Source organism: Staurois parvus, unplaced genomic scaffold, assembly GCF_062004578.1.
Source record: "Staurois parvus isolate SC_StPar_1 unplaced genomic scaffold, SC_StPar_1.0 ptg000476l, whole genome shotgun sequence".
NCBI lineage: Eukaryota > Metazoa > Chordata > Amphibia > Anura > Ranidae > Staurois > Staurois parvus.
In genome coordinates this window covers 3,187,090-3,248,037 of record NW_028318272.1, presented here as the reverse complement: position 1 = coordinate 3,248,037, position 60,948 = coordinate 3,187,090, and the positions used below count along the sequence as shown (strand labels likewise).

The 60,948-nt window shown below is 44.3% G+C and overlaps 2 protein-coding genes across 3 annotated transcripts; one reads left to right on the top strand and one right to left on the bottom strand.

Annotated features, from left to right (window-relative positions):
* Positions 1 to 1,064: 1,064 nt before the first annotated feature.
* Positions 1,065 to 39,995, bottom strand: CNEP1R1 (CTD nuclear envelope phosphatase 1 regulatory subunit 1). Of its 2 annotated transcripts, none has more exons than XM_089689477.1 (6): positions 39,837 to 39,975; positions 35,526 to 35,597; positions 22,856 to 22,929; positions 7,079 to 7,188; positions 4,356 to 4,410; positions 1,065 to 3,874 (listed from the first exon to the last, which is right to left on the bottom strand). In XM_089689477.1, exons 1-6 carry the CDS (start codon positions 39,859 to 39,861, stop codon positions 3,833 to 3,835), a joined length of 378 nt encoding a protein of 125 aa, XP_089545603.1. In that variant the 5' UTR covers positions 39,862 to 39,975; the 3' UTR covers positions 1,065 to 3,832. The 2 variants fall into 2 exon arrangements, 1 of the variants encoding a protein (XP_089545603.1); XR_016314884.1 differs by lacking the exon at positions 1,065 to 3,874 and adding an exon at positions 19,639 to 19,738 and having other exon boundaries at positions 4,390 to 4,410; positions 39,837 to 39,995.
* Positions 39,996 to 40,093: 98 nt separating this feature from the next.
* TIPRL (TOR signaling pathway regulator) lies at positions 40,094 to 49,768 on the top strand. Its single transcript, XM_089689476.1, has 2 exons — positions 40,094 to 40,166; positions 48,298 to 49,768. Exon 2 carries the CDS (start codon positions 48,317 to 48,319, stop codon positions 49,142 to 49,144), a length of 828 nt encoding a protein of 275 aa, XP_089545602.1. The 5' UTR covers positions 40,094 to 40,166; positions 48,298 to 48,316; the 3' UTR covers positions 49,145 to 49,768.
* Positions 49,769 to 60,948: the final 11,180 nt, after the last annotated feature.

Below are 60,948 nucleotides of genomic sequence, written 5' to 3'. Positions count from 1 at the left end.
CTCCATCTTCACAGAAAATTTTTCTTGATAAAAGCTTATGAGGTCACGCTTACCCCTACCGCAGGTGGTCAGGCACTATAGCTGGCTTTTGTGCTCCTCACCCATAACAGCCCCCTTCCCATAAGGCAAGCAGGCCTACTGGTACTCAGGTGCCCCAGGTCATATACACAATGCTATAGTGCCTGGTCACCACGCTGGGGCAGGCACGAACTGTGCACAGGAAACAGGTACTTGCAGTTGGTAGACAGGCTTAATAGTTCAATGACAGTTGAAATACAAGGCAGCCAAGGTTCAGAGTAGTCAGGGTCAAATCCGTAGCCAATGGCAGGCGGAGTTCAGAGTATAGTCGATATCTGATCTGAGGTCTTAAACAGGGGAATCCAAAACAGCAGAGCAGGACAGACAGGGAGTTTGAGCATGTATTACACACGCTATCACAAGCATGAGACTGCAGACTTGGCTGGCTTAAATCAGGTTTGGTCTCCACCCAGAGACTGGCCACATCAATCATCTTACAGGTGGACAGACAGGGAGAATATATCATGGCCAAAACCAGGATGCTGGAATGAGACCAGCGGCTGTGTTGGAGCAGGAGCACAAGACACTCCTGACAAGGACAGTTCAGTGGTTCCACTGAGAAAGAATACAAAATGTTCAGATTTATGTTTTCAAGATACTATTACATTATCATCTAATAAGTACAAAAATCAAGTTTTTTCAAATTTCATTTTTGGCTTTGAAAACCATTTATCACACATTTTACTCAAGTATTATGTAATTTTAAAGAGCAAAAAACCCCACACTAATTATGTCCCCTGAAATTTTGTGAATATAATTATAAACTCGTGTATCACATTGTATTGTTATTGTACTGTCGCATGTTCTGTCTCCCTTTGTAATGTACAGTGCTGAGCAAACTGTTGGTGCTTTATAAGTACTGTATAATAATAATAATAATAATAAACTGTTTATTTAGAGTCAAGAATCTGACAACTCTATTAAAATTGTCAGCATTAAATCTAGGCAAGGACAAATACATAACCAATCCATAAAAATATGAAATGTACTGAGCAGAAATGTACTTTTATTTGTATTTAAAAGGTCTATTAAAAGTAAAATTTATGTAACAATAAAATGATCAAACAGAACAAGAACTATATTACAACAAAGTGAACTACAAACATTTCTGACTGTGTAGACACACTGTAAGCAGGTGATTTGTACTGTATGAAGCCTAGACAAAATTGACAGTATCCCTGTAACAGGAAGAATGAAAACAGTCACATTGCAACAGACTGAAGAATAATGTAAACACACACACAGTTATGTACAGATATGAATAAGTTATGTCAAAGGTTAATAGTCTAACCTTGTAAATTACTACAAGCACCCTACACAAGATGATTAGTAATAAATATCAGTCTGGTGGATGGGTACTCCAAATCTCTAAAGCTACAGCTGCTGCTGATAGCCAACGCTTCTCTCTGCTGTACAATGGGATTCTAAACTCGGGATTCTAAACTCACTACAGGACACAGCAGTAACGTAGAACCTGTTAAGTAGATTTGTCAAGCACCATACCTCTGCAAGAAAGCAAAAATTTGAGCAACCACCCACCAGGCTGGTAAGTATTACTGATCTTCAGGGTGCTTATAGTTGTTTTTGTCTACATACAGTTTAATTAAAAAAACTGGAGTAAAACGGACTAATAGCATGGTAAGAAAAATGCAAAATGTTCTCTTTAAAGAACAGATTTCGGTTAACTAACTATACAACAAAGTTGTTGTTTTCAAGAACTGCTATGTTTTACTGCCAAAAGTATATAATTATTTAGCTGACACCCGTTTTCCTTGTGAAGTTGCCACAAATCCTCTCCAATTTACTGCTATACCACTGACACATAGCTTGGTATGCCAACTGCAAAATCTTAAAGCTCAATGGCACATTTAGTTTAAATCTGCTAAATAAATTCCAGGTACATCAAAATAAATTTTGTTCAGTGTCTTAGGCTACCTATAGATGGGTCGTGTTTATTTTCAGCCAACGTACTGATCAGATGGAGAGGTAGATGCAGGAAACCTCTCTGCTGTGCTTTTGTATTGTGGCAGAGGGGATTCCTCCGCTTTCAGAATACACTGGTCAGTGCTGCAGCCGCTGATCGAAAATTTCCAAAAATTCCCATTGGATGATTCCTATTGATCGATTTCTATCACGTGAGACCTGCCATGGATTCATTGAAATTTGTCTGGTCCCTGCTAAACCAGCCAAATTTTGATCCATCTATGGCTAACTTTACTTTACAGTTGGCTTTATTGCTAAACCAGCTGCAACCAAATAGAACAGCTTGTCTCCTGCCAGCAGATGCATATCATGATGTTTTCTCTCTGTGTAAAAGCACTGTTCTCTCTGAATATTCCCAACATGCCCCCCTACTGAGTCAAACTTATTGCTACGCAGTCAGCAAAGGTCCTACTCTCTACCAAATGAAAAGTTCCTGTTCTGACTTAAAGTGATTCTACAGGTTCATTTTTTTTGTAAAATAACAAACATGTCTATACCTTCCTGCTGTGTGCAGTGGTTTTGCACAGAGAAGCCTGGATCCTCCTCTTCTCGGGTCCCCCGCAGGCTTTCCTGGCTCCTCCTTTCTGTTGAGGACTCCACAGCAAGCAGCTTGCTATGGGGGCACCCACTGCTCTGTGTGTCCATTCACACATGGAGCAGTGGCTTGAGGAGGCAGGGACCAGTGACAGCACAGGCTGTTGTGCATATCGCTCGATCTCGGGTAAGTATTGATGGGGCTGGGGGCACTGCTGCACACAGAAGGTTTTCTTTAACTTCAAGCATAGAATGCATGAAGGTAAAAGACATCGAGCCCTTACAACCGCTTTAATAGCATTCATGTCAGACCTCTACAATAAGATTGTTGCTTCCACACAGAAAACAGGGGTCCTTCTCTGCTGCTGGCAGGTGAAAGGCCTTTCTAGTCAGGCTGGGGCTGCTTTAGAAAGAAAACAAATTCTAAGACTTTGAACACCTTTTGTTTTTTAGCACCTGCAATGCATTTAGCTTATTTAGCATGAAGGTTCCTTTGAAATATTAACAAATGCACAATGGACATAATTGCCAAGGGTAAACGTAAACCTTTCTGAAGCAGATTAGCTAACAGTGACCTGGTAAGAGAACAGCCACAGAAAGCCTACTATATGCTATATCATTGAAAACCTATTCCTTTCACACTGAAGAATATATTTGAGCAGTGCCGTTGTACACCATGGCAATGCTTCTGGCATGAAGTATATTTAAATTATAACTGCAGATCTGATTCAGGCTAAAACGCAGGCATCAACAAACAGAAAAGGGAAAGGCAAACTGCAGACACTTAAATGCACTATAGTTCCTAGTCATTCATCCAGTAGCATGCTATCATTTTTCCCTGCTGCAAAATAGCCAGAGAAAATAAAATAGCATAGGCTTCATTTAACTTATTTATTTTCAGTACTTTGTGCCGTATGCTGTGTTTGGTTAAAGTTTACTTTAAAAAGTTTTCTGAAAAAGCTACTTTGTACAAATACTGTATATGAAATAATCCTTTTTTTCTGGTAAAAAAAAAACAAAAAAAAAAGTGAAATGATTACGTGAAATGATGAACTGTAAATACAGTCTTTAAGTAAAAAAACATTCAACATCTTTGTAGTAAATACTCCAAGAGTTTGTTTCCATGTCTTAACGGTCTTTCTTGGTAGTAACTTGTCTTACACAAGACCCGATTAACGAAAAACTGAAAATATTGTCCATAAATCCACTACTAACTTTAGATATTGCAAGAAAAATGTCACTGGACATGTGGTCTTGGTTTAAGAATCAATTTCCCCGTCTGCAAAGATAAAACAAAAATAAAATATGAATTCAAGTATCAAATGAGTTAAAGAAGTAAAACACTAGATTAACAGTGTACCTTAGTAAATTTTAACGTAATTAAAAAGGAATATTTCCACTTTGGTTTCCATAAATTTCTGTAGTGCTTTCACCTCTTCCACATTATTATAGTAACAAAGATTGGTTCCCCTATAACCCACTTGTAAGCAACATATAGCGGAGAACAGCTGAAGGATCTGAGCCCTTCTAGCCTTCATTTTCAAAGCATAACTGAACAAGTGAAAGATAGAAGCTGATTGGCTTCCATGCACAGTACATCAGATTCAGGCTGCTCCAGTTTTGATAAATTTCCCCCTTTGTATTCTAATGACTGTTAAACATGCCTTTTAGATGTTTGTGTTTTATACGCACAACAATTTCTTCTAGAGACAAAAAAAATACCACTAACTAAAATCATATGCAGAGTATGTAATACTCACATCGTCACATGACATGTTATACTCTGCTAGCACAGTTCGACATCTTGCTGCTATTCTGAGCCAATGGGTTAAGAATAAAATTGAAATAAAAACAAAACAAAACATCAATATGGCATCCTGGGAACTCTCACAGATTACACTGTGTCTTACATAAATCTTAAAATGGAGAAATTTAGAAGGCTGTTGAGATTTATTTTGTCTATATATCATTAAATAATGGCCATATACAATGGTCAGTGGACACAACCCCAGCTTTTCTCATGGAAAAGAAAAAAAATCCATTTACATGGCTTTCCACAGCAGCAAATTTCTGGGTAAAAGAACAACATAATGAAATCAGAACATTTCATGTGGCCCTTGATTCTGAGACAATGAGGCGATTAGGAGTATAGAGAGGAGGTTTAATACTGCGACTTTAAATGTACAAACTTGCTGTCTTTAACCACTTGCCCTCCAGAGGATTCACCCCCTCCCACCCCTTCCTGACCAGGCAATTTATTGTGATACAGCGCTGCGTTACTTTAACTGACAATTGTGCAGTCATGCAACACTGCACCTAAATTCATCTTGCATCCTTTTTTCCCCACAAATAGAGCTTTCTTTCAGTGGTATTTGATTGCTTGTGTGTTTATTTTTTGCGCTATAAACAAAAAAAGACCATGTGTACGGGGCTTAATAAGCATCTAGCATAGGTCGGTAATAGATTGCTTGAAAGAAAAACGTGGCAGTGTCTCAACCCTACACAGATCAATATTTTAATGACCTATTAGGAGAGGAGAGGCCATCCTTACATATAATGAGAAGGATGCAACCTGGTTGCCATGCTAAACCAAAATGGGAGCCATTCTGCAACAGGCAAACAAATAGCAGCATACCAATTTATCAGAAACTTTACAACTGAAGTATGAACCACAAAATAATTTGATGAATGTGTGAATTTCTATAAGCTGGATACTGAATACACAATATGGCTGCTACTGTATTTGCTGCTTCATCCTGCAGCTGATTGTCTTGGGGGTTCAAGGTGTGGCCACCTGTACTCGACACGGCTGCTTATTTTATTCCATGTAGTAGAAATTATCCTAAAATGCTTTGCACAACACTGGGAGCACTTTGAACATTGACGCACATTCTTACTTATGGTTTTTAAAAAGAAAAATATAAATCAAGTCAAATCATTAGTTACCCATATTTTGCTGCGGTTTCACAAAATGATTACTATACACATGCCTTTGTTACTGTAATTTAAAGTATCTAACCTTACTCCCCCCCAAAAAAAAAAAAATATATATTGCAACTTGCCAGTTCTTAAATGAGCTGGCATATTTTTCAGGCATCTTTCCCTTATTTTAACTTATAAACACACCTCCTGTCCTTGGGTAGCTACAGTGGAGATACACACCCCTGTTAAAATGTCACGTTTCTGTGATGTAAAGAAATGAGACAAAGATAAATAATTTCGGAACTTTTTCCACCTTTAATGTGACCTATAAACTGTACAACTCAGTTGAACAACAAATTGAAATCTTTTAGGTGGAGGGAAGTAAAAATAAAAAACTAAAATAATAATATGGTTGCATAAGTGTGCACACTCTTAAACTAATACTTTGTTGAAGCACCTTTTGATTTTATTACAGCACTCAGTCTTTTTGGGTATGAGTCTATCAGCATGTTGATTGGCAAAATTTGCCCGCTCTATCTTGAAAAAACACTCCAAATCTGTCAGATTGTGAGGGCATCTCCTTTCTTCAGATCACTCCACAGATTTCACCACCATGCTTCACTGTGGGTATGGTGTTCTTTTGGTGATGTGCAGTGTTGTTTTTGCGCCAAACATATCTTTAGAAATTATGGCCAAAACGTTCAACCTTGGTTTCATCAGACCATAATACATTTTCCCGCATGCTTTTGGGAGACTTCAGATGTGTTCTTGCAAAATTTATCCGAGCTTGGATGTGTTTCTTTGTAAGAAAAGGCTTCTGTCTTACCACTCTACCCCATAGCTCAGACATATGAACAATACGGGAGATTGTTGTCTCATGTACCACACAGCCAGTACATGGCAAATATTCCTGCAGCTTCTTTAATGTTGCTGTAGGCCTCTGGACAGCCTCCCAAACCAGTTTTCTTCTCATCTTTTCATCAATTTTGGAGGGACTTCCAGTTCTGTTGTGCCATATTTTCTCCACTTGATGTAGACTGTCTTCACTGTGTTTCATGGTATATCTAATGCCTTGGAAATTCTTTTGTACTTTGTACCTTTTAACAATGAGATCCCTCTAATGCTTTGGAAGCTCTCTTTGGACCATGGATTTTGCTGTAGGATGCAACTAAGAAAATGTCAGGAAAGACCTACTAGAACAGCTGAACTTTACTTGGGGTTAATCAGAGGCACTTTAAATGATGGCAGGTGTGTACTGACTCCTATTTAACATGATTTTGAATGTGATTGCTTAATTCTGAACACATGCATCCCCAGTTATAAGAGGGTGTGCACACTTATGCAACCGCATTATTTTAGTTTTTAATGTTTACTTCCCTCCTAAAAGGTTACAGTTTGTTTTTCAATTGAGTTGTACAGTTCAGTATATACATTTTTGTTCTTAAGTTTACTTATCCTTTAATAATGCTAGTGAATGTCCTTTACTTTTCATAATTTGCAATAGCAGTTTGCAAAGCAAAGTATTTTTGTGGCAGCAACAAACAGAATACTAAAAGGATACATCGACGGTGCCACAACTCTCTTGTGGATCCCAGCAAAAAAGAGTCCTATTAAGGTTATGCAGCTAATTGTAAAGAAGGGGTGGTTCCACAGTGATGTGAAGAATGATACCTGTTAAACAAAGGAAACAGCAGTGTGAATATATCATAACGTAATGGATAATGCTTTTGACAATATATCAGTACTCTAAAATTTGACCACATTCCAGCCAATAACATTTCTCAATCTATTCTAATTATTAAGGGTGGGTGTATACTGGTTTGCCCAGGTGTGCATTTCTACACACTGCAAATAAGATAAACCAATACACCACTGTCAGCAATTTGTGCCAGGTAGGTATAGAATAAATATTCATTCTAGTGTTTCAAAATAAGCCAGACATTCTGAGCTTCCACACAAAGTTTACCAAACTTAATATTAAAATAAATATTGATTGTGGCATGGCCGCATGTGAAGAGAGCCGGACGTGTGGTGGCTGAGCTCCGCTCCTCATTCATCCTGCTATTGATCCTGTGACAGCGGCTTCCCTGATATTTTGCTCCCGGACCTCCTCTTGGTAGTTGTGAGTCGGCTGGGCACCCCATTCTCCTCCTCCACGTCCCCCAGCAAGCATAGGTTGGGCCGGCCCTCGGTGGTTCCCCCAACCACCTTGGACACGAGGCTGGCCCTCACAGCAGTGTCGGCTGGCACTCAGCCACCCCGGGAGGGCATGGGGGATCCCGGTCCGTCTCCAGCGGACTCCTGGCTGCGATCACCTCCTGCAAGGAAGCCCTAACTTGGCTGTCTGAGGTGGAATCCCATATACCTCAAATGGAGGACATGGTCCAAACTGATTCTAGAGAACTTCTGGCCCTCTTGAGGAAGGTAAAAGCTCTACAGGCCCTGCACCGGTTGGCTTCTGTTTTTGTTGTTTTTTCTTTTTATGGTGCACGGGCAGGGTTTTATTTTTGTTTGTTTGTGGTTTGGGGGAATATTTGTATTGAATGTATTTAACTGCTTTTCTGTTTATCTGGACCTTTCTATGCAATGGCCTGATCAGATTTTGCTGCTCGTGGGAACCCTTATGCTCCATTTCGATTTTTCGGCAGCTGTGGCCAAGGTGTTTCTGTCATCATTGCACCTGTCCCTAAAGATTGTTTTTCCATTCTCTCCTGGAATGTTAGGGGGCTAAATTCCAAGTACAAATGCTCACTCATATTTCAAGATCTTAAATTACATAATCCTCACATAGTCCTGCTACAAGAGACTCATCTTATGGGCAGCAAAATCCTAGCTCTGAAGAGGCCGTGGGTACAGAGGGAGTTCCACGCCACCTACTCCTACTACTCTCGTGGGGTCACTATCCTAAGCAAATCAATCCTGTGTGTGGTTGAAGATGTTAATATAGATCCTAATGGACGGTATGTTGGTTGTGTCATTCTGGAACCAAAATTAATACGTATCTACCATCACCCAGTCAAATGGCCCCTCTTTACCTTTTGCAGGAGAAGCTGGCCCCGCACTGCCCTGCAAAAATGTTATTTATGGGGGGTTTCAGTGCAAATCTCTCACAGTCCTTTGATAGACCAGTTCCCCCAGCGTCCTTTAACTCCGATCTGGCCATCTGGGCACAGGTCGCCAACATGTCGATTTAGCGTTTGCTAATCCTTCCCTTCTTGGTGATGTACAAGAGGCTAGCTACCTCCCAGAAGGTTTATCGGACCATAGCCCCTTTAGATTATTATTCCGGTCTAGGTAATCGTGTAATGGTTCTCTTTGGAGACTGCATCCCAAGTGGATCCATCATGCTGTCTCTGCGGAATGCATCCCTCCGGGACTAGGTGATTACTGGGAGCATAATGCTGGGTCAGCTTCTCCTGCCATGGTTTGGGATGCCTTTAAGGCACATAGTAGGGAATTATATATTTCTGTTGTTCCTGCTATCAAGTCGGAAAACTCTGTCCTTATGTCTCAGTTACACGATAAGGTGACAGAAGCCTCCACCAATTACTCATCTACCCCCACTGCAGATAATTACGATTCCCTTGTCCAAAATTACTAGGTTGGATGTCCAGCCCCGCAGAAAGGAATTTTTGATTTTGGGGATAAAAATAGTAGGTTATTGGCGATGATATCGTAGCATGATAGGCCTCTCACTGTAATTCCAAAACTTTGTACTGCGGGTGGGGGGGTGGTGTCTTCCCAGGAGGATACATTGCACAAATTTGAATTTTCTTATACCTCACTCTATTCCTCCTCGACCAAGTCAGATCCTAACCTTTTGGGCTTGGCCGCCGTGTTGGACCCGTTGACCCTTGGTTGTTTCTCCGACTCTGAGTTTGCTTTGTTGGTCTCGAATATTACTGTGGAGGAGGTTTCCGAGGAAGTAGGCTCCTTCCCTAATGGTAAAGCTTGGGGACCCGATGGTATCCCGATGGTTTTTTACAAGACCTACATGGAGTTTTTAGCCCCTATTCTGATGTCCTCATATAAGAATTGCCTACACGTTGGCTCCTTGCCCCTCACTATGTCTGATGCTTATATTGTGTTGATTCACATATCAGGTAAGGACCCCAAACTTTGCGCTTCCTATAGGCCCATTGCGCTTCTTAATAGTGACTTTAAAAAGGCAAATTTGTCTTTATTAAATTTTGTGTCAAAATAAACAGTATATAGCAAGTAAATAACGAGAACAGAGATAAGGAAATGGGTATACAAAAAAAAAGAAAAAAGCAATACAGATATGACTATGATCTATGAGGATGAGGGAAAAGGAGTCCAAATAACATCAGGATGTGGGGATCAATAACATACATAAATGAATCACGGAGATAGGCAAAAACATAGAAGCGGGGGAGGAATCCCCAGACAAGATGTATGCAGCAAATGAAATAACGCTGTACAACCAAGAATATATACCCAAACAGAAGAGAAAAAAAAAAAGAAAAAAAAGGAAGGAGAAGGGAGAGAGAGAAGAGAAAAAAAGGGGGGGGACATCAATAGTAGAGCTGGTGAAGGAAAAGAAGAAAGAGGGTCGGGAGACGTATACGACAATAAGCAAGGAAAAGGTGGACCCCACCGACCGTACCTCAATACAGTCCGTAGCGCCACACCAGTGAACATACTAGGATGGAGAAGAAATCGGGGGGACAGGGCTCGACTCCGTTAAGGCATGACAGGGGAACATAAATCTCTGAGAAATGAGGAGGCGAAATGGAGCCAAACTGACAACAGCTTATGTTTGTCATAGGTATCATTGGTGAATGCCAGCATTTCCTCCATACACATGGTATCATTAAACACAGAGACCCACAGCGGAATAGAAGGAGTGGTCGTTTTCCAAAAGAGAGGTATCAATTGGCGGGCCGCAGATAGAAAGAAGCGCAGCAAATTTTTCCTCTGCGCAGCCAGCGAACCGGGTAATATAGAAAGGAGGGCAATTTCCGGCGAAGGGGCCAAGGACTCACCATAGATCTTACCATATACAGCAAAGACCTGTCGCCAGAAAGGTTGTATTAGGTCACAATCCCACCAAATATGGAGCTGTGTACCAACAGCTTTAGTACAACGCCAGCAGAGATTAGGTGTGGAAGGAAGTATTTTGTGTAAGGTGAGGGGGTCCCTGTACCATCGAGAAAGGAGCTTAAAGTTATTTTCCTGTGAATAACAAGAAAGACGGTTTATGAGTGAAGTGGAATGACGTGGACTAGTCTTCTGCTGATATATCTCTACCTAGGTCTCAAGCCCACGCCTTGGTGTAGGGAGGGAGTTCAGAATGAAGAGCATTGTGTAACACATTATATAGGGAAGCTAGGAAATGTCTTGGCAATTCAGAGAGGGAGCACAGCCGCTCAAACTCAGTGAGTGGATGATGCGTGTAGGAGGAAGCGTATAGGTGTTTGCAAAATGAGGATAGATGTAAAGTGGTCAACCAATCCCTAGGCCCACCCTGAAGGAAGACCCGCTTGAGGGCAAATAAAGTCTCGAGCCGTGGGCCATAAGGCACGCATAAAAGGGACCAATGGTAGAAGAGCCCAACCCTTGAGGAAGAGCAGGGTTATCAAATAGGGGTGATAAGAGAGAAGGATCAGAAGATAAGAGAGCAACGATGCCCCGTTGATACCACAATCGTAGTACAGCCATGGTCAATGGGGATAGGCCGTGAAAACGCCGGTGGTCCCGGCTATAACCCCAAGGCAAAGCCCGGAGGTCAACCGGAGACAAATCATGTTCAATCATACAAGAGGCTTTACGGAAGGGTCTGGGAAACCATTCAGGCATCCAGGCTAGCAATGTAGCTCTATAATATAGCTCAAAGTCTGGTAAACCCACTCCTCCTCCAGTTTTCGGGGAAGTATGTACCCTGTATTTTAGCCTTGAGAACCCTTGAAGCCAAATAAATCTAATCGAAAGAGAGCGTAGGGAAAGGAAGAAACTCTTAGGGACAATGATCGGCACATTCTGGAAAACGTATAGTAACTTAGGTAAGGTATCCATTTTGAGGGTGTTGATATGGCCGAACCACGGTAGAGCCGGAGCGCCCCATGAAGCTAGATCCTTTTGGATACGAGAAAGCAAGGGTAAGTAATTAAGGGAATACAGAGCAGAAAGGTCGGCAGGAATCATAATCCCTAAATATATAATAGCCTTTGGTCGCCAAGTTCGCCAATACATGAGCAGGCAGAGATATATTCAAGGCCTCCGTTTTAGAGATATTAAGTTTGAAGTTACTGAAGAGACCAAATCTGCAGGATTCATGAAAAAGACTGGGGAGTGAAATAAGTGGTTGTTGGACGTAAACTAAAAGATCATCTGCGTATAGAGACAGTTTGTGATGTGCAGAGGGAATGTGGATGCCTAGAATTGAGTCATTCGCTCATATGGCTCTTGCGAGATGTTCCATAACTAAAACAAAAAGAAGAGGCGAAAGGGGACAAACTTGTCTAGTCCCATTTGAAATGGGAAAGGGTGAAGAGACCGTACCATTCACCAGGACAGACGCCGAAGGACGGGAATAAAGGGACATAATGTGAGCAAGGCACCGTGAACCCAAACCAATCTGTTCTAAGGTAAGACGTAGAGAAAAGCCAGTCAACGTGATCGAACGCCTTCCCAGCATCAAATGAAAGGAGGCAAGCCTTTACGCTATGTTGTTTGATATAGGAGATAAGATGGATCGTTTTAGAAGTATTATCCCTAGCTTCACAACCTGGGACAAAGCCGACCTGGTCATGGTGAATCAGAGTTGGTAGAAAAGGGGAGAGGCGGAGGGCCAGAAGTTTAGCGAAAAGCTTAACGTCTAAATTAAGAAGAGAGATTGGGCAGTAGCCTCCGCAAAGAGAAGGGTCTTTACCTGGCTTAGGGAGAACCGAAATGTTGGCGGACAAAAAGGCTGATGAAGGCATGATCAGATCATCGATGGAATTAAAAGCTTGGGCCAAAAGCGGGGCCAGTGGGACAGCAAAGGTTTGTAAAAACGCAGAGTAAACCCATCTGGACCCAGGCACTTACCAGTTTTCAGGGCCTTGATCGCCCCAAGAACTTCCATAGTCGAAAAGGGCTCCGCTAGGTCTAATGCATCTTGGCATCTAGAAATAGTGACTTTAAAATCCTTACTAAGCTTCTTTCCATTAGGCTGAACAAGGTGATCACGTCGATACTTGATTCGGACCAGACAGGTTTTATGTCGGGTAGATCTACAGATATTAACATTCGCAGTCTGTTCTCTAATATTCATATGACTCACCATTGCCCTTTCTGGTGGATGCTGGAGCCTTGGCTTCCACCTTCCCTGATTCTCCCTTGCAGTGGGTTGATACATTTACTTATTTGGGGGTGGTGGTCTCTAGGTCGGCTATGGAGTATGCAGAACTGAATCTCCACCCCGTTCTGTCTGAGGTCCGGTTAAAACTGAAGGCAATTTAGCCCTCTCTTTGATTTGTCAAATTAATCTGTTAAAGATGAAAATTCCCCCCAAATTTACTTATTTGTTTCGCAATTCCCCTCAGTGGCTTCCTAAGTCTTTCTGTACAAAGCTGAATCGCTTATTCTCTTCCTTTCTTTTGGGTCCCAAGCCTCCCAGATTTAAATTTTCTACTCTTACTAGACCTATGGATAGGGGACGTTTGGCTATGCCAGACTGTTTTCGGTATTTTCTTGCTGCTCAACTGGTTACTGTATATTGGTGGATGCAGCCAGATCACTTCAACACTTCTATTTTCTTGGAGGCAGCTATTCTACAATCCTTGGAAGCTCTGCAATTTTCTAGTGTTTAGGGGCCCCAGATCACCACATAGTCTTACCCAATCTATGCGCACCACCCTCCGGGCCTGGGAGGCAGGATTTAGATTGGAATCTCTCCCCCTAGTACTTGCTTCCCGCATACCCCACTGTGGTTAAATCCTCTTCCTCATTTCGCCTCCCTTCCGGACTCCCAGTTATGCGCAAAGTATCATATTAAAACCTTGGAGCACATCACGGATCATGGCGAGCTCCTTTCTTTTCCCACTCTTCAAGCTAAATTCAATTTGCCCCCGCATTCCTACTTCAGATACCTTCAGGTCTCCCATGCCTTTAGAGGTCAGTTTCCTGTTCGACCGCTCTCCCTTTCCTATTCTGAGTTGGAGTCTGTCCTTCGTGTACCACACATGAAAAAAACCCTATCGGTATTATACAGATATCTTCTTGTGGTGGCCTGCCCCGAATTGGTATCTTTACATCTAAAGTGGAGGACGAATATTCCTAATTTGGATTATGATGATTGACCCAAGATTTGGGATTATCACTTCTCTCCCATAGTTTCTGCCAGAGATAAACTGATTCAATTTAAAACTTTACATCGGGCTTACTTTACCCCGTATCGGTTACATAGAATGAACCCCTCTTTTTATCCAGTCTGCTGGCATTGTTCTCATGAAGACGGGGAGTTTTTTCATACCTTTTGGACCTGTCCTGCTATTATGTCTTTTTGGCAGGCAGTATTACATACAATTGAAGTAGTACATAGTGTTCCCCTCGACCCGAAATTCTGTTTACTGGCCTGGTGGAATCGCTGGCTTCTGCTGTAGCCAAGTGCACCTTAATAGTCCTGTTGTTTTATGCTTGTAAAGCAACCACTCTAAACTGGAAAAAAAGTCTCCCCCTGCCGTGACCTTTTGGAAACGCCTGGTGAATTCTAATTTACCCCTTTATCAGACTACCTATTCTAACAGAGGATGCCCCCACAAATTTGATAAAATTTGGTCAGGTTGGCTTGATGATATTTCTAACGCCACTGCGGAAGCTGATGTGGGGAATTGATTGACGGATAGTCACCCAGGTGCTTTGATTTTTTTCTGTTGTGAGCTGGGTTCCCTTTTATATGTTATGGTCCTGTTATATTGTCTATAAATGATTAGGCCTTGAATATTATGTATGGTCCCCCCCCCTCTCCCTTCTTTTGTTTTTCCCCCTTGGGTTGTTTTGAACCATTGTTGTTTTATGTACACTCTGTTGGGCTTTGACCCTGCCCTTGCATGGGCGTCTGTTGTCTGTATGTTTTTATATGTTTAAAAAAAAAAAATATTCAAAAATAAAAAAAATAAATAAATATCACATATAGTAATATATGGGGCATTTAAATCATATTTGGTACCAACAACTGGTATGAAGCTATCAACAAATGCAGGATGTAAACTGATATCAAGCTACCCACATGCTTCTTAGCGTGATATTAAGATATATTTTGGATCATTCTAAGAAAACGCTTTCTGCTCTGTCAGAACTGCAGAGTAGGATCCTGGTACTCAATATTGTGTTTAACCACTTGCCTACTGGGCACTTTTACCCCCTTCCTGCCCAGGCCAATTTTCAGTGCTGTTGCCCTTTGAATGACAATTGCGTGGTCATGCAACAGTTTCCATATGAAATTTCTATCATTTTGTTTCCACACAAATAGTTTTTTTTTTTGGTGGTATTTAATCACCACTGGGGTTTTTATTTTTTGCTCTGTAAAATGAAAAAAAGAGCATAAAAAATAGGGGAAAAAAAGTGTTACGTTTATAAAATTTTGCAAACAGGTAATTGTTCTCCTTCACTGATGTGCATTGATGAGGCTGCACTGATAGGCAGCACTGATGGGGTGGCATGGGTAGATGGCACTGATGCTGCGGCACTGGTGGACATTGATGAGGAGGCACTGATGATGCTGCACTGGTGGGTGACACTGCTGGGCACTAGTGGGCAGCAATGCTGATCAGGGCACTGATCATCAGTGTGGATGTCCTCTGACATTTGCTGGTGATCGGCAGTACTTTGCTCATGCTGTGACAGCGTGAGGAAAGTGCTGCCAATAACCGTCAACTGTATTTACTTTGTGATCTGCTGTGTCATTGGACACAGCTGGTCACATGGTAAAAGGCCACTGTGATTGGCCTTTTTCCTAGTCATGTGATCAGCTGTGTCCATAGGACGCAGTGATCACTGACAGCATCGGGTGCGTGGGGCGCGTTCTGGGAGGACATCATATGAGTGACAATTCTGCGGTCATGCAACACCATATGCAATTTATATAAATTTTTTGCACACAAAAAGAGCTTTATTTTAACCACTTGCACTTCAGAGGATTTACCCCCCTTATTGACCAGGCCTCTTTTTGCTACTCGGAGCTGCACTAATTCAACTGATAATTGCGCGGTCATGCAATGCTGTACCCAAATGAAATTTAGGTCCTTTTTTTCACACAAATAGAGCTCTCTTTCAGTGGTAATTGATAACCTGTGTGCTTTTTATTTTTAACGCTATAAACAAAAAAAGACTGAAAATTTTGAAGAAAAACTATATTTTTTACTTTCGGCTATAAAAAAATATATAGTAAGCTCAAAGTTAGTTATAAGTTTAGGTCAAAATGTATTCTGCTACATGTTTTTAGTAAAAAAATCCCAATAAGTATATATTGATTGCTTTGTGTGAAAGTTATAGCATCTACAAACGATGGTATAGATACTGCAATTTACGCCATTTTTTTGCTATACAGCACTGCACTAGTTTAACGGACAATTGCGCAGTCATGCAATATGGTACATAAATTTAATTTATGTCCTTTTTTCACACAAATAGAGCTTTCTTTTGGTGGTATTTAATCACATAGTTACATGGTTAGTCTGGCTGAAAAAAGACAAAAGTCCATCCAGTTCAACCATAGGAAAAAAAAAAAAAAAAAAAAAAGTTATAATCCTATACCCACAGTTGATACGGAGGAAGGCAAAAAAACTCCAGCAAAGCACAATCCAATTTGCTCCTGCTGGGAAAAAAAATCCTTCCTGATCTTCCGGGAGGCAATCGGATATTCTCTGCATCATCTGTGTACTTTTTATTTTTGGCGCTATAAACAAAAAAAGTTTTGAAGAAAAAAAATGTTTTTGAAAAAAACTATAATTTTCTCATTTCAGTCACAAAAAATATCCAAAAAAATAAAATTTCATCATAATTTTAGGCCAAAATGTATTCGGCTACATATTTTTGGTTAAAAAAAATCCCAAGAAGTGTATATTTATTGCTTTGTGTGAAAGTTATAGTGTCTACAAACTATGGTATAGATAATGGAATTAACATAGCTTTTACTTTCTGACTGCTTATCACATTTATTGAGGTGCTAAAATACCAGGATAGTACAAACACCCCCAAATGACCGCTTTTCGGAAAGTAGACACCCTTAGCTATCTGCTGAGAGGCATATTGAGTCCATGGAAGATTTATTTTTTTTCCACAAGTTTCTGGAAAATGACAAAAACATTTTTTTTCTTTTACATAAAGCCGTCATTTAAATTATATATTTCTCGCACAAGCCATGGGTATATGTGGAATTACACCCCAAAATACATTCTACTACTTCTAATGAGTATGGGGATACCACATGTGAGACTTTTTGGGAAACAAATCAGTATTTTTTGCTAGGAAATTAATTTAAACCCACAAACATTTTATATTTTTTTAAAGCAGACACCCTAGTGAATAAAATGGTGGGTGCTACAATTTTTTATGTCACATAGTACTCATGCAGCGATTTTTCAAATTCAAATAAAAAAAAAATACACTTTTTTTACTTTTAATGCATAAAAACACAATATATTGGCCAATTATTTGCTAAAGTATAAAAGATGATGGTATGCCAAGTAAATAGATACCAAACATGACATGATTTAAAACTGCGCATGCCCCGTGCAATGGCGACAAACTGCATATATTTTTAATATCTATAGGCAATGTTTTAAAAACTTTTACAAGCAACCATTTTAGATTTACAGAGGAGGTCTAGTGTTAGAATTACTGCCCTTGATCGGACGTTCACAGCAATACCTCACATGCATGGTGCAACAGCTGTTTACAGACTGGCACAGGGTTAACACTTGCGCACACAGGGTTTTTTTAATTATTTTACACTGTCCCTTTCATTTTTTTTTATTGCTTTTAATGCTATCACAGGGAATGCAAATATCCCCTATAACTTCAATGGACATTGTCAAATATTCTTTTTTGAGAAATCTGGGGTCTATCAGACTCTAGATATCTCCTCTGCCCTTACATTATCTAATCAAACCAAGATCGGTGAGATCAGATGCTTTCCCAATTTACAAATGACGCTGTTTACATCCTGCGAAACTGAAGTGATGAAATGCTTGTAGCTTCCAATTTCTTAGACTAGAGATGATTGGCACCATTCTGGTCTCCAATCAGCTCTATGGTCAGCTGGCAGAAACACCGGCTGCATTCTCAGGTTCTCCCGATGGCACGGGACTGCCCGAGACTGCAGCTAAATAGACACTAGGATTGCTTTTACATGAAAGCCGATTGCCGGCTGAAAAAAAATGATACCAGGATGATACCTACAGCTGTAGGCATAATCCTGGTATAACCATTCAAAGTCCAGGGATGTACCAGTATGTCGCTGACCCTTGTTGGGTATATATCCTATGTTCTTTTTTTTTTTTTTTTTTTTTTGTATGCAGCTTGTGGACTGAATGAAAAAAAAAAAAAAAGAGAAGAAAAATCTGCCATAAAAAGTGTGTGGTATGACCACTATTAGAATATACCGCCCTGCATCCACCCACTTCTTATGGTGACCACACATTAGGCCACATGCACCAGTTCCAAGACTGTACAAATATCTAAATAGTGGCATGCTTGAATAAAAATTGTCCACGTATAAGTGGTCCCCTATATGGAAAAAGAATGACACCAAGTCCCAAACTATCTAGCCACTGCTCCCCATGTAGTCTGAGCATCCGGGGGGCTCTACGTGACTATCTTTTCCGTCATAAATCCGAAACTTATATGTATAGCATGTTGCCCTCTCACAGGTCTTCTGCATCTTGACCCCATATCTGGCACGCTTGCTGGGGACATATTGTTTGAATGCAAGGCGGTCAGAAAAATTAATGAGGGACTCATCAACACAGATTTTTTGCTGGGGAGTATAGACATCTGCAAATTTTTGGTTAAGGTGATTTACGAGGGGCTGAATTTTGTGGAGCCGGTCAAATTCAGGGTCACCCCGAAGACGACAGAGTGTATCGTCGTTGAAATGCACAAAACACATTATACTCTCATATCTATGCCTGGCCATGGCAGCAAAGAACACGGGTATATGATGAATCGGGTCTGTGGACCAATAGAACAGCAATTAATGTTTTTTAAGTAATGCCCATGTTGAGGGTTAGGCCCAAACAAAATTTAACCGTAATGGGTTTCCATGCGAATGGTCTGGCAAGGTTTGAATTTGGGTTGGCGGCGATAATTGTGCATATAAAATGATCCACAATCATTCCATACAGATATTCTGTGAAAAACAGCTCCACAAAATAAAGAGTAGTTAAATTTACTGTTTCCACCTGAATTTCAGGTTGGGCAGTGGATGGGGGAAGTAAGGGCACTGTAGAATTTGTGGGCTGCCAATCAGGATTTGCAAGCACATCTGGAAGGATACTAGGGGCTCTACAGGCCTGTGTGCGAATTCTTGGTGGTTGCGGGACAATACTTGTGCTCTCCACCGCGCCAGCTTGTACTACACTTATGGGACTCGCCACGTCACCAAGTGATACTGCAGTGCTGGTATGTGAAAGACCAGGATGTACTAGGCCACTAGTGCTCGACAGTTCACCAAAAGGTAGCGCGGCACTAGTACTGGCACTCTGCTACATATGAGAGTCATCAAAATTTACTGGCAAGTGCTAACAGAGATCGGGCCTGATTCTGCCAACACTGCGGTTTTGTGTGCAATGTATAGAGTGACAGTGACCTACTGACACTGCACTTGTTGGGGGGGGGGTAAGTGTAGGGGCTAAAAGCAGGGTCTGGCAGGTGCCGGGGTTGATCCCTCTAAAGCTGCGTTTTTGGGGACGCTATACTAATGTGATCGCTGGTATAGATATTGATCCGTTCAGACACTATACTAGCAACGGAGGTTTGTTGTGTATGATCGTCTTCCTAGCAATCAAGGGGTTAAATGTGATTACTGGTGTACTGATGGGCAACCTGATGCTATCTGGGAGGGGCATGAAAACCACGGGAACACGAATCACGTATATTATATGTGATTTTGCGCACCTGTGTCGCCCTGTGCACCAAAATGAAATTTACGTCCTTTTTCCCCCACGAATTGAGCTTTCTTTTGGTGGTACTTGATCGCCTGTGCGTTTTTTTTGTGCTATAAAAAAAAAAAAAAAAAAAAAAGACCGACAATTTTGAGAAATAAAAAATATTTTGGACTTTTTGCTATAAAGCATGTCAAGTAAAAAAAATTTAAAAATCAAATTTCATCAATTTTAGGCAAAGATGTATTCTGTGACATGTCTTTGCTAAAAAAAAAAATCCAGATACGTGTAAATTAATTGGTTTACGTTAAAGTATCTACAAATGGCGGTATATATACTGGAATTTTAATTTTTTAATTTTTTATTTTATACTAATAATGGCAGGATCAGCGACTAATGGCGGCGATCAACAACTTATAGCGGGACTGCGGCGGACATTCTGACACTGGGGGGGAACTGACTTGGGGTCATTGACATCCCCAGTGACACTAATACAGTGATCAGTGTAAAAAAAAAAAAAACAAACAAAACACTGACACTGTACTAATGGCACTGGGGAGGAAGGGGTTAACATTTGGAGGCAAGCAAAGGGTTAACTGTGTGAGGGGAGTATTTCACTAGGGGGGGGTGTACTTCACAGTAAAAACACTGATCCGGAAAGCTGAGCTCAGCTATCCGGTTCAGTGTGCTCAAACTGACAGGGAGGAGAGCTGCAGCCGTCCTCCCTGTCAGTGTTTGCAGGTAATCGCCGTGCTTCTGCGGGTAATAACAGGCCGGGACCCGGTGATTGACACCCGCGGCAGCGATCGGCGGCGCAGGTAGGGCGGCCGCGCACGTCCCCTACCCGAAATGCAAAATCATGTATATATACACGTGATTTTGCACAGCGGTGCCACCCTGCCACAGTATATGTACTGTGGCTGGTTGGCAACCAGTTAATCAACACCAGTTTTATTTTCTGCTAAACAAATGAAAAAAAGACAAAAAGTTTTGAAAAAAAAAAAAAGTTTTTCTTTGTTTCTATTACAAAATTTTGCAAACGGGTAATTTTTTTCATTCACTGATGTGGCTGCACTGATAGGCAGCACTAATGGGCACTGACTGGCACAGATTAGCAAAACTGCTGGGCACTGATGGGCAGCACTGATCAGTGTAAAGGTCTCCTTTCACAGTTGCCAGTTATCAGCAGTACTTTCCTTACTCTGTGGTACTTTGAGGAAAGTATCTAGATAACTGGCAAGTGTATTTACATGGTGATCAGCTGTGACTGGACACAGCTGATCACGTGGTAAAGAGCCATTGTGATTCACCCTTTACCATGTCATGTGATCAGCTGCGTCCAAAGGACAGAGCGATCACAGAGAGAGTTGGGTGCACGCTGCTGCAGGCGCGTTCTGGGAGGACATCATACGATGCTCTCCCATAACTGGACAACCATGCTGTAGCCGTCATTCGGTGATAGCACAGTCAAGAAGTGGTTAATTAACCAGCAACTACAGGACACAGCTACAGATTGCAAAGCAGGCAAGCAATTACGGATGTCAGTTCAGACATCTCACAAAAACAAAACATACAAACAAAAACACATGACTGCTGATCGCTCAGTTCCTGGTCTTCACTGAGCAGAGAGCGTTGACGGTCAGGCATCGGCTCTCTGCTCTGTTACTCCAGTGGGAGTTTGGACTGACTCAGTACCCCACTGTCACCAGAATCTGGGTCACACGAGTGCAGATATAAGTGCAATCCCGCGACCCACATGAGAAGTATGGCAAAAAAATATTAAGTCAAACTTCTTTAAATCTAGCAAAATTTCCATTAACAAAAGGATTCCCAAAGATTTCACTTTTTTGATTCTTTTTAACAGGTATCCTCTTCAACTTCCTCAGTCCTGGACTAGGTGAGGATGACATCAGTTTGGCCCTCCATCCCCCAAGCCTGCAGCCTTCTGGTACACGTCACACATCTCACACAAGTGCAGTGGGAAGCAGGCTATGAGACATTAGTAAATCACAGCTGGCGCTCACATTCATAATAGCCGCACTGGGGATCTAAATCCTGGTGAAAAATCAGTTCCGGTGAAGACAGCGTCAGGACTCCATGGGCTGGTAAGTACCGGTTTCAAAAAAGTCAGTAGCTACAGTATTTGTAGCTGCTTTTTAATTTTTAAGAACACGAGGGAAGTTCCTCTTTAACCACTTGCCTACCGGGCACGTATGCCCCCTTCTTTACCAGGCCAATTTTCAGCGCTGTCGCACTTTGATTGACAATTGCGTGGTCATGCAAGATTGTACCCATATGAAATTTTTAGCATTTTTTTCTCACAAATAGAGCTTTCCTTTGGTGGTATTTAATCACTGCTGGGCACTTTATTTTTTGTGCTATAAACAAAAAATTGCAAAAAATTTGAAACAAAACAAAAAAATTATAAAATTTTTCAAAAAGGTATTTTTTCTCCTTCACTGATGTGTGTTGATGAGGCAGCACTGATGGGCACTAATAGGCGGCACTGATGGGCAGCACTAATGAGGTGGCACGGATAGGCGGCACTAATAGGCGGCACTGATAGCACTGATAGGTGGCACTGACTGGCATCACTGCTGGGCACTGACTGGCAGCACTGCTAGGCTTTGACTGGCGCAACTGCTGGGCACTGACTGGTGGCACTGACTGGCAGCACTGCTGGGCTTCACTGATGGGTGGCACTGCTGGGCACAGGTGGGTGGGCACAGGTAGGTGGCACTTCTGAGCACAGGTAGGTGGCACTTCTGAGCACAGGTAGGTGCACTGCTGGGCACAGGTGGGTGGCACTGCTGGGCACTGATCATCAGTGCCCTGATGATCGGTGCTGATCCCTGCTCTGACAACTGCCGCTGTCAGAGCGTGAGGAAAGTACTGAAGTACTAAAGCAGCAGAGAACCCGCAATTGCATTTCCCAGTGATCAGCGCGTCATTGGACACGGCTGATCACGTGGTAAAAGGCCGCTGTGATTGGCCTTTTACCACATCATGTGATCAGCTGTATCCCTAGGACACAGCGATCACAGGGATTGCCGGGTGCGCACCCCGGGGGCGCGCAGGAGAGCGCGTTCTGGGAGGACGTCTTATGATGCCCTCCCAGAACTGGCCGGCCGCAGTGTAGCCGTCATTCGGCTATCTGCGTTTGGCAAGTAGTTAACACAAAAACACAGTACAGAAAATACAAATAGCATAATAAAAGTAAAAAGCAATACCTTCTGTGTTTCTGGGTCTATTAACCAATTCCATGCGCCAGTTGCAGTACAAACAGAAACCACAATAAGAATCACTAAAAAAGGTAAAGAGATAAAAGTTATACATACCAAAAACTTCCATTCCAGAACAATCCTAAGATGTCTATGCCGCCTGGATAGGCAAGTAAATTAACCCTTAAAGTGGAAGTTCAGTCAACACTAACTATACCTAAATCTACTCCCACCCCCATTCTAAGCCAATTCTGTCTACCCTGTGAAAGGAAGGATGTTTAAGAGGGTGCTCAGGTCCAGTCACATGATGGGGTCCCAGCACCAGATTCATTGTAGAAGAGAGGCAGCAAACAACCGATGCCCCATGGTAAGCCTATGGGTGACATCAGTGATCTCTTCCCCTTCACTAAAACTGATGCTAAGACCTGATCATGTGACTGGACTGGAGCACCTTCAGCATAGGTAAGTATACATTTTTTTTTCTTTCACAGGGTAGATAGAATAAGCTTAGAATAGAGGTGGCAGTAGATTTAAGTATAGTTGGGGTTTGACTGAACTCCCACTTTAAGTATATCTGTTATGAAAATAGTACATACATCAATAGTATGCATCAAAAAGCACTGGTGTAACACTCTTCCCTTGTCAAACTATAGCTTACAGATGCAACATAAACCCTAAAACCAAAAGGAACATGCATTATGATTCTAACTTTGCTTTGAGTTAGAGTTGTCCTTTACACTTTCTGTCCAAACTAGTAGGAAACATAATACTCGGATTTGTGCATTATTCTGACAAGCACCTAAAAACTGTTTTCACATACACAAGAATTGTATGAATTGACTAATCTTGGAATTAGAGTTCCCTGCTAAAATAGGACTGCATAATACACAAAGTGTACAAAACATGGACAACGCTACCAGAACTTACAGAAATTGCTAGAAGGGAGACTTTTTATTGCAAAAGAAACATGCTGGGGTATATTTACTAAAACTGGAGCACACAAAATCTGGTACAGCTGTGCATGGTAGCCAATCAGCTTCTGACTTCAGCTTCAATTAAGCTTTGGCAATAAAACCTGGAAGCTGAATGGTTTCTATGCAAAGCTGCACCAGATTTTGCACTCTCCAGTTTTAGTAAATCAACCCCGCTATGTCTTTGCAATAAATGCTTTTTACCTGCCTATAAGTATATTGAGACATGCTCTTTCAGGCAAACACATAATCCACATTAACACCATCTAGCCAAAATCATCTGTTTTTGGATGCACTGTTAGAAAGAAAGAGTTGTGTTCCACAAAGTTTGAGGGAATGTATTAATAATTTAGGTACGTCTACTAATGGTTTGCTTTTAAGTGCTTTACAGAAAAAACTGCATATACAGTGAGGAACAGCAGTATTTGAACACCCTGCGATTTTGCAAGTTCTCCCACTTAGAAATTATGGAGGGGTCTGAAATTCACATTGTAGGTGCATTCCCACTGTGAGAGATAGAATTAAAAAAAAAATTCAGGAAATCACATTGTATGCTTTTTAAGAATTTATGTGTCTTGTACTGCTGAACATAAGTATCTGAACACCTAAGAAACAGCAAGAATTGTGGCTCTCAAAGACCTGTTACTGTGCCTTTAAAAAGTCCACCTCTACTCCACTCATTAATCTAACTTAGTAGCACCTGTCTGAGCTCTTTAAAGACACCTGTCCACCCCACAGTCAGTCAGACGCCAACTACTACCATGGGCAAGACCAAAGAGCTGTCAAAAGACACCAGAGACAAAATTGTGGACCTCCACAAGGCTGGAAAGTGCTACGGGGCAATTGCCAAGCAGCTTGGTGAAAATAGATCAACTGTTGGAGCAATTGTTAGAAAATGGAAGAAGCTAAAGATGACTGTCAGTCTCCCTTGGACTGGGGCTCCATGCAAGATCTCACCTCGTGGGGTATCACTGATAAGAAAGGTGAGGAATCAGCCCAGAACTACAAGGGAGGAGCTGGTCAATGACATGAAGAGAGCTGGGACCACAGTTTCAAATGTCACTGTCGGTAGAACACTACGCCGTCATGGTTTCAAATCATGTATTGCACGGAAGGTTCCCCTGCTCAAGCCATCACATGTCCAGGCCCGTCTGAAGTTTGCCAATGACCATCTGGATGATCCAGAGGAGGCATGGGAGAAAGTGATGTGGTCAGGTGAGACCAAAGTAGAACTTTTAGGTCCAAGCTTCACTCGTCGTGTTTGAAGAAAAAGAAGGATGCGTTGCATCCCAAGAACACCATCCCTACTGTGAAGCATGGGGGTGGTAACATCATGCTTTGGGGGTGCATTTCTGCGAAGGGGACAGGACGACTGCACTGTATTAAGGAGAGGATGAATGGGGCCAGTTATTGTGAGATTTTGAGCATCAACCTCCTTCCCTTAGTCAGAGCATTGAAGATGGGTCGTGGCTGGGTCTTCCAACATGACGACCCGAAGCACACAGCCAGGATAACCAAGGAGTGGCTCCGTAAGAAGCATATCAAGGTTCTGGAGTGGCCTGGCCAGTCTCCAGACCTAAATCCAATAGAACATCTTTGGAGGGAGCTGAAACTCCGTATTGCTCAGCGACAGCCCCGAAACCTGCCAGATCTAGAGGAGATCTGTGTGGAGGAGTGGGCCAAAATCCCTGTTGCAGTGTGTGCAAACCTGGTCAAGAACTACAGGAAACGTTTGACCTCTGTAATTGCAAACAAAGGCCTCTGTACCAAATATTAACACTGATTTTCTCAGGTGTTCAAATACTTATGTTCAGCAGTGCAAGACAAATAAATTCTTTAAAAATCATACAATGTGATTTCCTGATATTTTTTTTTTTAAATTCTGTCTCTCAGAGTGGGAATGCACCTACAATGTGAATTTCAGACCCCTCCATAATTTCTAAGTGGGAGAACCTGCAAAGTCGCAGGGTGTTCAAATACTTCTGTTCCTCACTGTAGGTGCAAATTCTCTGTCTAAATATAACAAAATTTGAAACTGACTAAATTATACACAAATATCTTTTCCAGTAAAGATAGAGGTTTCCCCTCTCACTACCAACTCACAACCCTCCCTAAAGATCAATACAGCCGCCTATCACAATACAGAACCAAAAAAAGAGCTTATCAAGGTGGGGAAGGGTAAAAACACTTCTTGAAGGCTTGAAAGGCTCAAGGGCTGGCTGTGGCCCCTTTGGGAAGTTTTCCCTTCACTTTCTGTTCCAGCTGGAGGCCAGCACATGTACAAATAACCAAAGGAATGAGGAGGGCTTTGGGGCACATGCACAGTATGAAAAAGGATGAAAAGATAGCCAGGACCGTGCTAGGAAAGATCACTGGATTGGGGAGGAAGTTCAGTATTATCCCAGGTGGGCTGTACACAGGGGGATTAGGAGGAGTTTTGAAATGACAACTTCACTGATAATGTGGTTTCATACTACCATTAATGTCCTGGTATTCAAGCAAGCTCAGATCTGCCACTGCAGCTGTGAACTTCGTACCACTTCTTAAAGCTGGCAAAGGGCTTTCAGGTAAATATGATCACTTTTAAAGGGCTCTACAGTGAATATAAAACATCTACACACCCCTGTTAAAATGTCAGGTTTCTGTAATGTAAAAAAATTAGACAAAGAGAAATAGTTTCAGAGCTTTTTCCACCATTAAATGTGACCAATAAACTGTACAACTCAGTTGAACAACAAACTGAGATCTTTTAGGTGGAGGGAAGTAAAAATAAAAAACTAAAATAATATGATTGTATAAGTGTGCACACCCTTAAACTAACACTTTGTTGAAGCAGCTTTTGATTCCAGCACTCAGTCTTTTTGGGCACGAGTCTATGAGTATGGTACACCTTGGACTGGCAATATTTGCCCACTCTTGCTTGCAAAATTACTCCAAATCTGTCAGACTGCAAGGGTATCTCCTGCGCACAGCCCTCTTGAGATCACCCCACAGATTTTCCATCGGATTCAGGTCAGAGCGGCTGGGCCACTCCCAAAACTTTAATCTCCTTCTGGTGAAGCCATTCCTTTGTTGATTTGGATGTATGCTTTTGGCTCATTGCCATGTTGAAAGATGAAGTTCCTCTTCATATTCAGCTTTCTAGCAGAAGCCTGAAGGTTTTGTGCCAATATTGACTGGTATTTGGAACTGTTCATAGTTCCCTCTACCTTGACTAAGGCCCCTGTCAGGGATCCCGGGTCCTCGGTGGCGCGCGCATGCGCAGACCGCCGATCCGTCCCAGCCGGCGAGCGCAGAGTCCTCGGCGATCGCGGCGGCCGCGCATGCGCAGTAGCGATCGCGGCCGCACCAATGGGAGAGCAGGGCGCCCTATTTAAAGCTGCCCTGTGCATCTCCAAGTTGCTGCAAGGTCTTGTTCCTGTCCTGTAAGTACGCTTCCTTGTTGCCAAACTCTGCCTGTTCTGTTTATGCTGACCTTCTCCTGCTCTGACCCCGGCTCGTCCCTGACCATCCTTCTGCCTGACCCTCTGTACCGCGCTGCCCGCTACCTGCTGAACCTGGCTTGTGACCCCGACCATTCTCCGCTTACTCCCCCTGTACCACGCTGCCCGCACAATACCGACCCGGCTAGTCTGACCTCTCCTGATAGTTGCCCATCCATCCCGCTCGGATCGGGATCTGTCATCCCATCCATCCCGCTCGGATCGGGATCTGTCATCACATCCATCCCTCTCGGATCGGGATCTGTCGTCCCCTTCACAGCAGGCTCAACCCGGGCACATACCCTCAGCGGGACCCCTCTGCCGCCGCCGGGGGTGCCCAGGGACGCGACCTGGTTTCAGTCTTGCACCAAGTCCATCCCCACCATCAGGGGCCCTGGTGAAAAGGCAGACTGGGACTTAGACTCCGCGTCCTGGGAAACCCCGTGCCGTGGACCACTAGAGATCCCGTTGGGCGGAGCCTGACAGTACCTTGCGGCCATGACTGAGCCTGGAAGGGGAACTTCCCCTCTGAACGACATCTGCCAACAGATGGAGACCCTTACACTGGGAATTAGGGGCCTACAGGAAGGTTATACGGTATTGGACAGACGCATGCAGACCTTAGCTACCTCTACCAGGGGGTCTGGGGAACCCATTAGGGGGACTCCGGGGTTGTTACCCGCACCAAAACCCCGTGTCCCCACACCGGAACGTTTTTCCGGAGACCGAAGTAGATTCAGGGCCTTTCGTAACTCCTGTCAGCTATACTTTGACCTCCAGCCTCAGACCTTTTCCTCCGAATCGGTGAGGGTAGGGTTCATTATTTCCCTACTACAGGGGGGACCCCAAGACTGGGCCCACTGGCTCCGAGAGAAGCGAGACCCACTGTTGCAGTCAGTGACGGTATTTTTTGAGGCTATGGCCCTCTTGTATGACGACCCGCTGCGCACCGCAACGGCCGAGAGGGCCCTATATACACTCAGGCAGGGTCACCGGACAGTGGAGGACTATGCCGCCGAATTCAGGCGTTGGCATAGTGACTGCCAATGGAACGAGGCGGCTCTGCACCACCAGTTCCGCGTAGGGTTAGCTGAATCCCTGAAGGACGAATTGGCCCGAATAGACATACCTAGCACTTTGGAGGCCTTGATAGCTTTGACTATTCGAATTGACCGCCGGTTGCGGGAGCGCAGGCAGGAAAGATGCAACCAAGGACAAGGATCAACTGGAACACCCCCTCAGGCCTCAACCCAGTTACAGCCGGCAAGCCAGAATCAGGATGCCATGGATACACCCGAGACCGGGCCATCGGGAAGGATCCGGCCGACACTTACGCCTGAGGAACGCCAGAGGCGTCTTACCAACCATCTCTGCCTCTACTATGGGGGAGCAGGCCATGTGGTACGTACCTGTCCAGCCAAGAGGGGTAAGTGTTCCGCTGTTTTCTCTACAGTCACTTCTAACAGTGTGGGCAACACTAGTTATCTAGCGGTACCTGTGTCACTTCAGCTGCCGGGGAGAACAGTGGTGACCACGGCTATTGTGGATTCTGGGGCGTGTAGTTGCTTCATAGATTTAGACTTTGCAGTTCAGCAACAAATTCCCCTACAAACCAAGGAGGTGGGATTGAATATTTTTCTAGCAGATGGATCACGTATTAAGTCAGGGGTGGTAGACCACGAGACCCCACCTATCCGTACTACAGTATCGACCCATCATGAAGAACTCCTTCGGTTGGACGCCATAGCATCCCCACTATTTCCAATTATTTTGGGGCTCCCGTGGTTACGAGCCCATAATCCCCAGGTGGACTGGAAGGCAGGTTCTATGCAGTTCCTCTCCCCATACTGCCAGCAGCATTGCCTCCCTAAGATCTCCCCGATTCCACCGACTTTGTTGTGTCTAGAGACAGATGCGGAGCTGGCGCAAGTCATTCCGTCAGTCAACCATAGTTTTCTGGATGTGTTTAGCAAGCGGGGGGCGGACACTCTCCCCCCGCACCGAGCTTATGACTGCCCAATTGATCTCCTCCCAGGGTCGGAAATCCCATTTGGGCGGATATTCCCCTTATCCGAGCGGGAGTTAGGGGTACTAAAAGAATATATAGATGAAAACCTCCATAAGGGGTTTATTAGACCCTCCACGTCATCAGCCGGGGTGGGCATTTTCTTTGTGGAGAAAAAGGACAAGTCCCTCCGGCCCTGCGTAGATTACCGGGACTTGAATAAGGTCACAGTAAAGAACCGTTACCCGCTACCACTAGTCCCCGAGCTGTTTCAGAGGCTGAAGTCAGCATCTGTCTTCACTAAACTAGACTTGAGAGGTGCCTATAATTTAGTTCATATCAGAGAGGGGGACGAGTGGAAGACAGCATTCCGTACCAGATTCGGACACTTTGAATATTTGGTTATGCCCTTCGGCCAATGCCACGCCCCTGCCACCTTCCAACATTTCATAAACGATGTGTTCAGGGACTACCTAGATATCTTCGTCATTGTATACCTGGACGATATCCTTGTCTTTTCCCCAACCTTGGAGGACCATAGAGGTCACGTGAGGCACGTTAGAACGGCTCCGCCAACACAGCTTATATGCCAAGGCAGACAAGTGCTGCTTTGAACAGAGTAGCATTTCGTTTCTGGGTCTAACCATCTCTCCCACGGGAATAGCCATGGATCCCCAAAAGGTTTCGGCCATTTTAGATTGACCAGCCCCCACCGATAAGAAAGCGGTCCAACGCTTCATCGGCTTCGCGAACTTCTACAGAAAGTTCATTAAGAACTTTTCGGGCCTAGTGTCCCCTATCACCCAGCTGACCAGGCAGGGGGTTCGCTTCCAATGGACACCTGAGGCACAGAGGGCTTTCGAAGCCTTAAAGGAATTGTTTACGGCAGCTCCTATTCTGAGCCACCCTGATTCGTCCTTGCCATATATCTTGGAGGTGGACGCATCCGAGAATGCGTTCAGGGCGATCCTGTCCCAGAGGAAGGGCATCAAAGAACTCATGCACCCAGTGGCTTTCTTCTCCAGGAAACTAACTCCTGCGGAAAGGAATTATGATATCGGGGATCGGGAGCTCTTGGCGATTAAGGTGGCACTAGAGGAATGGAGATACTTGTTAGAAGGGGCGGTACACCCAATATTGATTTTTACGGATCATAAGAGCCTAGAATATCTGAGGACAGCTAAACGTCTGAGGCCACGTCAAGCCAGGTGGGCGCTGTTCTTTTCACGGTTCTTTTTCCATATAACCTATAGGCCAGGGTCTAAGAACACAAAACCAGATGCGCTCTCCCGCATGTTTGGGGATCCCGAAGAGAATCCCAAGCCAGACACTATCCTGTCCCCAGGAAATTTCTTAGTTCTCCAATCGGAGCGCCACTCTCAACTGCAGACCGCGTCCGTAGGAATGCAAGGTCCACCTGGTGTCCCCTTACTAAACAGGGAAGGACTCTTTTGGAAGGAGGATCAGATTGTGGTCCCTGAGGAGGCCCGTACATTAGTTTTAGGATACTGCCACGATCACCCACTGGCTGGGCACTTTGGGGTACGTAAGACCTTGGAGCTGCTGCAGCGTACTTTCTGGTGGCCTAATATGGCCAGGGAGTGCGAAACCTACATAAGGACCTGTCCTGTTTGTCAGAGAAACAAACCCACTAGGAATAAAGCTTGGGGTCTCTTGCGCCCATTACCCATACCCGACAGGCCATGGACCATGATTTCCATTGACTTTATCGTGGAACTTCCACCCTCTCAGGACCACACAGCAATCTTCGTGATTGTAGACCGCCTGTCCAAGATGGCCCATTTTGTACCTCTAAAGGAGACACCTACGGCCCTTGAGACAGCACGTGTGTTTATTAAGGAAGTGGTAAGACTCCACGGAATTCCCAGGGACATTGTATCTGACAGAGGGGTTCAGTTTACGTCCAGGTTCTGGAAAGCTCTATGTGAAACCCTGGGAATTAAGTTATCGTTCTCTTCAGCTTATCACCCACAGACCAAAGGCCAGACGGAGTGTACAAACCAGACCCTAGAGCAGTACCTCAGGTGCTATACCACCTTCCTCCAAAATGACTGGGTTACTCTCCTGCCGCTTGCGGAATTCGCATATAATAATGCAAGTCACTCTGCTACTAGACAGTCCCCGTTTTTCGCAAACTATGGGTTCCACCCTGTATTCCTGCCAGATCTAATCCCGGAGGTCGCAGTCCCAGCCACGCAGGATATGTTGACCTTTCTGTCAACCAATAGCAAGGTATTGCAGGAAGCAATGGCAAAGGCCCAGGATGACAATAAGAGGGCGTTTGATAGGAAAAGAAGAGGGGAATTGAGTTTGCGGCCAGAGGACCAGGTTTGGTTGTCCACCGCAAATTTAAAAATGTCCTGCCCTTCGAAGAAATTGGCTCCCAAGTTCTTGGGGCCTTTCCGGGTCAAACGTAAGATCAACGAGGTGGCATACGAGCTGGCACTGCCCGAATCTATGAAGGTTCATCCGGTCTTCCATGTGTCCCTGTTGAAACCAGCAACTCCAGACCCCTTCCCAAATCGAAGGTCTAAGCCACCGGAGGCAGTAGACGTGGATGGGGAGGAGGAATTTGAAGTTGAAGCTATCTTAGATCACAGGAGGAGGGGAGGCCAAACTCAGTTTCTGGTTAAATGGAAAGGATATGGAGCGGAGGAAAATTCATGGGAGCCGGCCCAAAATGTGCACGCCCCAAGGCTTGTGCGGGAGTTTTTTCGGAACCGGCCGTTGAGTAGGGGTCGGTTGGGCATCCGGAGGTTGCCCGTAGGGGGGGGGCAATGTCAGGGATCCCGGGTCCTCGGCGGCGCGCGCATGCGCAGACCGCCGATCCGTCCCAGCCGGCGAGCGCAGAGTCCTCGGCGATCGCGGCGGCCGCGCATGCGCAGTAGCAATCGCGGCCGCACCAATGGGAGAGCAGGGCGCTCTATTTAAAGCTTCCCTGTGCATCTCCAAGTTGCCGCAAGGTCTTGTTCCTGTCCTGTAAGTACGCTTCCTTGTTGCCAAACTCTGCCTGTTCTGTTTATGCTGACCTTCTCCTGCTCTGACCCCGGCTCGTCCCTGACCATCCTTCTGCCTGACCCTCTGTACCGCGCTGCCCGCTACCTGCTGAACCTGGCTTGTGACCCCGACCATTCTCCGCTTACTCTCCCTGTACCACGCTGCCCGCACAATACCGACCCGGCTAGTCTGACCTCTCCTGATAGTTGCCCATCCATCCCGCTCGGATCGGGATCTGTCATCCCATCCATCCCGCTCGGATCGGGATCTGTCATCCCATCCATCCCGCTCGGATCGGGATCTGTTGTCCCCTTCACAGCAGGCTCAACCCGGGCACATACCCTCAGCGGGACCCCTCTGCCGCCGCCGGGGGTGCCCAGGGACGCGACCTGGTTTCAGTCTTGCACCAAGTCCATCCCCACCATCAGGGGCCCTGGTGAAAAGGCAGACTGGGACTTAGACTCCGCGTCCTGGGAAACCCCGTGCCGTGGACCACTAGAGATCCCGTTGGGCGGAGCCTGACAGCCCCAGTTCCAGCTGAATAAAAACAGCCCCAAAGCATGATGTTGCCACAACCATGCTTCACTGTGGGTATGGTGTTCTTTTGGTGATGTGCAGTGTTGTTTTTGCGCCAAACATATCTTTTGGAATTATGGTCAAAAAGTTCAACCTTGGTTTCAATAGACCAGAACACATTTTCCCACATGCTTTTGGGAGACGTCAGATGCGTTTTTGCAAAATTTAGCCGGGATTGGATGTTTTTCTTCGTAAATGACTGTCTTCACTGTGTTCCATGGTATATCTAATGCCTTGGAAATTCTTTTGTACCCTTCTCCTAACTGATACCTTGTAACAATGAGATCCCTCTGATACTATGGAAGCTCTCTGCGGACCATGGATTTTGCTGTAGGATGCAACTAGGAAAACGTAAGGAAAGACCCACTATAAAAGCTGAAATTTGGGGCTAATCAGAGGCACTTTATATGATGGCAGGTGTGTACTGACTCCTATTTTACATGATTTTGAATGTGATTGCTTAATTCTGAACAGAGATGCATCCCCAGTTATAAAGAGGGTGTGCACACTTATGCAACCACATTATTTTAGTTTTTTATGTTTACTTCCCCCCCCCTAAAAGATTTCAATTTGTATTTCAATTGAGTTGTACAGTTTATAGGTCACATTAAAAGGAGGAAAAAGTTCTGAAGTGATTTATCTTTGTCTCTTTTTTTACATCACAAAACCTGACATTTTAAAAGGGTCGTGTAGACTTTTTATATCCACTGTATACTGTATAGTCAAGGCAATTCCAGCTTTTGTATTGAACCAAGCAATTGGGTATATTATTGTTTGCACTAAAATTAATTTGTTTATTTTTCCCTGAAAATATGTATTTGATAAATAGTTGTGCAAACATTGTGCGATATTAAATTTGCAACTACCACCATTTCTTTTTTCTAAGGTCTCTGCTTTCAGAAAATATACAGTGGGGCAAAAAAGTATTTAGTCAGCCACCAATTGTGCAAGTTCTCCCACTTAAAAAGATGAGAGAGGCCTGTAATTGGCATCATAGGTAGACCTCAACTATGAGAGACAAAATGAGAAAAAAATCCAGACAGACAAGCACATTGGCTGATTTGGAAATAATTTATTTGCAAATTATGGTGGAAAATAAGTATTTGGTCAATATCAAACGTTCATCTCAATACTTTGTTATATATCCTTTGTTGGCAATGACAGAGGTCAAACGTTTCCTGTAAGTCTTCACAAGGTTGGCACACACTGTTGCTTGTATGTTGGCCCATTCCTCCATGCAGATCTACTCTAGAGCAGTGATGTTTTGGGGCTGTCTCTGGGCAACACGGACTTTCAACTCCCTCCAAAGGTTTTCTATGGGGTTGAGATCTGGAGACTGGCTAGACCACTCCAGGACCTTGAAATGCTTCTTACGAAGCCACTCCTTCGTTGCCCGGGTGGTATGTTTGGGATCATTGTCATGTTGGAAGACCCAGCCACGTTTCATCTTCAATGCCCTTGCTGATGGAAGGAGGTTTGCACTCAAAATCTCACGATACATGGCCCCATTCATTCTGTCCTGTAGATGGATCAGTCATCCTGGTCCCTTTGCGGAGAAACAGCCCCAAAGCATGATGTTGCCACCCCCATGCTTTACAGTAGGTATGGTGTTCTTTGGATGTAACTCAGCATTCTCTCTCCTCCAAACACGACGAGTTGTGTTTCTACCAAACAGTTCTATTTTGGTTTCATCTGACCATATGACATTCTCCCAATCCTCTTCTAGATCATCCAAATGCTCTCTAGCAAACTTCAGACGGGCCCGGACATGTATTGGCTTAAGCAGGGGGACACATCTGGCACTGCAGGATCTGAGTCCCTGGCGGCGTAGCGTGTTACTGATGGTAGCCTTTGTTACGTTGGTTCCAGCTCTCTGCAGGTCATTCACTAGGTCCCCCTGTGTGGTCCTGGGATTTTTGCTCACCGTTCTTGTGATCATTTTGACCCCACTGGGTGAGATCTTGCGTGGAGCTCCAGATTGAGGGAGATTATCAGTGGTCTTTTATGTCTTCCATTTTCTAATTAATGCTCCCACAGTTGATTTGTTCACACCAAGCTGCTTGCCTATTGCAGATTGAGTCTTCCCAGCCTGGTGCAGGTCTACAATTTTGTTTCTGGTGTCCTTCGACAGCTCTTTGATCTTCACCATAGTGGAGTTTGGAGTGTGACTGTTTGAGGTTGTGGACAGGTGTCTTTTATACTGATAACAAGTTCAAACAAGTGCCATTGATACAGGTAATGAGTGCAGGGCAGAGGAGCCTCTTAAAGAAGAAGGTACAGGTCTGTGAGAGCCAGAAAGCTTGCTTGTTTGTAGGTGACCAATTACCTTTTTTCCACCATAATTTGCAAATAAATTCTTTCCAAATCAGCCAATGTGATTGTCTGGATTTTTTTTCTCATTTTGTCTCTCATAGTTGAGGTCTACCTATGATGCCAATTACAGGCCTCTCTCATCTTAAGTGGGAGAACTTGCACAATTGGTGGCTGACTTAATACTTTTTTGCCCCACTGTAGAATTGTTTGGGGTGTTTAATTTCTAGCATAAAATGCAGATTTTAACGTGTGTTTTAACCACTACAGGGGCAGTTTTTAAAATATTTCCAAAGACAGAAAATAAAGCAGCCTACTTCTCCAGCGTCCAGTCGCTGGTTGTAAACATGAAACATATTCCGTAAGTCTTCTCTCGAAAGCTTTCAGATCTTAAAAAAAAAAAGAATTATATTAATCACTTAACACATGGAAGCATACAATCTGCTAAGTTACAAAAATGGTTGTTTGCTCAAATATTAGGTCTGTTACATGTTAACCAATTGCCCTCCAGAGGATTTACCTCCCTTTCTGACCAGACCATTTTTTGCATTACGGCGCTGCGTTACTTTAACTGAGAATTGCACAGTCATGCAATGCTGCACCCAAAATAAATTGACGTCCTTTTTTCCCAGAAATAGAGCTTTCTTTCGGTAGCATTTGATCACCTGTGTGTTTTTTTATGTTTTGTGTTATACAAAAGAAAAAAAAAAAAAAGACTGACAATTTTGAGAAAAAAAAAACAATATTAAACATGTCCAGTAAAAATGTTTAAAAAATTAAATGTAGTCATAATTTTAGGCTAAAATGTATTCTGCTCCATGTTTTTGCTAAAAAAAATCCCAATATGTGTAAATTAATTAGTTTACGTGAAAGTTATAGCTTTTACAAATGGCGGTATATATACTGGGATTTTTATTTTTACTAGTATTGTTGGTGATCATCATCGACTTATAGTAAGACTGCGGCGGACATTCTGACACTGGGGAGAACTCACTTGGTATCACTGACATCCCCAGTGACACCAATACAGTGATAAGTGCTTATAAAAAACACTAAATAAGAAAACAACAGCAGTGAGCGCTAATCCTGATAGCGGCTGAGCACTCTAAGCAACCAATAAAACTTAAAAGCAATAACATAAAATAGTGCAGCGCTGCACTATTTTATGTTATAAAAAACACTACCACTGTACTAATGGCACTGGCCAGAAGGGGTTAACATGTAGGGTGATCAAAGGGTTAACTGTGTGCTGTTTTATTAAGTGTGCTGTGTTTGTGCTTCACTGTAAGCACACTGCTTTGTATGGCTCTGTTATGCACAGCCATGCAAAGCAATGTGCAGGAGCTGACAGGGGAGAGAACTGTTTTGTTTGCCAACAGTTCTCCCCCCCGTTGGAGATGCTCGACAATCACTGGGCGTCAGCAAGTAATCACCAGCCGGGACTAGGTGACTGACAGCGGCGGCTGCGAATGGCAGCATGGGTAGAGCTCACGTGCGCCACCTACAAGGAAATGCAAAATTACGTATATATACACGTGATTTGGCACACAGCTGCCACCCTGTAGCAGTATTTCTGCTATGGGGCGGCGCTAAAGCATTTAAAGCAGAACTAAACCCTCCTATCCTTTTCAGCCAAAGAGCTGCCATAGCCTCTGTTTGATCTGCAACTGCCATGATACTTCACGTGATCAGTTACGAGACCAGCCAGTTTGGTTGAGAGCAAAAACAAAATGTGACAGCATTCCTGGAATTTTAAAAGATAAGTTCACATTTCATAACATGTTAAACCCATATTCAGGGTGTAAAATGGTATGACTAGACCGGCCCCTGCATCCCGTACAAGCAAGCATATATACTGACAGGTCTGCAGGAGACCTGCATGACATCAGTGATCTACTGATCACTGGTGCAATGGTTTACATGCTCCTGCAACAAAAATAATATATGCACATTTCTTTACTTGCAAAAAAATGTGCATTGATTATTTTTTAGCAAAAGGCGAACTTATCCTTTAACTGTTTTTATTAAACCATTAAATTAATAGGTTTACTTCCACTTTAACTCCAGGAAAGCAGTTAAATACACACTAGAAACACATATATTTGAACCGTTTTAACTGACAAAATATTTATAGTCCTGCTACACTTGCAGATCTACAGGGGTTAGACGAAAAAACTGAAACACTACATGATTTGCAGGTGTGAAAGTGATGAAAAGTTTCATGTTGAAAGCGGAAGTGATTTAACATTCTTTTGCTTCTGCTGTGTGATGAGACACCTAACCAACAGATGGGAAGCCTCAAGTTTGTCATTCACTGTGTATGCAGCTAGTAATACAGAATCATGTCAAAGCTTACTGAGCTTCAAAGAGGACAAATTGTTAGGGCGGCTTAGCTGGTGCCTCTGTGACTGAAGATGCCAATTTATTTGCTGTGTCATAAATTACAGTATCAAAGGTTACGAAGGCATATACAGTGTCTAGGAAAACTTCATCTGATAAGCAGAAGCGTGGTCGACATGGTCAACTGACTGAAAGAGACAAAAAGGACATTGCACAGGATTGTGACCCAGGATAAGAAAACAACTGCTGCAAAAGTGACTGCAGAGCTCAACCTCAGTCTTCATGGGACTGAGGTTGAGTACTGCAGTCTCTATTGCAGCAATTGTTTTCTTATTTCGGGTCACAATCCTGTGAAATGTCCTTTTAGCTATGTGTCTCATCACACAGTATTAGCAAAAGAATGTTACATTACTTCCACTTTCAATGTGTACCATGTTGTCACTTTCAAACCTACAGATCATGTAATGTTTCCATTTTTTTGTCTAATCCCTGTATGACCTGAACCTTCCTACAAGTGAGATCATCCTGCACCAGCCAATGAAGATGGCTGCAGCCCAGCACCTGGAAGAAGCTGGGTAGAAGATGCCAGTGAGGGACATTTTATCATTGAAAGAAAGGCAAGTATTGCACAATTTAGCTCCATTATAAAGTACAAGAACAAAACACATTATGTTGCAGCTTGCAGTCATTAAATTATGTGGCTGCATTAATTTTTGTGTTCAAGCCAAGTTCAATTTCAGCAAGTACAGGAAATTATTTTCACCTGGTGATCCAGCCAGCAAGTCTGTTGTTTTCCAAAAGAAAAAGCTGTCCTGGAGATGCAGCAGTTAGTGAGATGAGACAACCCATTTACCACTGACAAGGCCGCTTCCAAAGATCAGTTTGTAATTATTCATGTAAAACCTTTATTCCAAAAGGACTAAAAGCTGTTTGCTGTAAATGCATATAAAGTGTTAGATGGAGTTTGGCTTCAATGTGTTAATGTATCTAAATCTGTTAGTGCAGGGATGTCAAACTCAATTTCATTGTAGCAGCATCAGCATTATGGTTGCCCTCAAAGGGTCGGTTTTATGTGTAAGACTAGATGTTCAGAACACACAAGCCCCCGCCAACATCAGGAGTTGAGTCCACCACCCTCCCTTACATTGCACTGCCCTTACCTTGTACTGCTGCTGGTTTGAAGCTGGGAAGCAGAAAGTGCAGAGTCTGGAGAAGAACCAGAGGATGGCTGGAGTCAGCTGCCGGAGTCTGCAAAATGCTGAGACCAGGGGAGGAGGGGGTGCAGCAGCTGCACAGAGAGGTACAAGATCTGTAAGAGTTCTACCCTTCTCTCTACTGCCAACTGCTGAGATGGCAGTGGGGTGGAGAGGAGGGGGTGCTGCAGCAGCAAGAGAGATGTGAGGGCCACATGAAATGGCCAGGTGGTCTGGATTCAGTCCACGGGCCTTGTGTTTGACACGTGTCATCCAACAATTCCCTCCCCCTAACTGACAATGCTGTTGTCCACTCTAATACAGGAGGTGCGTTACTGTCCAGATCACCAGGTGAAAAACAGAGAAAAAAAAAAGTCTAAAAAAGAAAACTAATGCAAACACCACATCTAATGATTGGTAAGCTGCAATATATGACATTTTTGAGATGGGGTTTAAAGTGGAGCCAAACCCTCCTCTCCTTTTTGGCCAAGTAAGCTCCCATCCTAGCCTGTGTTTGCTCTGCAACTGCCATGGTGCTGCACACGTGGTCAGCTATGACACCAGCTGTGTGATGGTTTGACAGTCTGCTTCACAAACACATGTGACAGTTAGAATCCTGGCATGCTGGGAAAGTAAACATTTTCTTAAACCATTAAATCGATGGGTTTAGTTGCACTTTAGCATCACTTTTCAAAGTGAAAACAAAATGACATCACTTGACAGTTTGGAATGATTTCGGTTGACTGGTCACTGAAGAACTTTTGGTTTTGATCTTTTAGAACAAGCATGGAATAGAACTTGTTGCTCCGTGTCATTATTTAGAATTGTCTAACCAAAATGCAAACATTTGTATTATGCCCCTCTAATACAAACTGCTCAAGCGAATCTGGAAAAATAAGAAACAAACAACTGCCGCTTGTAAAAGAAGAGGACTGACACCATGACAGCTCCATACAGAACATAGTGCACACACGTGAGGTCAGTCAGTGGGAGGCCAGCACGATTCACACCAAACTACAGGGCCTCCCCAAGAACGATCATATCCTCCTGTATCATAGAACAGAACACCAGGCACCCCCTTCCCTTATAGCGCACCTTCAGCCTGCTCCAGGGAATTCATCTCTACCTGCTCTGTTTACTTCACCTTACTTCCTGCTCAGCTTCCACCTCTACACCCTCCTATGTAACGCTGGCTACAATTGGTGGACAGCCTAAGTTCGCGCACTCCGATTCGCTGCCAATGTCCATCCCCCGACCCGACCTCTTCATTCGTTTGTAGTAGATGATGACGCTCGGGTGAACGGGAACAACGTCTGCGCCGTAATTGGAGGACGCAGGGGCCAGTCATCCGATGGAGTTCAGTGGTTGGCTGGTTTGTGGCTGGCGTGGGTAATGTGTCAGGAAAAGAGGACGGCGCCTTGCTTGGTGAGTATGGTGGTGAAGCTGTGCAGGCCTTGAGATGGGGAGAAGGGGTTAGAACGGCGTGTGTTGGTGGGCAGTTGTGGCCAGGGAGGACTTTGTGCTGGTTGTAGTTGGTTATTGTAGTACTGGGGGGGACATTTCAGGGTTCCCATAGTGGGGTGTGATTCAGAGCTCAGTTCTGGTCAGGGGCCCCATGTTTGCACACAGCCAGAAACCACAGAGACCCCCAGATCAGGACAGGATTCTGTATTACTATCATATTCACACTCCTATACAGCAGTGCCAGTGCTATTAACCCTTTTTCCGACACAGCATTTTTTTCACACGTTTAAAATATCTTTAGGCCTGCAATTGCATAAAACCCCCAAAATATTATATATTTCATGAAAGCAGACACCCTGGATAACAAAATCGTGGTAGTTGCAGTTTTTCTTTTTTATAAGTAACAATTTTTATTTAACATTTTCATTGTTAGTGCAAAGTACAGTTCTGCAGAGAAAAGAAAAACAGAACAAATATACAAGAAGTGTGGACAAAGCAGAGCAGAAAAAGATCTTAGCACTTCCGAAAAAAAAAAACACGAAAGTACATCGCACAAGTTAGGGCTCGTTCACACTTGACTGTTTTACCAACTCTTGCCAGATGCCCCTATAGCGTTTGGCAATCGTTGGTCCGGCGTTTGCGGAGTGTTATTTAACGCTCAGCAAATGCTCCGCAAATGCCACATGCTAGGCGTTTGCCGAGCGTTAAAAACGCCCCACAAACGCCTATAATGAAGTTTGGATGGTGTTACCGCTCCGCAAACGCCCCCGCAACCGCGTTGCAACCACAAATGCCAGCCAGGCATTTGCGGAGCGGCACCATAGACTAGAATAGGAGGTTTCAACGCCTCCTGACTCGACCAGAGGTGTCCATTTTGCCACGACGCTACCGCTCCCGTTAGAACAGCACCATGTGCTGCAATGGGCAGAATTGTCTGAGGCGTTTGGGAAGCAGTAAAAACGCTTCCCAAACACCTTTCTGCCGCTTGAAAACAAGGCTAGTGTCAGGGGCCCTGGGCTTTGCGGCGGTACGCGGGGTGGCGCATGCGCAAAACGCCGTCACGCACTGGCTGGCGGGCGGTAGGACCTGGGCGTCCGCGGCAACAGCGGCTGCTGTGCATGCGCACTCGCGATCACAGACGCGCGCCTGGCACCAATGGCAGCGCAGGGCGCGCTATTTAAATGAGCTGGGGGTATGTAACATTGCCGTTTGTTCTTTATTACCTGTTCCTGCATTCTGTCTGTGACGTATTCCCGTTGCCGACCTCTGCTTGATCCTGACCCTGCTGACTGTCTCCTGCTCGATCCCTGGCTTGTCCTTACTACCCTCCTGCCTGCTCTTATGATTTGATCTCCCGCTGCTGAACTTTGGCTTGACCTGACTATTCTCTGTCTGCTCCTCTGGTACCTCGCTGCCCGCACGTTACCGACCTGGCCCGCCTGACTTACTATACCCCACGGTCTCCCATCCATCCATCCCGCACGGATCCAGTCCCTGCTGCCAGGCCTGCCAGCCTCTTCACGTCAGGCTCTATTCCTTGCATACCTCTGACGGTACCCTCTACCATAGCCGGACGTACTCAGGGGTCACGACCTGGTCTCAGTCTGCTCCAAGTCCATCCCCACCATCAGGGGCCTTGGTAAACAGCAGATTGGGACTTAGACTCCGCGCCCTGAGGAATCTCGCGCTGTGGGTAGCTAGAGATACCACCAGGCAGTGGCTGACAGCTAGTGTGAACGTAGCCTTACACAAACCTTTCAAGTTTCCATTCTGAGAAGAGACCATTACCATTCATGAAGCATAACAAGTATCTACGCAGAAACACTATAGAAAAAATGGTATGTAGCTGATACAAGTGATCAGTATTCTAAGATATGCTAAGAACAGTATAGGATTCCCATGTTGTATTATTGGGTCAAAAAATCAAAATGATGTCTATACAACCAGCTGAAACCACAATATAATAAGACTAATATAATAAAAAAGAGAATAGAAAAGAATTCTGTGTCTCTCCAAGGTCTCCATCTTTTAGCTATACAAAAAGGAGCAAAAGAAGACCCAGGGGTCCATTAAGGGAGGGCTTCATGTGAATGCCACAGTTCCCAAACTTGGTTGTGTTTCTCTAACTTGTCCTTAAGGTGAGCAGATAACATTTCCATAAGCTCCACGTCCCTGATGTGGGCATATAATGCTCCTTGCGATGGGGGTAAACTCTTTTTCCAGTTAAGAGCAATCAAACATTTAGCCGCTGTCAAGATGTGCTTCAGTATTTTTTTGTGTGGCGTGGAGAGATTTTGAGGTAGCAGACTCTGCAAAAACAATTTAGGAGTGAAAAGAAAAGTGGAGTCAAATAGCCATTGTATCATTTGATGAACTGCTCTCTAATGGGGTACAATTTGAGAACAAGCCCAGTAAATGAGGAAAAGGAAGCCTTTAGCCCATTTACATTGCCAGCACCGATCGCTGGCAGTGGGGTGTATGGTGTGTAAAAGTTCCGGGATGAGATACCAAAAATAGTGTAAAAGTTCCGGGTTGAAATATGAAAAATAGTGTAAAAGTTCCAGGGGTGAGATACCAAAAATAGAGCAGTTTGTAATAGTTCTTTTTGTACAGATAGAGCTTTTGGTGGTAGCTGCAGTTTTTTATGTCACAGAATATTAGCGCAACGGTATATGATGGATACATTTTCAGTAAAAAATACATGAGTTTATTTTAGGGCACATACCCGCAATATATTAACCAGTTTTTTGGTAGAATAAAAAAGGTGAGGTTGCATCCGGTAAATCGATACCCAACGTGTCAAACCTTAAAATTCTGTGCGCCCATTAAAGAAGTACAGCCAAAGCTCTTTTAGATGAAGAACACAAGCCAGCTATGGTGCCTTACCACCTGCGTTCCGGGTAAGCTTGATAGTCCTACAAATTATGACACATGACCCTTGGATACCTGTCATGTTTTTGTGAGAGTTACTACCTTAAGGGAGAAGTAGAGCCAAAGCTCTTTTGACTGTACTTCTGTGTATCACAGGAGCACATTTTGTTCTGCACTCCTGTGACCAGTCTTCAGCTGACGGCGGGCTGATGTCACTCACCCGATCCAGGCTGAAGAAAGATCCTGGCTGAAGAAAGATCCTGACTTTAAAGTGGGGATCCACCCCAGAGTCTGGAGTGGCTACTGGCTCAGCTTCTCAGCGATCTGTTGAGAGCCTGAGCCAGCCACCCCCCCTTCCACAGCCCAGTGCTCCAGTGAGTGGGGGGGGAGCAGAGCAGAAAGCAGTGACTGACAGTCGCCGCTCTCTGCTCACAGCAGTGGTGAGAACTCAGCAATCAGCCGTCTTGTGATCGCTGAGTTCACACACTTAGAGCCCACTGGTGGGTGACAGATGCTGCATCGGATTAATGCTTCATCCACCTTGGTAAGTATAATTATGGGGGGTGGGAAAACAAACTTCTCTTTTAAATGGTGACAAACTTCAGTACCCTATATTTTCCATTGGCAACCCCTACAGGTCATCAGTTTAGGGTTTGTAACCATGAATAATGGGCCTAGAATTACTGCTCTCACTCCAGCATGCATGTAGATATGTAATGTGTAGTGTAATCAGTGTTTTTGTGTGTAGGCACCCCCCGCCATTTGCATTTACAGTTGTGCATGTGGGGAGGCTCAGCAGTTTTTTGGGAGTGGTTTCAGGTGCTTGGGTGTACAGTAACTATTTTTGTCCACTTTTTAAATCGGTATCAAACCCAAAATTGTAATTTATTGCATCTTAACAATCATCAAATGTGGTGGCTGCATCTGTTTTCTTTTATTTGGTATTTTTTTCCCCTCTGTTTCACCTGGTGATCTGGCCAGTCACACACCTCCTGTATTAGTGAGACACCACTCTGCTGGAGAGTCCGAGTTTTTACAAAACTGCAGGCTTGCTGGCTGGATTGCCAAATGAAAATAAGGGAAAGAAAGCCTAAAAATGAGAACCAATGCAGCCATCACATTTACAGATTGGTAAGCTGTAATATAATAAATGTTTGCTTTTGGGTTTAATACTGATTTATAAATGCTTTGTTTTTAGTAACCTTTTTTTTTTTTCATCACATTTCAGTAGTGTGAAGTATTTTGTTGGTGACAGGGTCTCTTTAATGAGACATCAGGGGGTTTAAAAGACCCCTGATGTCTTGCCTATCCTTCAGCGAAACTAACAGAGTGCAGATTGCACTTCTTTTGTTTATTCCCCAGCCAGTATGGTAACGCCAGGACCCAAAAGTGATGTTTTACATTTCGCTTCTGGGTCATTAGCAGGAATGGGAGATAAGTGAAAAAATGTTTGCTGATCTCCTTTCCCTTAACCCAGGGGCACCTGGCATGCCCTTCCTGGGTCCACAAATGGGTGTGCAAAGCCTGGGAAACATGCAGCCTCTGGGAATGTGTGTAACGTAAAAAGGTTAAAGTGTATCTATAGCCCAAACTTTTTTTTTTTTTAGGTAAAATGAGTAATAGTTAAAGTATCTAACAGGCATTTTTTTCTGCAACTGAGTTCCCTTCCAGAGATATGCCTTCACTTCCTGTCCTGTAGACAGAACAGAAAGTGAGAAGAAATCACTCCAAAGTTCTAGAAATCCCCTCTTAGGCCTCACTCATACAGGCACCTGGCGGGGGAGGGGGGCTGTAATAGGTGACTCCTGTGTTTCTACTGTCTGCTCAAAATGTGCATTGGCGGCTAGAGAGGGTAGTACATATTGCCACAACTGTGATGCTTGCTTCGTGTTGTGGCAAAAATTCTACAGTGTGTTGCGTTTGGCAGGCAGCGCTGCTGCCAAACATGACATTTTCAAGGAAATGGGGCCCTCCTTTATGTAATAAAGCCCATGGCACTGCAGGCTTTCTCTGGTTAACCCCTTCCCACTCAGCATAGTCATACAGTTAACCCTTTGATTGCCCCTAGATGTTAACCCCTCCAACCAGTCTCCTTAGTACAGTGAAAGTGTACAGTATTAGCAGTAACAACTGTGTCAGTGTCAGCCAGCACCAGGTTGCCCTCCACACTGTCACAGTCCCCACTACAGTATGTGTTGCTGATCACCATCACTACCAGTATAGCGTCATAGCTGTGTAAATTCCAGTATATATACTGTAGTTTGTAGATACTATAACTTTCACACAAGCCAATTATTATACATTCATTGGATTTTTTTTTACCAAAGTCATATAGCAGAATACATTTTAGACTGCATTTTTTAATACATTTTATTTTGTTTATTGTATATGTTTTAGAACAGAAAGTAGACTAGAAAAAAAATTTTTTTAAAATTTTTCGGTCTTTTTTCATTTATATCATAAAAAAATAAAAAACAGTGCAAGTAGCGCAGTGCTGAATAGCAAAAAATTCCTTTGTCATGAAGGGTTTAAAAAGTTCAAAGGTTAACTGGTTAAAACAAGCTTTCAGGAGGCGACATATAGCCTATGAGCTGCCTGCTAAATTCTTCTGAAAAGTGATCTACCTCTTACAGCTTTTTAGTGGGCCAATAAAAAAACATCACACCACATGTTAACAAGAACTTGGACAGTTGTGTTGCCACTGGAAGAGTTCCTCTGTATTCCTGTTCTGGTGTCAAACCAAAAATCTGAGTTCTTTACCACTTCCTGTCCCAGGACAAATCAGGATAGTGATTCTCCTTGACCCAGTAAAGTTGTGCTTTCTTGTTGACTCTTAAGTCCTACTCCATAGAGGCTTGAATGGATTGGGGATAATTTTTGCCAAGTATGTTGTGTTAAGACAGCCTATTTAAACGAATGGGTTGGAAATGCACCAAATATCCTGAACACTGGGCATGCACCATTTTTGGCAACAGAATGCATCACAGTGCACGGTAGTGCGTTACTGTGCATTGTGGTGCGAATTTGCATTGGAGCATCATTGCCTTAGTGCTTTGGGCTCGCATTCAGAATGCGACGCAGTGGAAAACTGTAACCTCAGCCTTAAAGAAGTTTGCGGTAATTAGAATAACAAACACACATACGCACCTGGATGCGGCAGCATCATTGTGATTCTGAAGCCAGCTCTAAGCCTAAAAGCCAAAGCCAGTTGTCACTCAGGCAGTTGGGTGGATCCCAGCAATATGGTCGAGAGCTTGGAGAGACTCTGTGATGTCAGCTGACAGCTTTACCATGCTATCCGCTAACACTAGGTCACAGGAGAGCAAAAGTAAGTGCACTCCTGTGACCCAAAAGAGAAGTATACTTTGGCTATACTTCTCTTTTAATGGGGTTTGGCTTGAGTAAAGCAAGGCCTGTACAGATCGTCCCAAAATCTATGCCCTAGAACTCATAACTATCCTTTGCATTACCACCACTAATTAACTTTCCAAGAACATTTTATTGGTATGACCAGACTAGGCATTTGCCTAAGTGCCGCCAGGTGGAGAGGTTGATAGCATAATCTTTGCCTAATCTGGGTGAAGAGAAATGAGATCTATAAGCTATGATGAGAGAGCTTTGAGGTTGGGAAAGTAGATTTCCCATCTTCTCTCTCTGCTTGATCTTTGTGTATTACAGTAGGAGGGAAAAAGTGCATAAAACAGAGCTAGACTTTCTTCTTCATCTTTAACACTCTCAGAAATAATTTTCTACTGATCTCAAACACAATTGCATATTCTTCTGATCCTCACTATGGTGTCATGCTCTTGCACTTTTTGTTTAAAGTGCGCCTGTGCTCATACTATGGACATAAAGCATTTACATTTTCTTAACAAGCAGTAAACAATGTTTAGCTCAAGCCATCCCTGATCTCTTTAGCTACATGTATTATGAGGCAATTCTCTCTCAGAGATCAAAACAAACACTCTAAAGTGGTGTTTGCTTTTTTTCAAACATCTTAGAAACGCCTGCTTTGTTTTTATATCAGAGGGCAGGCAGGCTGTCCTGATTTTGTTTCAGTGTAAAGTAATAAGAAAAGAGGTAAGGTTTCAATGCCTTTTAATTTCTCCAGAGTGCCTATAGCTACAGAGAATGGTGGCTTGTTTTGAAGTGCTTTTACTGCTCTTTCAAAATATGTACAGTAGTTAAGGCACAGGTTCACTTTAGTGGTATACAGGTTCAGTTTGTATGTGAAAATACAAGGTATTCTTTACTGCGGGCTTATTGTCCCTTTTTGAACTCTAAAGCTGGGCATACACAAATTTAAATTCAGCCAGGTCAGCAAGAACAAGCCGAATTTTGATTCATCTATGGACAGGCTGGTTGTACTGAAGTTGATCTATCTAGCTATCTCAACTTCTGTACAACCAGCCTGTCAGAATTTTTTTAGGTTCAATCACTTACGGCTGCTATAGCTGCCAGCAGTGATCATTGTATTCTGATGGCTCCTGCTGTTAGAATACAGTAGTTCAGGGGGAGGTATTCTTCCATCAATACCGATTGTGTTGATGGGGGAATCAAACAATTTTCTTTCCTTCAGCCTCTGGGGTTATACACTAAATTGTATTCATGGGGTAGGCTTCTATTTATTAAGAGTACATTGGCACTTTTTGTGAAGCATTTCTATTAGCAGTTTGATTTTTGAATATTGCCTAATTTGCTATGCTATGCATTGCTAATCACTTCCTATTTAGCTCTTTGAGCAACACAGCATCAGCTATTAATCACAGTGTCTTCTGCAAGTTATATTTCCTTAACTCCATTATGGCTGCAGTATCCATTATGTTGGAAACAGATTTGCCTAGTCTGATCATGCTGTATGTGGATGGGGGAAGTACAGAGCGATATTCGTAGATAGAGAACTGCTGCCATTTATTGATATATAAAGGTGTAGCGTATCCATAGCTCTTTTTGTACTTTTGCTGCCTGAGAGTCTGTCTTGTCATACATGTAAAGCAGGGAGCATTAGCAGCAGACATTCAGTCAGGTCTCTTTCTGTTTAACCAGGAATTCTCTCCTGGCTAGTTATATGAATTTTCAGTCTGATCAACAGCACTGTCTGTACATTCAGCATGCAATTGTCTCTTGTGGCCAGCACATAGCACAAGGTGTATGTTTCTTAAATTTATTTTATTGATAATGTAGTCTACTGACCTATTTATTATTTGTGTTCCGTTTTCAGAATTTCATTGGTGCTAGCTATGATGATTCACGGCTTTAAAAGCAGTAATCAAGACTTTAGCTTTGGACCATGGAAGCTCACAGCTATCAAGACTCATATTATGAAATCAGCTGATGTGGAAAAACTGGCTGAAGAAATGCACATGCCCTGTCTTCCTGAGATGATGTTTGGCGACAATGTCCTAAGAATTCAACACTCCTCTGGCTTTGGTATAGAATTTAATGCTAAAGATGCTCTTAAAAGAGTCAATAAGAAGGAGGGAGCCGTAAAGGTAGCTTGTGCTGAAGAGTGGCAAGAGAGCAGGTCAGACAACGAGCATAGCAAAGAAATTGTAAAGCCCTATGACTGGACTTACACAACTGACTATAAAGGAACATTGCTAGGTAATGACCTGAAGTTCAGTGTTGTCACGACAACTGAACGAATTAACACAGAAAAATTGAAGACAAGAGAACAAATCATGTTTTTCGAGGAGGTTTTGTTGTTTGAAGATGAGCTCCATGATCACGGAGTATCTGGCTTGAGCGTTAAAATCAGAGTCATGCCTTCCAGTTTTTTCCTCCTTCTTAGATTCTTCCTTAGAGTAGATGGTGTCCTCATCCGAATGAATGACACACGACTTTATCATGAAAGTGACAAAACGTACATGCTGAGAGAATACACATCCAGGGAGAGCAAAATCAGCAACCTTAGCCATGTGCCCCCTCCTCTTTTCACAGAGCCCAATGAGATCTCTCAGTATTTACCTGTGATGGAAGCAATGTATGAAAAGTTAGAATTCCCATTGATACCGCCAGAAGAAACAAGTGACTCTCCTAAATCAACAAGCCCCATAAAATCTTTGTAGAGTACACATGATCTGAAGTTAACACCAAAAAAGTCATTGTCAACAGGAAAAAGTATTGATTCCATTTCATCAAAGCACAAGTGTAGTACAATCCCACAGAAATTCCAATTGTTTACAAGTGTTTTTGCAATACAAATTGCCTTAGTAGGTCTACATATATTTTCATTCTAGGCCATCCGTGGAGAGTTTACATACTGGAAATGTGCACAGTTCATGGGAATTAGTTGGTGATAGTCAAGTGTCCAAACACTGAATTTTTATATATACATGTATAATCTTTTGGGTTTTTTTGCTGCATAAGAAACCAGCCAAGTAGACTGTATTTATATATTCCTGCATATAGAAAACGTGTACTTCAGATTCTTGTTGAATAAGGGCAGAAATCTGTCTGGTATTTAGGAAACATTCTCCACCCAAAATGTACCTCTGTGTTCTTGAAACTGTTTACTCCACACTGGAATGAGATTAAACTTTTGCGATTTCATTTGACATCACATGTAAATTTGATTGCTAGTGGAATATGGAAACAATACCTTATAAATATAACATACATATAACTGTGCTTCACCTGTTTTATTATGTGTAATATATTTTTAGATAATAAAAGTGTTACTTAAAGCAGAACTAACCCTTTTTAATGTTGCTCTCCTCTCCCCTCCCTAGAATTGCAAAAGAAACATTTTTTGTAAGTAATTTTTTCCACAAAGTTCAGGTCTATCATTCTAGCCTAGGCATGGATGATGTACTTGAACCTTGCAAATGCGCAGGAATGCCATGGGTCACTGTGGGATCTATTGCTGTGTTTCTGCACATGCAAGTGGTCCTACAAACTGTCTACTGGAATTTCTACATCACTCATCCCAGGAGGCAGATGACGGGATCTTGTGTATGCGCAGAAACAACGTATTCAGTTTAAAATAGAAATGAAAGGCAAAACATTTATGTATACATACAAAAACAATTATAGATACCCCTCCCCCTTTATATCACATGCCCTCTGTTCTCAGCTGCATCAGGAGCTTAGAGAGCTGGGGGTGGAGAAACAACAGCAGCACAAGCCTGATCATTGGTATAGCTCCTATCACAGCCAGAAAACTGACCACGCTGTGCTCCCATGCCTAGATTGGTCAGTTTTTAGGAGGAAAGCAGGGACACTGGCAGGGATACCAAGGATTTCCAACAAAGGAAGCAATACAAGAGAACAGGATACTTTTTCATACAAGTACATGCTTCAGCATGTACATTCCAGGAATATGTTGGGTAAACCTATTCTTTAAGATTTAAAAATGTTATTTTTGATAGCAAGTGTTCCTCTTTAAAGTACACTTTACATCACAAATAACATTCTAAAATAATAAGCTTCTTTTCTCATTCATTGTAGTAAAATGGATTAATCGTGTATTTATGATAAACAGAATCTACTACTTTCAAATTCGTAGTGTAGTTAATAACACAGCTTACATCCTGCAGTCTTCTGCTGGTCATGTAATATTTGATCTTGGCCATCTCCTTCTTTTTAGTAGAATTCTGTCATCCCTTTATAAAATATGTGCTTAAATAACAGTGCTTCTGCACTTATAGGCTTCTTTAGTCTCCTTGCAAGCTCCACATGATACCTGTTGAGCCTGCCAGTGAAGTCCATCTAAAAAAATCTTACTGTTATGGTGTGGCCATCATGTTGTACTGCTCAATCATTACAACTGGGTTATGTGCAGTTACCTTCAGGTTATTGGAAACTAGCTGCTGGGAGATTCCCCATGTAATCTTTCTACTCCCAGATAGCCATAGGGAGCTCATAAGAACAGAGGGGTGGGATCTGTGTGCTGTATTGTACTCCTGGAAATGGTCTTTACTGGTTAGTCAAAAATCCTATTTTCTCCAGTTGTCTTCTAGAACAGAAAACACACTGCTATGTCAAATGTTAAGGGGAGGTCCTCTAGGTGCACTCTTGTTTAATGTTTCCTCCTGGAAGTGATGCATTGCTAATGGAATCTAGGTGAGGGGAGTCTGTCTGTAGTATGCCCTTTGGGCCCACTTTGCACCTACTAAACCCGGGAGAACAGTGGTGAAAGGTTTCTCGACTGCACTCCAGGACCCCTTGTAGGCAGAAACTGGCCTGCTGCTCTTTCTCCATTCTGTGCCTGGCAAGGCCATTTCTGAAAATTGCATAATCCTTTGAAAGGAACCGTCATGGGTGGTGCATTCCGTTCAGGCATCTGTTGACTGCATTTGTTGCCCGTGGCTAGGATGCTTTTTAGAATTGTTTGTTTGAGGAGGAGTGCTTCTGCTCCTAGAGTTTCAGGGGATTAGGGATTTATGGGTCCCGTTTGGACGATCCTGGGTGTCACTTCTGGATGGGGTGACACTATATTAGAGAGCCAGAGGCTATTGATTTCAAGCCTTGTTTTTGGCGCGGGGGGAGGCCTGTTGGCATCTTCATGGCCGTTCTTCCTAGCAGAATTTGCAAAGACGCCACTTAAGGAGGTAGCTTGGATGATGTATGGATCCCTCTTTGAAACCATAAGCTCTTAAGGATTCTGGCACCAACACTTTCACAGGTAAGGTAGAATTTTGTCTGCTTTCTTGTCTGTGTGTCTATCCTTGTTTGCACTACCTGGTGTCACCTGGGGACCTTTGGTGTTGGGCTTATGGTGGCAGAGCACTATGGAGCTCTCTTTTCTTGAATGCAGTGTGTCGAAAGGAGGGGGAGGATACACCTCTAATAATGTAAGCTAACTTTTACAGGCCAAGGCCCATGAAAAGTCTAAGGGTAATGTTTCCAGGAAGAAAGGTACAGTCTATGGCTTTAGGTTTGGAATCCTTTGGAGTAAGCCTTTATGTTGATATTGTAGTGGTAGTTTGCCTAAACAGGAATCCACCACTAGCTGTAGCAAAGCCTTATTTCAGCTAAAGCAGTTAGCATCCACCTTTTCACTCTTTCACGTTACTTCTGACTGATATGACTCCCCTGCATAGACGTCTACGGGGGGGGGGGGTGTTTTGCAGAAGTAGGATGTTGTAGGAAATATTCATGACCCCAGTACTTTTCAGCCACACTCTTCCAATGAGGATGATGGCCTTGAAAATTATTCTGTCTGAGTTTCTAAGTTTAAAGTGGTTGTAAAGGCTCAAGGTTTTTTATCTTCATGCATTCTATGTGTGAAGGTAAAAAAAACTTTTGTGCAGCAGCCCCCCTAATGCTTACCTGAACCCCATTGTGATCCAGCGATGTGCATGCTCTGCATGAGGGGGTGGGGCCAAGCAATGGCTCTGTGCTTGCTCTGGAGGCACTAGGCAGGAGGGAGGGACCAGGAGCGCCAGTGGGGGACCCAAGAAGAGGAAGATTGGGGCTGCTCTGTGCAAAACCACTGCGCAGAGTAGGTAAGTATAACATGATTATTTTTTTTTAAATACCTTTTTAATATCACTTTAAGCTGTCTCTGGAGAACGTTGGAGATCTTCTTAGAGCGATCTATGAGACCTTGGATATTCATAATGAGAAGGTTTAGTTTCCTTGGTACAACCAGGTGTAGCAAGCCTTACAGATATAGAAATCTAGAGTGTTGTTTGTACACAGTCTTGCTAGATTCCATACTCAAGGAATATGCTGACCCTGAGAGAAATACTTTTATCTCAAATAACTTAAAACATTATTTGTCCTTATGATGATGACATGACTTTTGTCTGGAACAGGTACTTGTTTTATCTGGATGCTCCTCTCTCTAGGGTATTTAAGAAGGCAGACCTTGCTTTCGAGGATAAGGGTATCCTGAAAAACATCATAGATAAAAAGGGTGAGATTCTATTTAAGTGAGCATGGGACTCTATAATTTCTTATTTGAAACCCACCTTAGCCATAACTTGCATATCCAGAAATTATGGTTTTCTAGATTACCCAATTAAATTGTCCATTGGCAACCAGAATTCCTAGGGAACAATTGTTGGAATTTCTCTTATGCCATTAAGGACCCAAGTTTCATCACAGATGTTTTGGCTAAATCGATTAGATATCAGCTAGATCCAAACCAGGCTGTGAGATTCTGCTTGAGTTGCCTTTCTTAGGAGAAGTACTCTTTTGTCCAGAACTAGTGGCTTCCCTTGAACTAACCACAGACAGGAAGAAGGCCTCCCCAGAAAGTCATCACGTTCTCCAGGAAAAATGGTCCCTAAATGCAGAGATTTTGGCAGTAAGTTGAGGACATCCAAAAGTGGATCTTTTTACCTCTCAAAGAAATGCAAAGACAGTTTTTCTTATCCTGAATCTAAGAATCTAATCCTTTTTTTTTTGTGGTAGATGCACTGACGAATCTGTAGCAGTTCAATCTGTTATGCTTTTCCCCCAATCAGACTTCTTCCATTGGTTTTTCTAAAATGTCTGCAGTAAGACACACATCTGATCTTGATTGCGCCTTTTTTTTTTTTGTTGCCAAAGAGAGTATTCTTCTCTCCTTTTCTTTCTCTGGTCAGTACACCTCCATAGATTCTCCCAGACAGACCAGTTTTGATCTCCCAGGGGCAGTTCTGCATTTCTTAATCTCACATTTTAGATGTTCCTGCATGTGGGCATTTTATATGCTTATCGTAATTTTCACTTGGCACTTTCCCGTACCCAGCGAGCCTCAAGTGTAGCTGTTCTTTTGTATGACAGATTGTATGTGGCTGTACTTTTGTACATATCGACGCTTCTTTGCACTGCATTTACCCATATTTCCCATATGCAAAACGGGTGTGTCAGCTCATGCAGGTTACTTCATCTCCTTTAGTTGAATGCACATTCCACTTGGGTTTTGGCATCTTCTAGGGAAGAGGAGGCTGGTGCCCCCCCCCCCCCGAGCAGATTTGTAAGGTCACTGCATAGTCAAATGTTTCCATGTTCTGTCAACATTATTGGCTCTTACCAGCCTGAGGAGAGCACCTGAATGACTTTCTTCAAAATCAGCTAATCTTGGCTTCATATATAGTTACATAGTTGGTAAGGATGAATAAAGACACCAGTCCATCCAGCTCAACTTGTGTGTGTTTGTGCACACGTGTGTGTTTAAATCTACATCATTTCCCATATCCTTGTATATTACATTCACTTAAATGCCCATCTAAGAGTCTTTTGAAACTATTTTTACTTCCTGCAGACACCACTGCTTGTTGAAGAGAGTTCTGCATCCTTACTGCTCTAACAGTAAAGAATCTCCTGTGCAGTTTAAGGTTAAACCGCTTCTCCAATTTCATGGAGTGGCCATGTGTCTTCTTAAGCTCCCTGAAGCTGAATAGTTTTCTTCCTATGTTGGGATCACCATTGAGATACTTGTATATTGTTATCATATCGCCTCTAAAGCGTCTCTTCTCCAGGGAGAATAAGTTTAATGTTTGTAGTAGTTTCTCATAACTGAGGTGCTCCAGCCCCCTTATTAGCTTTGTTGCCCTTCTCTGGAGATGTGGGCGATTCAGAGTTTTGTAAAGTGGCAGAGTTATAGTTTTATCTCTTGAGTAAATCCCCCTTTTTAATCATGCTAATATTGTGCTAGCTTTGCTTGCTGTAGCTTGTCAGTGCATGACATTGCTGAGCCTCTGATTTACTAAGACCCCCAGATCCTTTTCCATCCTTGATTCCCCCAATGGCTCTCCTCCTAGCGAGTAATTTGCATTGATATTTTTGGCCACTAAATGCATTACTTATTCAAAATACATTATTTTTCAAAATAAAACCATTTGCTATGTAGTTGCCAACACCATGATTTTATTGAGGTCTGCTTGTAAGGCTTCTGTATCCCGCTGTGAAGTTATTGCCCTGCTTAGCTTTGTATCGTCAGCAAACGCTAAGATTGAGCTATTTATACCGACCTCTATATCATTTATGAATACATTAAACAGAATAGGTCCCAGGACAGAGCCCTGGCGTACTCCACTCCAGACCACTTTGAGTACTCGCTATTTAAAACTACGCTTTGCATGCGCTCCTGTAACCAGTTTTCTAACCAGGAGCATATACTATGGTCTAAGTGTCAAGGTCCTACCTTTCCTCAGCGCTTATGCTGCTCCATGTGCTGGCATCCATCTTAGGTGTCTGCAAAGCATTGTGGGATCCTTTATGCTTTCAGCCCTCTGCGACTCCTCCTCCAGGAGGTGGCGACTTATCACATATAAGTCTGCTGTTTGTAGCTGTCCATTGCATTAGTGTCCTGTCTATTGCACAGCAGCAAGCTCCTGTTTAGCTACTCATTGCTTTCCTGGATACCGACTCGGCTTTGGCTAAGACTCCTCCTGGCTTCTGACCCCGGCTCTGGTGACCATTCTTCCTGGCTCCTGATCCCGGTTCTGGTGACGATTCTGTCGGAGATCGCCGCGCCGCTGGGCTCGGCGCAGGCGCAGTACACCTCCCTCTGCGCGAGCGCCGGGACTTGGCCGACCGCGGCAATCAGGTTCGCGCATGCGCAGTAGTGTCCACGGGCGCGCGCCTGGCACCAATGACAGCGCAGGGCGGGATATTTAAACGGCCCTGAGCTGTCATTCAGTGCCTTTTGGTCTCTTGTATCCTGTGAACCTGTGAACCTGTCTAAAGCAAGTTGCTGACCCGGATTGTGCCCTGACCTTGCTGTTTTCTCCTGTTCTTGACCCTTGCTTGCCTGACCTCTCTCCTGAATGCCCCCTATTGGATCTGACCTGCTGTTGCTGACCTGGCGTGTGACCCGACTATTCTTTGCCCGCTGCTCTGTACCGCACCGTCCCCATAGTTACCGACCCGGCTTGTATGACCCTGCTCCTGCTCAGCCATCCATCCATCCATCCGTCCCTCTCTACGGGGTCTCCAGACCTCCTCATACCTGGCTCTCTCCCGTGGGAGCCCCTGGCGAATACCCCTACCACTGACGGGTGTCCTCAGTAGTCACAACCTGGTCCTGGGGTACTCCAAGTCCATCCCCACCATCAGGGGCCCTGGTGAACAAGTACTCTGGGGCTTAGACTCCGTGCGCTGGGAACATCCGATCAGTGGAGTGCTAGTGGTACCGCCGGGCGGTCCCTTACAGTACCAAAAGGCCATGACTGAGCCTAGAGGAGGGCCCTCCCCGCTAGAGGAAATTTGCAGGCACCTAGCTAATTTGACGCAGGCCGTAACGGCCCTGCAGGACAGATGCATGCAGCTGGAGAATCGCATCCAGACTGGCTCTATTTCTGACCCTGCCCCACAGGCCCCGGTTTCTGCACCCCCGGCCCTGGTAGCTCAGGAGCCAGTCTCAGGGGCTTCCGCCCCGCTCCCTATGGCAGAACCCCGAGTACCCCTACCAGAGCGTTTTCCCGGGGACCGCACACGCTTCCGGTCATTCCGTGATTCCTGTCTCTTGTTTTTTGAGCTACAACCCCGTACCTTCCTGACCGAAAACGTGAAGGTAGGATTCATTATTTCACTACTACAGGGTGAACCCCAGGATTGGGCCCACCGGCTAAGGGGAAACAATGATCCTCACCTGGGATCGGTCAATAGTTTCTTTGAAGCAATGGCCATCTTGTATGATGACCCACAGCGGGCAGCCTCTGCCGAAGCGACCTTATATGCGCTCCGACAGGGCCGGCGGGCGGCAGAGGAATACGCCTCTGATTTCAGGCGGTGGATGGGGGACACACGCTGGAATGAGTTCGCTCTATTGCACCAGTTCCGTATGGGGCTCTCCGATCCCTTGAAAGATGAGCTGGCCCGGGTGGAGGTTCCCGAGTCTCTAGAAGACCTTATTGCCCTGACAATTAAGATTGACCGAAGACTGCGGGAACGCAGGCTTGAGAGGTCCGGCCAGGGTTGCGGAAATACCTGGGGTCCATTCCTAGGCCCCAGCCCACCAACCCGACAAAGCATCCAGAACCCACCACCAGGAGATGTTCCGGAACCTATGCAGCTAGGTCTGGCACGGCCTAAATTATCACCGGAGGAACGCCAGCGCAGACGAGCCCAGAACCTCTGCCTTTACTGCGGTGAAGCTGGTCATATGGTGCGATCCTGCCCTCAGAAAATGAGTAAGTGCACCCGTTTTTCTTCTTTGTCTATTAGCAATACCTGTCCATCGCAATACTTAGTAGTGCCCCTCTCCTTTCAGCTTCCAGGAAAGACCGTGGAGGTGACAGCCATAGTTGATTCGGGGGCATGCAGCTGTTTCCTGGATCTAGAGTTTTCTCACCAGCAGGGTATCCCTCTCCAACACAGACAGAAGGGCTTCAACATCTTTTTGGCTGATGGTTCCCAGATAAAATCGGGGGTAGTTAATCAGGAAACTCCCCCCATTGCCACTATCATTGCCAACCAGCACCAGGAGTTCCTCCGCCTGGACGCTATTGCATCACCTCTTTTCCCAGTCATTCTGGGGCTCCCATGGTTACGGGCCCATAACCCCCAGATTGACTGGGAAACCGGGTCAATCTCGTTCCCTTCCCCATACTGTCGGGAACATTGTCGCACTTCGGGCCCCGCAGGGCCCCGAGTTCTCCTTTGCTCCGAAGGAGACTCCGATTTGAAACAGGTTATTCCCGCAGCCTATCATGGGTTCCTGGACGTGTTCAGTAAGTGGGGAGCCGACACTCTGCCCCCCCACCGCCCGTATGACTGTCCAATCGACCTGTTACCAGGCTCTGAAATCCCTTTTGGGCGTATTTTCCCCCTATCTGAGCTTGAATTGGGGGCCCTAAGGGAATATATCGAGGACAGCCTCCAGAAGGGATTCATCCGCCCCTCCACTTCTCCAGCAGGAGCGGGAATCTTCTTCGTGGAGAAAAAAGACAAAACCCTGAGACCTTGTATCGACTACCGGGAGCTGAACAGGGTCACGATCGAAAATCGTTACCCATTGCCATTGGTACCAGAACTGTTTCAGAGCCTAAAGGCTGCGGTTATTTTCACAAAGCTTGATTTAAGGGGGGCCTATAACCTGGTACGCATAAGAGAGGGGGACGAGTGGAAAACTGCTTTCCGTACCCGGTTTGGCCACTTTGAATACTTGGTCATGCCATTTGGGCTGTGCAATGCACCAGCCACCTTCCAACACTTTGTGAACGACATCTTCAGGGATTTTTTGGATGTCTTCGTTATCGTCTACTTGGACGACATACTAATTTTTTCACCCTCTCTAGAGGATCATAGGATACATGTGGCAAAAGTTTTGGGGCGATTGCGGCAGCATGGGTTATATGCTAAGGCGGAGAAATGTTGCTTCGAGCAATCTAGCATCACGTTTCTAGGCCTGATTATCTCCACTGCGGGGGTCGCGATGGACCCCCAGAAGGTCTCTGCAATTTTAGATTGGCCTGAACCCACGGACAAAAAAGGTGTCCAACGGTTTATAGGGTTCGCAAACTTTTATCGGAAGTTCATCAAGAACTTCTCGGGTCTGGTCTCCCCCATTACTCAACTAACCAAACTTGGAACCCGGTTCAAATGGACACCAGAGGCTCAAAGAGCTTTCGAAGCTCTGAAAAAGCTATTTACCTCGGTACCCATCCTGGGCCACCCGGACGCGGCCCTGCCCTACATCTTGGAGGTAGATGCATCGGAGAATGCGGTAGGATCCATCCTGTCTCAGCGGAAAGGCACCAAAGAGTTACTCCATCCCGTAGCATTCTTCTCGAGGAAACTCACCTCAGCGGAGAAGAATTACGATATCGGGGATCGAGAGCTGCTGGCTATCAAAGCAGCGCTAGAAGAATGGAGATACCTGCTGGAAGGTGCCTCACACCCCATATTGATTTTCACAGACCACAAGAATTTGGAATATCTGAGGACTGCCAAGCGTCTACGCCCACGGCAGGCAAGATGGGCCCTGTTCTTTTCCAGATTTAATTTTCATATTACTTACAGGCCCGGATCTAAAAATACGAAGCCCGACGCACTATCTCGTATGTTTGAGGACTCCGAAGAAGAACTGGTACCCGACACTATCTTGTCCTCAGGAAACTTCTTGGCGCTCCAGACGGACCTTCGCTCCAAGTTAATAGAAGCATCTACGGCCACACCAACCCCAGTTGGGGTATCCCTCCAGAACAAAGGGGGACTCCTGTGGAAGGAGGATTCTATCGTGGTACCTGAGGAAGTCCGGACCCTGGTTTTGGGGCATTGCCACGATCACCCGCTGGCAGGTCACTTTGGCCCAGTCAAGACTCTGGAGCTTCTCCGGCGCTCGTTTTGGTGGCCAAACATGGCTAAGGATTGCAAGCGCTACGTGAGATCCTGTACCATCTGCCAGAAGAGCAAACCATCAAGGAGCAAAGCCTGGGGGCTGTTGCGACCTTTGCCGATTCCCGAACGGCCTTGGCAGAAGATCGCGATGGACTTCATAGTCGAGCTCCCACCGTCACAAGACCACACGGCAATTCTGGTGGTCATTGATCGCCTATCCAAAATGGCTCACTTCGTGCCACTAAGAAAGACTCCGTCAGCAACCGAGACGGCGCGAATATTTATCCGGGAGATCGTTAGACTTCATGGAGTACCTGAGGACATCGTCTCTGATCGAGGGGTCCAGTTTACATCTAAGTTTTGGAGGGCTCTGTGCAAGGCCCTGGATATCAAGTTGTCCCTCTCCTCCGCGTTCCACCCTCAGACCAACGGTCAGACCGAGAGGACGAACCAGACCCTGGAGCAATACTTGCGTTGCTACACGTCTTTCCTGCAGGATGATTGGCTGTCACTTTTACCCCTGGCGGAGTTCGCTTATAACAACGCAAGCCATTCGGCAACGGGGCAGTCCCCATTCTTTTCGAATTATGGGTTCCACCCTGTCTTTCTCCCTGATTTGGTCTCTGAATGCCCAGTTCCGGCAACGCAGGATGCGTTGACCTTCTTCTCCGTCAATAACAAGTTACTCCAGGAAGCCATCGCTCGGGCCCAAGAGGACAATAAGAAGGAGTTTAACAAGAAACGAAGAGGGGATTTGGCGTTGCGGCCTGGGCAGAAGGTGTGGTTGGCCACAACCAACTTGAAGATGCTTTGTCCCTCGAAAAAATTGGGACCTAAATTTGTGGGGCCTTTTCAGGTAAACGAAGTGGCATACGAGCTTATCCTTCCGGACACGTTCAGAATTCATCCAGTCTTCCATGTATCCCTGCTGAAGCCAGTGATCCCAGATGCCTTCCCAGAACGAGAATCCAGACCCCCAGAGGCCATAACGGTCGAAGGACAAGAGGAATTTGAGGTAGAAACGATCCTTAAGTGCCGAAGAAGGGGGGGCCAGACCCAATTCCTAATTAAGTGGAAGGGCTATGGTCCTGAGGACAATTCCTGGGAACCGGCTCATAATGTTCACGCACCGAGACTCGTCCGGGAGTTTCTTCGTGATCACCCGTGGTGGAGAGATCGGGTGGGCATCCGGAGGTTGCCCGTAGGGGGGGGGCAATGTCGGAGATCGCCGCGCCGCTGGGCTCGGCGCAGGCGCAGTACACCTCCCTCTGCGCGAGCGCCGGGACTTGGCCGACCGCGGCAATCAGGTTCGCGCATGCGCAGTAGTGTCCACGGGTGCGCGCCTGGCACCAATGACAGCGCAGGGCGGGATATTTAAACGGCCCTGAGCTGTCATTCAGTGCCTTTTGGTCTCTTGTATCCTGTGAACCTGTGAACCTGTCTAAAGTAAGTTGCTGACCCGGATTGTGCCCTGACCTTGCTGTTTTCTCCTGTTCTTGACCCTTGCTTGCCTGACCTCTCTCCTGAATGCCCCCTATTGGATCTGACCTGCTGTTGCTGACCTGGCGTGTGACCCGACTATTCTTTGCCCGCTGCTCTGTACCGCACCGTCCCCATAGTTACCGACCCGGCTTGTATGACCCTGCTCCTGCTC

Excerpts from the sequence above, each read along its gene's own strand:
- CNEP1R1 (XM_089689477.1), bottom strand. The coding sequence starts at position 39,861 with ATGAATTCCCTGGAGCAGGCTGAAG. Across the intron at positions 4,411-7,078 it reads AGAGTTGTGGCACCGTCGAT|AATAGCAGCAAGATGTCGAA; the intron begins GTATCCTTTTAG and ends CCATTGGCTCAG. Across the intron at positions 3,875-4,355 it reads ATAACATGTCATGTGACGAT|ACGGGGAAATTGATTCTTAA; the intron begins GTGAGTATTACA and ends TTATCTTTGCAG.
- TIPRL (XM_089689476.1), top strand. The coding sequence starts at position 48,317 with ATGATGATTCACGGCTTTAAAAGCAGTAATCAAGACTTTAGCTTTGGA.